This window comes from Coptis chinensis, chromosome 5, assembly GCF_015680905.1.
Source record: "Coptis chinensis isolate HL-2020 chromosome 5, ASM1568090v1, whole genome shotgun sequence".
Taxonomy (NCBI): domain Eukaryota; kingdom Viridiplantae; phylum Streptophyta; class Magnoliopsida; order Ranunculales; family Ranunculaceae; genus Coptis; species Coptis chinensis.
In genome coordinates, this window is record NC_141460.1 from 14,598,385 (window position 1) to 14,670,473 (window position 72,089).

At 37.6% G+C, this 72,089-nt stretch overlaps 3 protein-coding genes, 2 long non-coding RNA genes and 1 pseudogene across 8 annotated transcripts in view; 4 read left to right on the plus strand and 2 right to left on the minus strand.

The window, feature by feature from the left end:
* Positions 1-15,841: 15,841 nt before the first annotated feature.
* LOC147496825 (bifunctional aspartate aminotransferase and glutamate/aspartate-prephenate aminotransferase pseudogene) lies at positions 15,842-17,874 on the plus strand (annotated as a pseudogene).
* A 1,246-nt stretch (positions 17,875-19,120) lies between these two features.
* Positions 19,121-21,771, minus strand: LOC147496826 (purine permease 3-like). The gene is made up of 3 exons (XM_086559693.1): positions 21,373-21,771; positions 20,257-20,687; positions 19,121-19,533 (listed from the first exon to the last, which is right to left on the minus strand). The coding sequence occupies exons 1-3, from the start codon at positions 21,713-21,715 to the stop codon at positions 19,231-19,233; spliced, it is 1,077 nt and encodes a 358-aa protein (XP_086415819.1). The 5' UTR covers positions 21,716-21,771; the 3' UTR covers positions 19,121-19,230.
* A 4,498-nt stretch (positions 21,772-26,269) lies between these two features.
* LOC147496827 (uncharacterized) lies at positions 26,270-29,557 on the minus strand. Of its 3 annotated transcripts, XR_015196666.1 has the most exons (6): positions 29,077-29,557; positions 28,932-28,989; positions 27,233-28,833; positions 26,970-27,047; positions 26,680-26,760; positions 26,270-26,557 (listed from the first exon to the last, which is right to left on the minus strand). It is a non-coding gene; the product is annotated as an uncharacterized LOC147496827 (long non-coding RNA). The 3 variants fall into 3 exon arrangements; XR_015196667.1 differs by having other exon boundaries at positions 27,233-27,374; positions 27,958-29,556; XR_015196665.1 differs by having other exon boundaries at positions 27,233-29,549.
* A 14,466-nt stretch (positions 29,558-44,023) lies between these two features.
* Positions 44,024-45,473, plus strand: LOC147496828 (columbamine O-methyltransferase-like). Of its 2 annotated transcripts, XM_086559695.1 has the most exons (3): positions 44,112-44,723; positions 44,799-44,977; positions 45,108-45,473. In XM_086559695.1, the coding sequence occupies exons 1-3, from the start codon at positions 44,213-44,215 to the stop codon at positions 45,396-45,398; spliced, it is 981 nt and encodes a 326-aa protein (XP_086415821.1). In that variant the 5' UTR covers positions 44,112-44,212; the 3' UTR covers positions 45,399-45,473. The 2 variants fall into 2 exon arrangements, with proteins under 2 accessions (XP_086415820.1, XP_086415821.1); XM_086559694.1 differs by having other exon boundaries at positions 44,024-44,977.
* An 11,075-nt stretch (positions 45,474-56,548) lies between these two features.
* Positions 56,549-59,750, plus strand: LOC147496829 (uncharacterized). The gene is made up of 2 exons (XR_015194912.1): positions 56,549-57,705; positions 57,952-59,750. It is a non-coding gene; the product is annotated as an uncharacterized LOC147496829 (long non-coding RNA).
* Positions 59,751-70,195: 10,445 nt separating this feature from the next.
* LOC147496830 ((S)-tetrahydroprotoberberine N-methyltransferase-like) overlaps positions 70,196-72,089 on the plus strand; it is a 3,994-nt gene continuing 2,100 nt past the window's right edge. Inside the window, exons 1-2 of the mRNA XM_086559696.1 lie at positions 70,196-70,442; positions 70,547-70,655. Coding sequence (XP_086415822.1) covers positions 70,259-70,442; positions 70,547-70,655 — 293 coding nt within the window. The 5' untranslated portion in view covers positions 70,196-70,258. The remainder of the gene's footprint in view (positions 70,443-70,546; positions 70,656-72,089) is intronic.

Here is a 72,089-nt window from a genome sequence, read left to right on the forward strand (position 1 = left end):
GTGGTTTAATAACCAAAATGTTAGGCAAACAAACAACTATAATCAAGTTCCACCTAGGCAAGGACGGGGACAAGGTCGGGAAATTATAATAATTATAACAACCAAAAGCTAACCACGACAAGGTGTAACACAAGGTCGAATAATTATAATAATTATAATACCAATAGAGGTATCGTTCGATTAACAATAGTAACTATCAAAACCCACCCATAAATAATCAACGTGAGATAGTTCCAATTCGCACACACACGACTACTACACCTACACAACCGACCGTATCGGCGCTTTTATACAAAGTTACCTAACAACTTTTCCAATCAATGACTCAATCAAACCAATGATATTACAATCCATAAATCGGGGGCATACAAAGTTAGCCCAAGAGAAAGCCCAACCAAAAGGCGTGTTTCCGGACAAGTGATACCAAACCCTAAAACAACAAACACAAAATTTGAGGTAAACGGTAATACTAGTACGAAAAACGACAATAGTAGGTGACCTAAATGCCATCACCACTCTCCGCCTGGAAAAGTGGTTGATAACAAAGTAACTATGCCTATAGTTACCCCATCATACTCCCTACACCGGATATCGAACTAGATAATCAAATAGAAACTCAAGAACCTACCACCGTAGAGGTACCGGTTAAACCACAGCCTAAGAAACGAGAAAGCCAAGGTTACACATCAAATCGAGCCATACGCTAAATATAGAGCGAAACCACCATTCCTCAAAAATTAGCCATGCTAACTGGGGATACCAACTTCGAGGAGATTAGGAACGTTTTCAAAAATCTAATGATAAACCTTCCTTTTCTTGAAGCTATTAAAAGCTACCTAATCACGCTAAGTTTCTTAAAGAGTTGTGGCACTACTAGGCGTAAGACCAACATACCTAAAGACGCTTTTAACCGAACAATTCCCAACTTTATCCGAAAAATAATGGAATTGTTAAGTACAAGGACCCCTGTCATCCTATCAGAAAATGCACCTTAGGAGATTCCCACCGACGACCGCTTTATTAGACACGGGGCGAAAGTGTTAACTTACTCCCGTATTACTTGTATAAACAAATAGGTCTCACAGAAATGCAACCTACAAAAATAACGCGTTGCAATTAGCGGACAGTCTATTAAGTATCCTAAGGGTGCAAAGTGGAAAACGTGCTTGTTAAGGTTTAGGATTTCTACTATCCTGCTGATTTTGTTATCCTCGATACGAAATTAAGCTAATGACTCTGCACCGATCATCTTAGGGCGCCCCTTTTTAGCAACTGCCAACGCACTTATTAATTGTCGCGATGGTAAGATGTCCTTATCTTTTGGCCATCTTACAGTTGAGGCAAATGTTTTTAAAATGATGAAATAATTACCAGATTTGTCTATAGATGGGGAGGTTAGCATGATCGAGAGCTTAGCTCAAGATTATTTTAACAACACGTTTCCTGAAAACAATATGTACAAATTGCTTTCTTTTGGAACTTCAGATTTTGTAAACGACTCCTACTTAGAGGAAGTCAACACCATCCTTGAGTCCACACCAATTGTAGACACTTCGGTTGCTCCACATATTGAGTATGAAGACTTGCTACCTAAGCAAGTATTCATTATGCAAAATGAGGACCCCGACGAAACATCTATTGATTTTCCTTCCACCCGGTCTTAAACCCTTCCCCGAGTTAAAATATATTCAACTCGATCCGGATAGTAGTCATCCAAGAATTATATCTTCTCATTTATCTATGGATGAAGAGACACGTTTAATCCGGGTGATTAGGGAACATCGGTCTGCGATTGGTTGGTCCCTAGTCGACATTAAGGGAATTGACCCTAATGTTTGCACTCATCGTATCCATTTGGAGGATAACGCCAAGACTTCTCGCCTCCTCGGGTCACTTGAACCTTGCCATGAAAGAGGTGGTTATTGGGAAGAAGTCTTACGATTACTTCGATCGCGGGTATCATATACCCAATCTCGATAGCGAATGGGTCACCCCCATTCATGTAGTTCCTAAGAAATCGAGTTACCATGGTTCAGAAGCGGAAAGGGTGACTATGTTGTCACACAAGGTCCTATGAAATGGAGGATCTGTATTGATTACGAGACGTTTAAATGCTATGACATGAAAGGATCACTTTCCTTTACCTTTTATAGATCAAATGCTCGAACGCCCTAGCTGGTCATGCTTTTATTGTTTTCTCGATGGCTACTCTCGGGCTATTTTCATATTATTATTGATATTGATGACCAAGAAAAGACTACCTTCACATGTCCCTTTGGAACGTATGCCTATAAACGAATGCCTTTTGGCCTTTGTAATGCTCCCCGAACCTTCCAAATGTATGCTTCATATATTTAGTGACATGGTAGAGCTTTTATGGAAGTTTTCATGGATGATTTTTCTATCTATGGAGACTCCTTCACGCATCGCTTTGTCTAACCTCGCCTAAGGTTTTGACAAGGTGTGAAGAAAAGAGCCTCGCTTTTAAACTGAAAAAGTGTCATTTCATGGTGAAAAAGGGCATAGTACTAGGTCACATTATATCTAGTGATGGCATCAAGTAGATAAGGCCAAACTAGATAAGATAGCGACTTCTACCTAAACCACGGACCGTCCGGATATTAGAGCCTTTCTAGGCCATGCAGGTTTTTATAGGCGATTTATTAAAGACTTCTCGAAAATAGCTAGGCCTTTAACTAATCTGCTTTTGAAAGATGCAATCTTTGATTTTAATTTTAACTGTAAGCAGGCTTTTGAAACTTTAAAAGCCGCCATAACCTCTGCACCAATTATACAGCCTCTCGATTGGTCTAAACCTTTCGAACTCATGTGTGATGCTATTGACTATGCAGTTGGTGCAGTCTTGGGACAAAAACTAGATAATAAGTCCACTGTCATTTATTATGCTAGTAAAACATTAAACGATGCTCAACGAAATTATTCAACTACAGAAAAAGAATTTTTAGCCGTCATTTATGCTTTAGATAAGTTTCGTCCTTATTTGGTTGGTTCTAAAACTTTAGTTTACACGGACCATGCAGCCCTTAAGTACCTTCTTGCAAAGAAGGATGCTAAGCAGAGATTAATCCGATGGATCCTTCTCCCCGCAAAAGTTCACATTAGAAATAAAGGACAAAAGAGGGTCGAAAACGTGGTTGCCGACCACTTATCTATCTAGACTCACAAACGACGATCGATCGATTCGAGTCCATACCGACTCTTTTCCGATGAGCATCTCAGATGCCATTTTTCAAAGACCATGGTATCTTTGACATTGTAAATTATCTAGTGGCTGATGTTATGCCTTATAATTGGTCAAGAAATGAACGTAAGAAGTTTTTGGCCAGAGTTAAGTTATACTACTGGGATGAGCCCTACCTTTTTAAGTATTGTGCGGATTAGATTATTCGTCGTTGTATTCCCCAGTGGGAATATAATGAAGTTCTATCGTTCTGCCATGACAAAGAGTGTGGTGGCCATTTTAGTGGAATGAAAACAGCCGCTAAAGTTCTTCAATGTGGATTTTATTGGCCTACCCTTTTTAAGGATGCCCAAGTGCATTGCAAGACGTGTATTCGTTGCCAACAACTTGGGCGAATCACGAAGCGTAATATGATGCCATTAAATCCAATCTTGATAGTAGAAATTTTTGACGTCTGGGGCATTGATTTCATGGGACCTTTCCCAGTTTCCCACGGTTTCATTTATATTCTAGTTGTCGTGGACTACGTGTCTAAATGGATAGAGGCCCTAGCTTGCCGTAGCAATGACCATAAGACCGTTGTATTTTTTATCAAAGAATATATTTTCTATCGGTTTGGCATTCCGAAAGCCATCATTAGTGATGGTGGAACACATTTTTGCAACAGAGTTGTTGCATCCCTAGTGAAAAAGTATGGAGTTACACACAAAGTAGCAACTCCTTATCATCCACAAACTAGCGGACAAGTAGAAGTTTCTAATAGGGAAATCAAAAAGATTTTAGAAATAACTGTAAACCCTGATAGGAAAGACTGGCCCTTTTCTAGTTACTAAAGTCACCCCTTACGGGGCAATCACCTTGGTAAATCCAAATGACAACAGTACCTTTCAAGTTAATGGTCAACGGTTAAAACATTTTCACGAACTTCTGTCCCCTGATGTAAAGGAAGTCCTTTTACAGGACCCTGTCTATGAGGACTGACCCTTGTCATTTGGTGTACTTACTTTCATTTCCATATAATCGATAAGTACACCATTCAGGTAACTGGCCCCCTCCCTATGGAGTGTGTGGTCTGTAAGTACCGGATCCTAAGTCCACAGTTTACATAATTCACGCTTTTTCCACTTTTGCATGTTTTCTCGGTTTTGAGTCATGATCCTCTATGGAGTGAATTATGTATTTATTGTTTTTCGTGTTTCTTATAATAAACATATAAAAATAAAATTAAAATTCTTAAAATCATAGAAATAGCAATCCAACAAGTCTTGGGAATCGACTTTAAAACGACCACGCGTTGTAAACAAATTTTGTGTTTAAAAATTTGTTTGGGGGGGCAAAGCGTCGATCTTTCCATCGGGATTGTTCGAACTTTCCATTGGTTTTGTTTAGGCCCATTAGTTCAATTGGGTTGGCGTAATCTAAACTTAGATTTCTTCGCTCGCGATAACTTACGCCACACACGCACTTCGAGGCGTTCTTCTACCCTCTTATACGTCACCCATGGTTGGAATTGAGTGTTTTATGGATTATTGGATTGGAAATTCTCTACTGATCATTTCCATAACTCATTCGCCAAAATCGGGCTAGTAACGAAGCGGCAAATTGAGTTTGAATTTGCGCGAAAAATCGGAAAATTTCGGAATTCAAACTGGGCTTGGGCCCAACCCGCACGCACGTTGCGCGTCTCCTTCCTTCCCAACCCGCACGCACAGTGTTTCCACTTCAATCCCAAACCGCCGGTTACAAGTTAAATTAAATTTTGGAAACCAAAATAAAAAATAAATATAGAGAGGGAAGAAAACCTAACTACACCTACACCAAGGAAATCAAATCCACCTAAATCTTCTCTAAACAATCATCACCACCAACCCAACTTCGAAAAACAGCCAACAATTATAGTTTCCACCACCACCACCACCGCCACCAACGCCGTTTTTAGTAGTTTTCTTCAAAACTCGCCCCCCACGTCTTACAAACCATTAGTAGTCTAAGAAATTTTAATGGCGCTTACGACGAGAATTTTGCGAACACGCGTTGCTTCCGATTTATTTTTTTACGGCGGAGATCATCAAGAGACATTGAACGGATCGTGGTACTCAACCGAGGAGTTCTATCACTATGATTTGGTAGAACAGTTTTATAAAAAGCGAGAATTGGAAGGGGATAGGATTTTCATAAAGTTAGGAGGAACGCGAGAGAAGTAACGCCAGCGGTTGTTAGAATTTGTTAGGAATTACGCTTTGAAAGCAACCTAGTAATCGACAATTCAGGAATCCCAAGATACTTTGGAGTTCCCGCTTTGATGAAGGATACCGTCGTGGAGGGTGAATACAATCCGACATCCCATTGCATCCGCCCGGATCACCACCACGAGAACCAATCAACGGGTCAGAGCTCGGTGGATTGGTAGGAACGCCCCGGGAAAGACAAAGTCGCTGATATCGGCCTCGCAATGTCCGCACGTTCTCTGGATTTTGCAAACAAAGAAGTATAATTTCTGCATCCTTGATTTAATGTTTAATGTGATTCGAGGAGGGGGAAGAGTTTAAGCGCTTCCCCGTATTGATCACTAAGATCATGCTCTCCTTTAGAGCTGCCGCAAGATCTGCTCCTATTAAGATCAAATTGCATTCTAATGCAAGTATCTATACGGATTGCATCCAAGAGACTTGGCCATTGTCTGAAGAAAAAATGGATGAGTCGGAGGATGAAAGGGAAGATATGACATGGATGGATGAAGATGCATTAGAGAAGTGTAATTCTAATGTAGAACGATGCAAGTGTTGCAAAACGCTTCTTGGTGCGTTTATGGTATTTGTGGAGTTATCCATAATAGACAGATAGTAGTTCAAAAGAAGCAAGGGAACCTTCAGAGGAGATTTGAAATGCTCGAAGGGGTTATGGACGATATCTTGTATAACATGGAGACTATCCACCAACAACAACAAACCCAGTATGCAGTACTCGGTACTGAGATGGAAGCCCAACGCTTGTTCCGAATAGAGATGCTACGATGCATGCCACCCGTGGAGGACTCTGTTTCAGCCGAGTCCGACAGGCATGAGCGTCGTCGCCAAAGGACAGAGGGTTCAAGCCAATCTCCATCTCAGGGTCCATCATCATCACAAAACTAGGTGTTCACCCCACTGGAGTTCATTTATTATTTCATAATTTCGCTTTTATTAGAAGGATTTTAATTCAAGAGTTAAATTTAAATAGTAATGTGTTTATTTAATGTTGTTTGGATTTATATTTTATTTTTAATATAATTGGTTATTTTCGAAAGTATTGCTTGTTTTATCATTTATCCCACCTTCCCCGAATTTGTTTGGGGGTGGAAATATTTAGACCGAGCATAAGTCGCTATATGATCATATATATGTTAAGTTGCCTTGGAGGAAAGGTTGATAATTTGGCGATATATCGGCATATCTATGACTTGTGTGGTGGTAGCATGAAATCTAGGAGAGTTTAGAAGTTAATATTCTAAATCCAAGATGAAAGATACCAGGATTTTTAGGAAATCATGAAAATGGCTTGTTTCGCTTTCGGTTTTAGGAATTTTCCTATTTATGAAATTGCCTTCAAACAAATAGGGAACTTCCCGATTCGTTTTGGAAGCTCATAACCTATTTAAACTCCCTTCTTTCTACACTAACAAACCACAATACATCCCACCATCATCCCGCACTATCCACTCCAAGTTTTACTATCTTTTTGCTCTAAACTCCGGTTTCGGTAACTTTTACGAAGCCGCTGGCTTTGTCGAGAAACCGCGCTTCGCTTTTTTTTTTTGAAGAATTTTGTCGAGCGCGACCGCCCCTCATACCGAAAGCGCCGACCAGCCCTCAACTATCGGACTTAGAGCCGACCATCCATATACCAAGCGACCAGCGCCATAACATCAGTCGCATTTACAAGAGCGCCGACCACTATCTCTACGCGCGCCAAGACGCACTCTTCAGGGAACGCTGAAATTTCCAATTTTCACAAGGTCATTCCAAGATTTGTTGTGGAACTGTTCAAAGAGTAGTTAAGATAACATCTCCGTAGTCATACCGAACAGCCTTTTCAAGATGTGTTGGGCACCGACCTATGGACACCGGTTCCGGCCACGGGATCGTCGGATTAGGATGGCGCCATCTATCGGTAAGTGATGACGAGTCATATTCACCACAACTTACTGCTTATTTCTATGACCACGCTTAAATTCTATTGTAATCGGGATGGAGATCAAGAATTCTCCGTCGTAGTCGATGACACGACACATGAATTCAATAAAAATTTGGTCGCCTTTAGTTTTAGGAATACCAATACCGATCATGTTCACACATGGGCATATATGACCGATAGTGCATATCTTTATGATTATACATATTTCCATGATTATTATGGGGAGGGGTATTTCGAGTAATGGACCGAGGGCTTATAAGCGTTGCCCTTGGTAGCCTTTCCTTAAACGTAGGGCACCCACCATGTTATTCATCCCGATGAATATTTTGGGGAATGGCAATTCATTTCGCAAAACAATCATCGCTGGTGACATTTTCCTCGCTTTTAGCTGAGGGGACGCCGCCGCTATGACATTCCCCGAAGTTTTGGTCACTAGTCTTAAGAGAGCCCAAACCATGAGGCGTAAGTATCTTCTTATGCCTGTGTTGGTAAGCCGCATCATCGTAGTTGTTTACCTCATTCTCGTTGCACAATTCACGAGATTGGAAAAGGGTTGAAGTCATGAGACCCACCAATAGGTGGTTCGCTCATTGCGAATAATGACTTGGCGAGGGATGGCAAAAGCAGCCTCATTTGGTCGCCCCGTACATCCCATCGGATTATAATAACACTTAACAAAAGTTAGCATTAGTAGATGATAAATGGCGGCAAGCTTGGCAAGTTATAATGGACCGGCAGGGATCTTGAAGGAACCTCATATCTTTAATGAGGAGGAGGATGCTTAAAGCGGGAGATAAGGTAAGTTTTTAGTTTTTAGTGTCCGCTTATGTCCCAAGCAATTTCATTTTTGTTAACCCCATAATGGGTGGAACTTCAGATAGAGTTCAAGCGTCGGTTTATTTCCTATAGTAGTATGCGTTCTAACTTTGTTTTGCGAGATGTTCCCGAATTTCACACGTTTCAATGGTATTTTTCCTACCCTCTTTATTTACAATACTTTGAGGACAAAACATGATTCTTGTTTTTGGGGGGCATAGAAACACGTGTAATTGAGGCATCCTGTTAGGATATAGATATGTATAATATGCATTTGTTTTCTAGTTAAAATTTTTTTTTTTTAAAAAATTCAAAAATATAAATAAATAAGTTATGCTATACACTTAGGAATATTGGTATTGTTTTCTTTCTCCATGCTCTTAACAATCTAGAAGTCTCAATGAGCTTTTTGCATCGAATAATTGTTAGAAACTTAGGTTAATATATAGGTAATAATCTTTACATCTATCTATAAATATATTACATGAGTATCTATGATTGTTAGCAAGAAGTTTACAAATCTAGGCTAGAGTACTTATTCTACAAATCCTGTGAGAATATAGCCTAAAGCCTTATATGAGCGAAACATTTGAGAAATGACACAAGGGAGAAGTAAAATCCGGATAAAGATATCACACGTCCACTTGCTTGATCACTATGCCATATCCTAAGCGAGAATTTAGGCCCTTTTTGGATCGATATAGCCAGAAATTCAAACCTATGAATTATTTTCCACTAGTCGCCCCTCTGAGCCTTTCTTTAGCCTTCCATAAACCACAATTCCTTTACCCTGTTACAAAAACAAAAACAAAATAAAAAACAAATAAAAAATAAATCAACCTACCCAATTTAGAATAAGTCTGAGAATAGAATGAGTGAAGAAAGAAGAAGAGAAAAACCTGTGTAAACAAAAATTAGTTAGTTGCTTCCGGAAAAAAAAAGAAGTTTCCATCCAAGGAAAAAATATATATAAATAAATAAAAACTCCAAAAATAGAATAAAAGGGAGTCAAAAAGCCAAAGAAAAGAAAAAGAAAAATATGGCTAAGGATGGAAACAAAGTATAGAAGCAAAAAGAAAATAACAAGGTTTTCTAAGTTACATAATATGAAGACTCTATTATCTCGGACTTGTCCTTTTGAATATCCATTTCCTTCCTTCTTAAACTATCTCCTAATCCCCTGAACACCTAATAAAGACCTCTAGCTCAATTAGGAATAAGTTAGTGTGATAGTAAGTGGCAGATGTGTTTGATCGACTCTGGCTTCCTTGTTGTCATTGAGATTGTAAGGTAAAGTGTGCCCACTGCACACTGGAGTAGCGAAACTTGAGTGGAAAAATCAGAGTGGTTTTTTTCTTGAAATTTATTTAAGGCCCACTTAAGGACGCTTATTCCGAGTTTTCATAAACGAACCTGCTAGGCATTTCATAGTATTACTCATAGTATATATATTTGTATCATAGATGATTGATTATTATGCATATATTAGTTTAGGTTTTTGACTTGGTTATTCTTATTCAATTGCTAGTGAGATGTATAGATAGTTGGGACATGAATGAGGAAAACAATAGTTTTATTTCTTAGTCGTTGTAGTATAGTTGAAGTTTGTGAGTACTATAACTCGTCCACTAGGGAATTCCTAGTGGTTTAAGGCCTTGTTGCATATGCTCAATGCAATCGCACTCAGCGAAACGAGAGTAGATAGAACTCCATTTTTTGGTCACTTATTCTAATTTCTCATCTTTGCTTGAGGACAAGCAAAATGCTGTTTGGGGGTGGTTTGATAAGAGCCCAAAACTGTAGTTTTAACCCTTTAACAGTCATACTTTTGGACCAATTATGTGAGTAATAATTAAGAGTTAACACTGAGTACGTGTTTTTATGCATTTCAGGCTTCAAAGTCCATTATGTGTAGAAATGTGCCACTTTAGTGAGATAAAGGAGAAAAGGTCGGTTACTAAGGAGTTCCATGATTAAAGGCCAAGATTCAAGAAGATAAAGCCTTCCTAAAGCCCGGTCAAAAGCTAAAAAGTCGACACGGGCTGAAACAGCACACAAGTCAGCAGAACTTCCAAAAGCCGTATCTTTGGACTCAGACCTCGGAATTGGGCCTACCTTATGTCAAAACGACCGGCTCAGAAAGACCTTTCCAATGGTCTAAGCCTTGACCCAATCAGAGGAGTAGAAGTGGACGAAAAGTCTGTAGAAGCCAACTGCAGCTGAAGAGGCCTTTTTGGACTGAAAGAATTGGGTTTTGGGCCTGATTCTCTTGCCCAAAACATGGCTCCAAGCCCATGCACGATTTTTGGATCTGAAAGTATAAAAACCAAAGTTTAGCTCTTTGTTAATGGTAGCTAGTTAGACCTAAAATAATATAGATAATTCTAGATCTGTTTTCATTAATTAAATTAAGCTTTAGTTCCATTTTCAATTCTTGTTTTAGATTAAGTCTTTGAATCATTGTTCTTGATTGATTAGATAAATAAAATAGTTGTTTTCTCAATTTCGAATTGTGTTATTTCAATTTATAGATCTGATTTTAATTCTTGTTGATTATCATTCCGTAGTTTAAATAGATTGAACCATTGTTAGTTAATTTAGTTAAGTTAGAATTTTAATATGATGTGTAGTTATAATGAAATGGGAAATAATGGTTTGATAACTCAAGGCTAAAACCTCCATTAGAGGGGTTGATGAAGCCTTGATGAAAACTTGGTGGTATAGTGTAGAAACATTGTAAAATCTATTCCAATCTAGAAGGTCGTAATTCGCCATGAGAATGGGTGGACGACCTCACATGCTAGTTAGTACTCGATAGAAATGCCATGAACACTAGGGATTAGAACTCGAATTTCTTGCCGTAAGAACGTAAGAATCGAGATATAAGAATCTATGTTAGGCTATTAAGTTGGATTCGAGGTGGATTCAATTCCCCTCTAATCCTTTATCTAGATTCAAAACAATCATATTTCCATAGCATTAGTAGTTTAAAAGTCAAGTAATCAAATTCAGTAAGTATCGTAGTATATCACCTTCGTAAAGCTCTCATTGACTTAAGACCAATTAATTAGATTAGAAAACAATTCCATGCTAGAGCACTAGGGGTGGAACGAACTTCCTACTCCACTATATCTCATAGACTTGAGAGTAGGAAACTTTGATAACATATAAACATAAGATAGTTTTAGTTTACTTGCGTTTTGAGTTCATCGTTCATTTCGTAGGTAGACTATTCAATTTTATCTTTTATCAATACCGTCAGCTCACTCACCCCCAAGTCCTCAACCATTCTCAAACCCGCTATCACTGCCTCATACTCTGATTCGTTATTAGATGCAGTAAATGCCAACTTCATGGTTAGTTCTATCTTGTTGTTATCTGGTGTAACCATCACTACCCCTATTCCGCTGCATGTGTCCATTGCAGATCCATCTGCGAACACCCTCCACCCGTTTCTCTTGTCCTAGGGGTCTAAGAAGTCTTGCTCAGTGCACCTTTCTGGCTCCATGACCATCTCTTCCCCCCAAGTGGGATCCTCTATCAGAAACTCTACCAGGAACTCTGCATCGCTGCACTTTCTCCTCGCGGTTCGACGACATCAGATCTCATAAGAACTCAGCATTACCGCCCATTTTAACATTCTTCCTGATTTTTTCGCCTTCAACGCTTGTTTCAGAGGCAGATTTGTTACTACCACCACCCAGTGTGCCTCGAAATAAGGCTTCAATTTCAGGGCTAAGAATATCAATGCCAGTGCATATTTCTCAACTATACTATAGCGGGTCTCGGCATCCAGTAAGGTTTTACTCTAGAAATATACTAGCTTCTCTATCTTGTCAATGACCCGGACTAGGACTGAGCTAATAGCATACTCTGTGACCCCCAGATACATGTATAATTTTTCCCCATGTTTCGGTTGTGACAGTAAAGGTGTCATACCCAAATAACTCTTCAACTCCTGAAACGCTTTTTCGCATTCCTCAGTCCATATGAAATCTGGCGTACTTCTTAGCAACCAGTACAATGGCCTACATTTGTTTGACGATTTTGAAATAAATTTGTTTAAAGCCGTGACTCTTCCCGCTAGGCGCTGTACTTCTTTGACGTTCTGTGGCGAGGGCATCTCCACCACGGCTATAATTTGCTTAGGGTTAGCCTCTATTCCCTGGTGAGTAACAATGTAACCCAAAAACTTCTCAATGGTCTCTCCGAATGTGCATTTCTCTGGATTGATCTTCAAGTTATGCATCCATAGTATTCTGAATGTCTCCCTCAGCCCCTCTAAGTGCTCCTCTTCTGACATACTCTTTTCCACCATATCCTCTATGTATATCTCCATTCCTTTTTGAATCTTGCTCTCAAACATTTTCTCTCCCACTCACTGGAAGGTGGTCCCTGCATTCTTTAATCAAAATGGCATCCTAATATAGCAATATATACCCCCTTCTACCACGAACGCCGTTTTCTCCTGATCCGGTCCCATACATCGCGACTTGATTGTATCCCATTGATGCATCCATGAACAAAAATATTTTGAATCCCGCTATTCTATCCACCAATTCATCTACTCGCGGCATTGGGTAGCTGTCTTTAGGACACTGTGAATTAACATCTGTAAAATCGACAAACATATGAACCTTGCCATTCTTCTTTGGTACCGCGACAACATTAGACAACCAATCCGTGAACTCCACCTCTCATATTATTCTCGCTCCTTTTAACCTTGCGACCTCCTCTCGAATTCCCTCAGCGTACTTCGTCCTAACGCTTCGCATTTTCTGTCTCACTGGTTTAGCATTTTCCCTCATGTGCAACCGATGACATGCGAAAGTTGGGACTAATCCAGTGACATCCTCAATTACCCAAGCAAACATATCCTTGTTTTCGGATAAGAACCGTACCAGCTCCTTCTTCCACTCTTTCGACAAACTGGCCCCTATTGACGTGAACTTCTCTTCCTCCCCCGTCCCCAAATTCACTATTTCAATCTCATCTAGAGTCTTCAATCCCACCGATGACTCAGCCTCCCCTTCGGTAGAGGCACACTGTAATTGCTATGCATGTCTCTTCTTGGGGTTCGAGGTCTCTCCCTCTGCTCCTCGAACCCATCTCTTCACTATTCCCTGATGACTATTCTTTGCCGTTACCTGATCGCCGCGGACCTCATACATCCCAGTTGGGGTGGGAAATCGGATCACCTAGTAATAAGTGGAATGTACTACCTTCATCTCATGGATCCACCGCCTCCCTAAAATGGCATTGTACTGTGAATCTGTGTCCACCACCTTGAATCGAGAGAACTTTCACTGGCCCCGTTGTCACAAGGAGCAGAAGCTCTCCCAAAGGCTCTGTCACGCTTCCATTGAACCCGTACAGATTTGTCTGCGAGGGTCTTAACTGCTTCTTGTCTATCTTCATCTCTTCTATTGCCCCTCTAAACAACAAATCCACAACGCTGCCGCAGTCCACCAACACCCTTTTCACCATGTAATTATCTATCGCCACTGTGATTACTAACCCGTCCTCGTGCGGGGAGTCGACAGCCTTAAGGTCCGCGTCAGTAAATACTATGCTCCCCTTTCCATTCGTGGACCATGGAGATGGTCGCGACTGTCCTGGTGCCTCATTGACTTGCTGGATACTCGTTGTTCGTCTAATCTTGTCTCGGTGGGCGTTGTGGCTAAACACTTCTCCACTGTAAATGACGTTGATCGTTCCCAGTATCCTCCCCTGATTTGGTACCTACTCTTCTTTCCCATTCTCTGTTATAAACTCCTTCAGCAATCCCTTCCCTATCATCCTCTATACCAACCACTTCAACGCATAGCAGTCATTCGTATCATGGTTTTGTATTTGATGATAGGCACAATAAGACCTGCCCGGTATTTCCGTTGGCTTGTTTCGCGGCCCTTCGTAACCCTGCAAATTCTGAATTAACGGCAATATCTCGCCGAACGGCCTATTCACTGCCATCTATTAATTCCATCTCCAGGTAGGGTTTCCTCTCCTTATTCTCCCTCCTAATCTCTTCTCTGCCCCGTTCTGGCTGCGATACCTACCGCTTCCTTTGTCCGACGCCTCATACCCTCGACGGTCCTTGCTTCTCTCCAATGACAATACTGCCTTTTCCGGTCTCTTCATTTCTTTCTGCATAGTGTCCTCGTACCTTATATATTTCTCCACTCTCGGGTACAAGTCATGCAATGTCGCGATCTCGTCCTTGGCCACGGACTCATGCACCCTGGTTCCCGGACATAACCCTCGTTCAAACGCTATCACTGCAGTTCTTTCATTCAAGTTTTCCACCTTCAACGTCTCTGCCTTGAATCTGCACAAGAAATCCCTCACCGACTCCGCGGACCTCTGCCTTACATTGAACAATGTCGCGATATCTACTGCCCGCTTCTTCTGATGTATGAAGTTGTCTATGAAAGCTTGCTCTAACTCCTGAAAGTTGTTTATACTCTTAGTTGGTAGCCGATAATACCAGTCAGAAGCTACCCCTTTCAGGCTTGCGGGAAACAACATGCATCGCAGCCCATCATACCGTGGTTCTTGCCACAGCGGCATCTGCTGACGAAAGTGATGGATGTGATCCGCCGGGTTTCCCTTCCCTTCATACCTCTCAAACCTGGGTTGGTTGAACCTCTTTGGAACCTCAGACTTCCACACCGCATCAGCCAACGGGTTGCGGTTTAGTCCCGCCACCACCTGGCTCGCCGCTCCACCTAAACCCTTGGCTTGCTCTAGGTTCGCCTTCCGATCGTTGGCAATCATTTCTCTGACTTGCTCCTTTGTGAGTCCCATCCCTGCATTATCCACCAGATTCGGGGTCTCCTCCTCCTCTTTCTCCGACTCCGACGCCTCTCTCTTAGATTCCTTTATAGTCTCCTTCTCCCTTCGAAGCCTTTCATTTTCTTCCCTCAACCTCGCTATCTCCTCATGCAATAGACTCATTTCCTCTGAATCTGACACTATTGTCTCTTGACCGCCTTGCTCCCTCCCGTCACTCCTCGTTGACTCCACCTCCTCCTTAGTGACCACCGCCTTTCTCGGTCTTCCTACTCCTCGCTTCACCCTTGTCGCCATTTCTCTATTTGCTTTGATCTCTCCCCACAAACGGCGCCAAATGTTGTACCCTCTTTTCCCTCTCTAGTTTTTCTCCTTTGTTCTTATCTTTGCCCCTCCCTCCTATTCTCTTTTCTCTTCCCCTTTCTTTCTCTTTCATTGTTCTCTTTATACCCCCTTCGCTTCCTTCCTATTCGTCCATCTGTCCCCCAATCTCTCGGTCTCTCTATCGCCACATGTAGGGTTTCCGTAAGTACCGGCGGGTCTAATAATCTATCCTGTGCCGCGCGGGTATTGTGCTTATCTGACTCCAGGCTCATCCAACCTTTGACTCACGGCTTTCATCTATCGACCCCATGTCTCACGTGCTTCCCTCTCTCCCCTATACTCCCATAGCCGCGACCTTGTTACGATGCTCCCTGTTTCACTTACTATCCTGCTACCACGCCCATCTGTCGTTGATCTTCCAGCTGTCATAATTTGGGTCGCTACAAAACTCACGATTGTTACTATACTTCTAAATTTTAGATCTGACTAATTTTTCGTACATATACAAGCATCGTCTTTTTGGTTAGTATTAAAATGATTGAGAGAAAGAGCACTGTATGTCTGCAGCTGTACGGTGAGCTACTTGGATTCTCAAACAAATTATGTTGTAGGCACAAGATTTTGCAAGATAATGAGTTTAGATTTATTAGTCCTAACTTGAACCGGTTGAGGCCTACCCCGAGGTCCAAGCCCTATTAGAACTTTTAGTAACTTCAAACCAAACCCGAGCTTGAAACTCAGTCAGAATATCAGATCCTAGATAACCAACCCAAACCCAAGCCCATTAGAAAGTACATGAATTGAAGGCCCTACTCTAGTTAGTCGGTTGTGAAAAATTAAAACAATGCAAATTTTGAGCTAATAATGTAATATTTTGGTAATAGACAAAATGTTTTGGTAGCTAATGACAAGGCCCACTGTCCACCCCTCACTAGTGATACAAAAATACCTCTATGGGATGACGAATCACACCTTATATTTATGAAGCACAAAACTCAAACTACTACATATACTAGCTTCTTTCTACGTGTTTTCGCCACGTAATCAATCCTAGCAATTCTTTTTTTTTTTCTCACGTGGTAGACTCCACCCGAATTTAGTTTATTTTTCTTTAATAATTTATTATGGACGTGAAATTACAATTTTATCCTTTTAAAAAAGATAAAATAAAAATAAAATAAAACAAAATAGCATGAATTGTAATATTGGCGTTTGGCAAGAGACAAAATAGAAAAGAAAAATTAATGACGTGGCCCCCCGTTTTCTTTAAAGAAGTAAGATATAAAGCCAGACAGTCCCTGGGATATCTCAATAATCTCATAGGGATAACTTGGGGACACCATTGGATGCATACATATCTCGAGTGAAAAAGCCCAAGAAGTAGAATAAATAAAATGGAGTGAAAAGTCAAAACAGTTAAAAAAAAAACCAACAGACTAAACTCTAAAACCCTCTCACCATTTCTCTACTCGTCAACTTCTCCCCCAATTTGTTAGCCCACCCCAAAAAAAAAAAAAAAAAAAAAAATAGTATGAACACCATTTACAGTCGATACTACATTGAGTCCTAGAGTGAATTATGTGAAACCTTTGAGAACCGTAGCAATAACTGATCAAGCTACTGCACTAGTTCAAGCTGGTGTACCTGTTATCCGTTTAGCAGCTGGAGAATCCTATTTTGATACCCCATAAGTGATTGCTGAAGCGGGGATTAATGCGATACGTGAAGGGCATACAAGGTATACTCCTAATGCTGGTACTTTTGAGTTACGTAAAGCGATATGTCATAAACTTGAAGAAGAGAATGGTATTAGTTATACACCTTATCATATTTTAGTTAGTAATGGTGCTAAACAAAGTGTACTTTAAGGATTGCTTGATGTTTGTTCGCCGGGTGATGAGATTATAATTCCTAGTCCGTTTTATGTTAGTTATCCTGAAATGGCTAGAATGGCTTATGCAAATCCGGTGATTGTAGAAACATCTTTGAATAATAAACTTTTTGTTGGATCCTAAAGTTTTAGAATCAAAACTTAATGAGAAGTCGAGGGTACTTATTCTATGTTCACTTTCAAATCCAACTGGATCTGTTTATCCTAGAAAGCTTATGGAGGAGATTACTAAAATAGTCGCGAAACATCCTAGGCTATTAGTGTTATCGGATGAGATTTATGAACATATCGTTTATGCACCAGCTACTCATATTAGCATTTTGCTTCTTTGCTTGGAATGTGGGAGAGAACATTGGTTGTTAATGGGTTTTCGAAGGCGTTTGCAATGACTGGTTGGAGACTTGGGTACCTTACTGGTCCAACACATTTTGTTCAAGCTTGTGGGAAGATTCAAAGTCAAGCTACTTCAAGTGCTAGTAGTATTTCACAAAAAGCCAAAGTTGCTGCTTTAGGACTTGGATATGCTGGAGGTGAAACTGTTGGTTTTGGCAGGGTATGCAATATATTAAACCACACATTTCTTAATAATTGTATCTGGCAGGTAGGCATAGGCAGGGGGAGGGGGGCACCCAACTTTTCCGTCGAAAAAAAAAATACTAGTTATAATAGTGTATAATTCATCCCAAAAACAAAATTTGTAGTGTATATTAGTTGTAGCAGCCACCCTTGAATGACAATCCTGGATCCGCCCCTGGCTCCACCAATATCTACCAATACCAGTCCCATTCTCAATAGCACAATTTGATCTTCCTTGACATTTAAATCATTCAAACCAGTACCATCATTAAAAAAAAATTCTCTTAGATAAAAAACTATTAGAATCCGAACAAAGAAAACTAAAACCACCCCTTGATATTAGTACTAATATTACCTTGTCTATAACATTCAGTTCTTTGATTTAAGCTACACAAACGGTATTAGACCCATGTCCAATGCCCAAATGCCCAGGAGAGTGACATCTTAAAGACTTCGCAAGTTGCTACAAGATTAAGAATAATGGCTCCAAGAATCAAAGACTGCAAATGGTATGTAACCCCCCTGAGATAGCATTCTCATGCTGAATACAGACAGTTCTTCTCTTGGAAATCCAAGACCAGCAGCCATTGGAGGTGTTTTTAGAAACTCAACAAATGAAGTAGTTTTGGTATATAAACGAAATATTGGAGTAGAAACAAACTACATAGCTGAACGCAGGTGGGCGGATGGAGTGGAAATTGCAGTGGAGAGGGATTGGCATCAACTATGGATTGAGTCGGATTCAATCGTTGCAATTGCTGCTTTCCAATCAAATTTCTTACCGTGGCAACTTCAGTAAAGATGGAACTTCTGTAAGGAAATACACTACACCATTTTTCCCTATTTGGAGCGGACTGGAGCCGTTCCTCTTAGGTCCGTCGCTAAAATATGAACAAATTTATTTTTAACTGATTTTTGGCACACACCAAACAGGAACGGTCCCTATCCGTTCCAATTTGCCAAAATTCTGGTAGTAAAAGATTGGTAATATCGTCATGTCCACCACTTGGACAGAAACTAATTTCTAAACTGTACTACAAGTATGGCACTCCTTTACCGAACACTGAGGTATGGTTGTATGAAGGAAAATCCCCATTCATATATTTATAAATAGGAGGATCCTATGGTGAGCTATTTCAGATTTGAAGCATAGCCACGTTTTGTAAAGCAAGCTAATAGGTAGCTTTCCTTGTGGCTTAATTGTACCTGTACATTCTTCCCTAAATTCTAATACTTTTAGCTTACCTAGCAAAAAAAAAATGTGGTCTAGAATGAGGTTAATTAAAACCGGCTGGGTTTACCTGGTCTGAAAGAAAATCCACTGATTTACCCAATGACAGAACATGGAAAAAAAAATAATAATATTGATTTCTGACCAAAGCTTATACATGGAAATCTTCATCGTAAAGAATACAATATCACAACAGTAAAGTTTGTGATCTGTGCATATACCACACTAAGTAGTACTTGTCCGAGACTTTTTATGCTCTCCAATGAAATAAGAGGTGAAACCCCACAGACACATGGCTAAGGTCATGCCTTTCTCACCAGTGAACTTCTCATTATATGCTAGAACAGCAGCAAGTTCGGTAAATGGGAGCAAAACGGAAGTGAAAATTCCAGCAAAAAGAGAAGATGCACAATGTATTACACCAATTATTCCCAAGCTTGCTATTTGCCAAAATATCGCGCTTACTACAAGGATCTCATAGTACTTCACCTTGCCGATTTTAAAGTTCCTTGACTCCTTTGGGATGGTCTGCACAATCTTGTACAATTTAGAGCCCAACAATATTATCATTACAGCCTTGAGTCTACTTCAATATGCAAGTTCTTTTTTCTCATTTATGAGGTTTGATTACTTAGTACGAATTAAGAACGGTCTACATGAGCTCCAAGCTCAATGGTTGTACACCACTCCTTACCTGAAGGAGGTTGCTACTTCGAAACTCTCTAGCCCTATTTAAGGATTTAGGAAGTTATAACTTGTGTTACGCACTTGGCTCGGATGGGTTTTATGGAGTCTTTAGAAAATCGGACCAGACCAATAGTTAAACCAGCCTCAACCAGGTTTAGTGATATTGGCGGTTTGAGTTGATAAAAATTGCCGTCGGTCTAGGCCAAACCAACGGTTGCACCACTGAACCAGTCTAAGGCTGTCTAGCTCTAAAACACGTAAAGCTGGACCACAATTGCCATATCATATAATTACTTTTAGTAAATTTGTTAATGTGGGGAGTTGAACCTAGCACCTAAACTAGAAGATGCAAACACCAAACTAACCATATCAAAACTTCGTTAGATAAATAAGAATTGGTCAGACCGAATTGAACCATGGTTGAACCATTTGAATAAAAAATCGGTTTGATTACCAGTTCAGTTTTCAAAACACATTGGTTTAATTTTACGTATTCTTTGGTTCAAAAAAAGTTCCTAATCCATTGTTACCAAAAGTTGGAATTGTTGAAACGAGAATACGTACCTCGAAATCTTTGTTAATGAGCATTCCAACGGTGCAAACAATTGTGGCGAAGAAATTCACAACGAACTGGAATTGCAAAAGCGTGACATAAGTCATGGGATTTTCGCTCTTGCTATAAGTGAGTTCAAGTAGTGGTAATATCAAACCGAGTAATGCCGCACCCCCTAATGTCAAGAAGAACCCAACCAGGTACTTTCCCTGGCTAACACCAGGAGGTCTATCACCACTGGTGTGTAGAGCCAACACAATTGCTCCCAAAGTCATTGCAACAACTGCGTTTATGGAATAAAATGTGAACTTCTGCTTCACTATAACAAAGGCGAATAATGCAGTGAACGACAGTTGGGTAGAGAACAGTAAAGCTGATGTTGAGACCGGTAAGGACGACAAACCAGCCGAGTACATGTAGTTATCAAGACCAATCATGATACCTGCAAATATGTGTATATAAACATATTATAAATTAGTGGAATGTACGCCCATTCGACAAACTTATGTGTTCGTTGAGATTAGTAATCTTACATTAGGAGTCTAAAGCCTAGCTAATCAACAAATAATTCCTAGACCACACCACTTATTACTAATTGGTATTGAGTTGGATGCCCACAGTTAATACTATGTAGATTGAGAAAATGCAACCAACTGTGAGAATTGGCGAACTTGATACACTTCGTGATCAATAATATTGATGCATTAACTAACGGTTACAAATTTTAGAATTAAAATCCTTGTCCCCGTTTCATACCAGTTTAATACTCACTGTGGGGCTGAATTTCTGAGTGTTGTTCATATCCTATCAGATTCATCCTCAAAATCTCCATCCGAAAAACACAATTCAGTTCACTTTTTCCAATTCCTTTACTTTTTTTTAGCAAAACTAAGCCTACGCACGAAGCACGACAAAGAAAGTAAAAAGTAACACCCAGGTCTATTAACTTTATAATATTCACAGAAGAGTTCGAAAGTACGACCTGACTGCAAACCCAGGGCCCTTAGAGGCTCAGATCTCTCACTATAGCTCGATAGAGTACTCGACCTTAGTCATGACTGGGCGAAACACCTATTACAACACATATTAATGAAGTAGAGTAGAATTCGTAATGTATTGTAGCATACCTAACGCAGCTGCACATACTAAGAGTTTGGACTCTATCATATCAAAGAAAACCATCGATGTCTTTTGGTAGAAAAGAGATCTGAAATAGAATAAAGAGAGTGGAGGAAGTAAGAACAAGAAACCCGCAGATTGAAGCCAACTTGAGAGCCATTTACTGTTTCCTCCGTGCAAGTAATAGAGCCTTTGAAACATTGGGCCTCCTATGTTGCCTAACGCAGTTAAGGTGCAATATACCGACAAGAGCAACCATTTCATGCGAATTCTTGCTGGTCTTACTGTCGTTTGGCTATCCAATTGCGTTTTGCCTTCATTTCCATCTTCAATCTCAAGGAAAGAAGACATTATTGCTCCTAGGCCCTAGCTAGCCTTTCTGATTTGGATTTTTGAGAGAAAGGAACCCAGACCGGGCGTGCTTTTATATACCTAGAAATTGGGCTCTAAACACTTTCTTTAGTGTGCTTTTTGTCTAGAGAAAAAGCAATATTATCTTTTGATTCTACTCCAATTTTAACAACACATCACTTTTTGGGTGTATTAACTGTTTTTAAAACTTCTTATTTCTCCTTTTTACTCTTTTATTTGTAACTGTTAATTTCTTCCACAAATAAATAATACAAAAATCTAATGTGCGCAGGCTGTACGTGTGTGTGTCAATCGAGGCCACTCATCAGGCAAGGGTGCATGTGTATTGCTCCAAGATGTACTGCAATCAAATAATACAATTGTCTTATAAAAAAAAATCATTTGTCCTTTCACAATTTGAATTACATCAAGCTTAAACATGTTATTCAAAATTATCAGAGATATATTTTAAATTGTTAAAGCTGTATTGAAATTAGTTGTAATCAACATACATTTTTTCCGTTTTTGAAGTTGATGTTTTTCACATTGTTTTGGTCTCTCCAAAAATTCATCTCACTTTTAATTGGAATTTTGTAGATTTCGGATAAATGTTAGTTATTTTGATTAACCCACTATTACCCTAATTTAGTACGTAGTTTTTTTTTTGTTGGCAGTTGGCTTTTTTAGTTGGGACTAATAAAAGAGGTCAAAATTGTAAAAGTCAGTCTGAAATTTGAGACAGATGTCAAATTTCAGTTTTTATAGAGGAAAAACACAAAAAAAAAATTTGTTATTTCCTCTAAACTTAAAAAATTTGTGTATGTGTAGTTGTGTACCTATACGGCTATACCCAATTTCCTGTTTTATATACATGAATTCCAAAAAGTGACTCACGTGAGAACTGATCAGGCGCTCTGGACAGAAAGTTTCTAATCTGATCTCGCATTACCTTGTCTACAAATGGGACGTCATATCTTAACCACTCCCACTCCCTATGCAGATCATTAACTTAAAGATAGCCAAAAAATTTCTTCCTCAATCGTCAATCCTAGTGGGGTTGTGGGTCTGAGTCGTTATTTTGAGCAAGTTGTACACATGTAGGTAGGTATTCTGATGTACGTACTTTGGAGTTTGGATTAAATCTAAAATATAATGAAACCGTAATTAGGATATCCTTGCAGACACCCAGATTCGCCAAATATCATGATTAAATATGTATAAACGTGTGAAATTTGACTAGTAATTGAAAATTCCTACGAAATCACATTTGCTCTATATACCTCGAGAGAGTCAAATGAGGTACAGGATTTGGTTTTGTATGACTGCTTTCTTTGTTACGAACATCATCAATCATGTGTATAGGTGGATTCCCAGATTATTTTGGGTTGGTTCAATGGAGGGTAGCCCCCCCCCCCCCACGGTAGTTTCTAAGGCGAACATGGTTATAGGTTATTCAAATGACAGATTATTTAAATGCTTCATTTATTTATGTGTTCAGAGGGGGTAATTGTGTCGTACATGCTTTAGCTAGGCTTGCAACTAGTTTGGATTGTCATAAGATTTTTTTTCTAATGCTCATCGTCTACCCAGAGATGTTAGCTAGAGGCTGTTATATATATACTCGACAAGTCAGGTATCGGTAAACTAAGAGTATGAGTTGATTGTGTAATGTTTGTTTTTTTAATTTTTATAGCGTTTACGAACGTGTTGCTATTTGTAATGGGGTAAGGCTTGTTACATCTCCCTCAATATTTTTATAATTAATAATAAATTTGTAGGGGTCTACTGACCCCCCCCCCCCCTGGAGGCTTTTGAAAAAACAAAAAAAAATGCTGATGGACATTTTGCATCGATGCCTACATAAAGTTGTTGATAGACATTTTGCTATAGCGGAAAAAGTGTTGTCATCATCAGGGGTTGCCTCCAATACCACAGAGACTGTACTTACTTTTGACGACAAACACCCGGTTCGACAACTACCTGTGAGACCAACTATTCCTTTTGCTGAGCCCCATTTATTGGTAGAGAGAGACATCTTATTGTCATGCATTACGTCGTTTCCAAAAAGCACTTCCTGTGGTCGTGATGGTCTTCATGCTCAGCATTTGTTAGATGCTATGAGTAGTGCCATAGCAGCTATATCTTCTGAATTGTTAGATGTTTTGATTCCCGTGGTGAATCTTTGGTTACAAGGACAATGTCTACAGCCGTTAGCGAAATTCGTAGCAAGTGCTCTGCTTATTCCACTTCTTAAGCCAGATAATGGCATTCATCCTATAGCTGTAGGCATGGTTTGGCGCAGTCTTGTTTCCAAGGTTGCAATGAAAGGGGTATCCAAAGATATGGTAGGGTACTTGCAGGATTTCCAGTATGTGGTCAGTGTCCCTAGTGGAGCAGATGCAATTTTGCATGTTGTCAATCACATGGTACATGCTAACAGTGACATCACATCTCTTTCTATGTTGCTAGTGGATTTCCAAAATGCTTTTAACGTGGTTGATCAGACTACCATGTTGAGAGAGGTTCGCATTTGATGCCCAACTATTGCCCCTTGGGTCGAGTATTTGTATTGTCAACCTACAAAGTTATACTTGGCGGATGAGTACATATGGTTTGCGGCTGGAGTCCACCAAGGTGATCCTTTGCACTGGTGTTGCACCTTCTGATTCTACAGATCCAATCCAGTTGTGAGTTACTGTTTCAGGCTTGATATTTAGATGATGAGACTCTAATTGGGGATACAAAACAGGTGGTGACAGCTTTGTATATGATTCAGGAAGAAAGACCTTCTTACGGGCTGGTCCTCACTGTGGCTAAAACTAAGATATTTTGGCCATCACTTGATCCACGTCATTCCACTCCCGGTCTCTTTCTTTCAGATTTATCCCGTCCTCAGCAGGGGGTTAGGTTGCTTGGAGGGGTAGTCAGCACTGATTCATTTTTTGTAAAGGGGTTACTCGCAAGAGTGTTGAAAAAACTATGACTTTGATGGACCGTTTAGCTATACTGGAGGATCCACAATGTGATCAAGCTAGCACTGTTACGAGCTTGTGTCGGGCTCTTTAAGCTGGTATTTAATTTGCGATTCACACTTGTCCACCATCCTTCTTTAGGGAGGCAACTAAGACTTTTGATCAGCATCTCCGCCTTGTTTTTCAGAGTATTATAGTTTCTGAGGGTCTTGACTTTGGTGATTTACAGTGGCATTTAGCGACGCTTCCTTTGCATCTTGGTGGGTTATGTATCTATTGTGCCATTGATGTCTCTGCATTTGATTTTCTTACTTCCCTCTTTCAGACTTCTGAGCTTCAAAACCACATTCTTAGGAGTTGTATCCCAGTGCCTATGAGTGAGATTCTTGATGATGCTAGCAGTGCATTGCGTCTCTGTCTACCTGATTTCAACCTTAATTCTCTAGCTATGAATGCTAACTTCCCTTCAAAACCACAAAAAGTTTTGGTGGAAGCTTTCTATGGTACAATTGTTGCAGGTTTTGAGAAAGAGTTTGAGTTATCTGCTCATCAGAAAGTAGTCATTGGATGCTTACAGTCAGAACATGCAAAATATTTTCTACTCGCTATTCCGATGGAGGGACTTGGATAGTGTATGTCACAGGTGAAGTATCATGCTATTCTCTGGTACTCTCTCATGATCCTTTTATACCAGGATGGTGGTCTTTGTCTTGTATGCAAAAAGAATAGACTAGATGCCTTTGGAGATCATGCAACACATTGTAGACACTTTCCCGATTTCAAATACCAACATGATCATGTTGGACACATTTGATGTGACGCATTTTGGATGGCTGGGGTACAAGTGAAGAAAGAAGCCCCTGTCAATTTTCTCATAGATCCGAATGAGGGCAGATTGACACTTCGTCCTACAGATGTCTTAGTTTACAATTTGTCTGAGGGAAAATATGCATATGCTGATGTGACTGGAGTCTCGCCGCTGGTAGGGCTAGGGAATGGTGACTTTGAGGTGGGAGAAGTGAAGTCATTGATATCTTATGGTGAGTATTCTTGATGTTGTGAGTTGAAGTTTCATCATAAATCTTAAGATGGGAAAAATAGTTGATGGATAAACACTACAACATAGATGACATTTCCCATCACTTAAAAAGTGATGTCAAAAGTATAAGACATCACTTTTTAGAGTGATGTGAATGGTGGCGACGTGAAAAGTCAGGGTTTTCCACATCACTTTTTAAACGATGTCCACAAGTGATGTTACTTCACATCACTTTTTAATTGATGTCCACAGTGATGTTACTTCACATCACTTTTTAATTGATGTCCACAAGTGATGTTATAACTTTGCATCACTTTTTAATCGATGTTCACAAGTGATGTTATAACGTTTAACATCACTTTTAAGTGAAATCAATAAGGCCGATTAACATCACTTAGGAAGTGACGTTTCATTCAAATTCCAAATTACTTATAAAGTGATGTGAAATAACTCTATAAATCACTTTAAAAGTGATGTCCCATTTATCAAAATAATAAAAAAATAAAATAAAATAAAGTAATAAAAAAAACAAAATTGCCAATATCATCCCAATATAATACTATTTTCCTAGTCATTTATTATCAAATAAAGATTAAATGTATCTTAAAATCACATTCTTCACACAAATATCATCTCCAATTACAAATATTACACTATATACAAAAAATTGTAACGAGCCAACATATACCAACAAAATCTAATCTGTAGTACCGAAATGAGCCAAAGAGAACCACAATCACCCAACCAAGAACCTATCACAGCCTGGCTTGATGCAATCAATTTAAACCAAGAACATATCACAGCCTAACAAATCACTCTGTTTTCTTTTTTCTGCAGTATGAAACATTGTACTAGAAAATCAATGCAAATTTTATACAAGGAAAATAAACAGACGGAACATCCACATAATATAGTACTTGAATGACAAAGGAAGTTCCACATAAGACAATTACTTGTGTTCAAAATCAGGTCCAGTCCTGTGCCAAAAGCTGGTTGGAGGTTGAGTTAAAATAAAAATGTTGTCGTCCATTTTCCTGCATCACTAGCAGAGTAATCTAAAATTTGTGTCTTCCCAGAAAAAAACATTTAAATAGTTGTTAATGATTTGGGCAGTAACACCAATAGCATGTAAGCTGCACCAGTGCTTCAGGCTCCTATCTAGTATGCTAATCTTTTTCCAAATTACAGTACTCAAATTAATGATGCAATTGATTAACCATCATGAGACTACCAGAAAGCTTACCACAATACGGATTGTGATGGAGACTGCATATACCGATCTGAACTCAAATTGTCTTTAAGCTCAACCCTATAGTTCCTTCTGCAAAGATTGGAACCATTTGTCAGAAAATTTTATTGCTTAAACTAAAATCCAAGATAACTTATTAAAGAAAAGGAAAGACAGATAATCTTTAGTTGGTGAAAGCTATTCTCAAAACGAAAAATCACAACTGGTGGAAATGCCACTGGAAAATGCTCAGAATGCCCATTTGTATACTTACATACCTTCCAATTATTGGTCTGCAATCATCCTAGCAACTAGGACGGGGAATGGTCACAACGATCCCATATACTTGCAGATCATGTAAACTTGGGTTGGGTATGGTTGCCAAAATTCCTAAAATGGTATTGACACTGGTTACACCACCTGCATTGCCAAAATCAGGAATACTAATTGGAAATAACACATTATTTAGATACTACATACTCCTCTTGTAACGCCCCAAAATAAAATAAAGATTTCAAGGCGTTAATAAGACTATGTTCAATATTAATAATTTAAAATAAACGATAAACCATCATATTTTTTTTTTCTACAAAAAAATCAAGCAGAGTTCCCTTTGTATCTTTAACATTTCATATACTCAAAACCTGTCATAACCTGAAAATCAAAATAATCTAATATTCATATATCAACCCTTCCAAGTTATATATAACTTTACATAGTTTGAAAACCAAAACATATCTACCGCTAACCGATTTCTTACCTAAATCGGCATTTCACACTTGCACGTCACTCCTTGACGTCCTAACTAAATTTTGGAAATAGTTGTACAACACATTTGAAATAAAAGTTAAGTCATGCAATTTAAAATGCAATAATTTACATAAAAATAAAATGAATTAATATTAATTTACTGAAATAGAAAGCCACTACTTGTAACTAGTATTAATGTTACTTAACAATCCGCTATGTTTTCAAGATGTTTCTTTGTTTCTTGAAGTTTCACCTTGATTCTTCAGTATGTATTCACCTTATAGATCTCGATAGTGAGGGACCTGTTCGTCCCTATCCGTTTATCCTCCGATGCTCAACATTAGATACGAAGTCAAGGAGCAATAAATAGTTGAACAAATATCCAAAATGTAATGGTAGATAAAAGAGTTTATTTACCTCTTTCTGTGATTGAGCCTTACCATACTGTACGTGGCGACATTCTCAAAGATGTATTAATATAGAAGTAGACCTCATTCAATATGTGATAATAATAACAATACAAATATTCTTAATGTTAATAAAAGTAGATCTAGATCACAACCAATTAAATATCACTTGCATTATTTCAAAAAGAGCTATAGCAATTGATCCGGCTATAAAAAATAATAATAATAACATTCTAATCAATATGACGTACTAAGAATAATATGTCACAAACAATAAAATTTATATTTAGTGGACATAGCTAATAGTATTGTACCCAAAGCAGACAAATTAAATGGAAACACAAAACATTTACTTGGTGCATAAACACCTTGAGAAATGTTTGGTACTTTCATTTGAGCCGCCCATCACCATTACTGGAAAAGCAAGTGGCGCCCCCTTCTCCTGTTTCTCCCTTCTCTAGAATATATAAATACCCACTCCAACAAGTAATTCAACTCTAGCTATTAAATTAATATAAGAAAAAGAATTAAAAACTGCTACCAAACCATCCCCACTGAAATGGAAACTTATGAATGAAAATCTTCTTTCTGTAATTGACCACCCCTCCTTATTAATCATAGCATAAAATTTTATACTCACGTAGAAGTGTGAACACTATGGCCGCCACATGTATCTCTCTTTTCTTTTTCTCCTAAGCCTTCCTCTCTTGTACACATGCTAGCTATCAAGAATTCAAGATTTACTTACGTCAGTCTCATTTGATAGATCTTGAGAATAACTTTGCTTCTGTGGCTTATACTTAACAAAGAAGATTCTTACAGAGAATAGAATTGAAGCCAATGATGTCACCTGATGCAAATTACTCATAGCCATCGCTCTAGAACAAAAGATAATATGACCTATATTACACTTACATAGATATAGCAACAACATTCCCAAGGAAGAAGCACAGCCCAATACTTACACCAACATCAAGACATCTATTCACTCCATGCATGTCAGCCTTCTTAAGGGCAGGGGCATCATTCACTCCATCATCAGCTTTCTCTTCAATTTTCCCTTTTCCCCTCCTCCTTTACTCGGGCTTGGGACCGACAATGTAAAGCTATAGCTTTACACAGGTGGAGTTAAAAAAAATGGTTGCCTGTAAGTTGAAATCAACAGCAGTTAGTATACATGTAGCATTCAATTACACAAACTTTAAAATGAGCAATTAATAAATAACCAAAAGAAGCAACCATTCAGACTTCCAAAACAAAAGTAAATAACATACTTCGAAGTTTAGATAGCCTTCAATACATTAATAGAAAAAAATGAAAGGAAATAAAAAGTTTTAAAAGTTTAGGCAGTGTTCCCAAACACCAAAACTCAAGCACCCCAAAGGTGTAAACATCACATCAAGACTTTAATATAGAATTTGTTGGCCAAGCCACAAAGCTACCCACAACATCTTCTATTGTCTTCAAATATCTATTTCCCCTAACGAGTAGTGCATCCTTTGGAATTGCAATGTCGATGGAAACCTTTGAATAACCAGGGCCGAGAGGTGAATGGTGCACTAGTAAGATTGAGATCTTTATTAAGGAAATATATGAGAATCACTCTGAAAACAACCAATACCATCCAATTTTCAATCTGCAGAAAAGCAAAACCAACCTTTTTTAATCAAGAATCAAAAGTGAGACTGAGAGGAAACCAAAATCAAAGTAAACAGATCGAGAGTGACCTTACCTGGTTCATCAGCGATGTCACACTGCACTAACACAAAAGAGAAAATTGGAGAAGATGACAAGAGGAACATACATAACAATGGCAGATGATAGAAGCAAATCTACAGAAGAGCTTCCTCATCTGGCCATTGAGTGATATTATAATCCACCCAAAACTTGTTCAACATCCTAGTGAAACAAAGCTATACCATGAACTAAATCCATCCATAGCTCAAATTAAACAAACACCACTCAATCTATACCAAGCTATTCCAAAAACACAAAAACAACAAAAAAGAACAGTTTTACTAAGCAGATATGAAGATAGAAATCAAGTACGAAACTTGTTCCTACTTGCCCACACAAAATGAAAAAAATAATCCACCCAACCCTTCTATTAATCAAGAGTAAAGTTTCAAAATTTGCAACAAACATAGAAAATTTCAAACTAGATTACACTAGAATTACGAACCAAGAGAAGGAAATTAAGAAAAAAGAGAAATTTGACAAATATATACGGCTCAAACAGTCACAGTCTCCGACGAATCCCAGGATTTCATGGCTTTGACACACAAATGGTATAGTGGTGGGAATTTGAGAAGAGATAAGAACTGATTTGAGAAAAGTGTTGAGTGCTACAGTACAAAATCATGCCATATATTGTGATATAGCACCAATTATTCCAGTTTTTGGATGGCATCGAAATTTTTGGTTGGGTTATTTTTGGTGCAAGAAAAGAGTCCAGAGGTTTTTTATTTTCTATTTTTTGTTTAAGGGCGGCTAGTCTAGCAAACCAAGCGTGCACCCTGTTTCATTTCTATGTAACCTTAACCTAATTTTTTTCCATGGTTTTTTTCTAACTAATTAACTTAATTAAGATGAGCTATATTAATAATAACACTTCTGGAAGTCACATTATAAGTGATTTCGAAAACTTGGCAAAGTCACTTTTAAAGTGATGTTGAATACATAGATATTACATGACTTTATAAGTGACACGGTGAGTAACAACACCTTTAAAGTGATGTTGAATACATGGATATTACATCACTTTATAAGTGACACGGTGAGTGACATAAAGAAGTGTTACTACATCACTATCACAACATCACTTATTAAAATGATGTTGTACAACTCTACTATATCAGCTTATGAAATAAGTGATGTTAAAAAAAAATTGTGATAATTATTACATCACATGCTGAGAAAAGTGATGTCATAGTTTTCATATGACATCACTTCACTGAAAGTGATGTAAAATTAGTGATGTCATATGTCAAATTTGTTGTAGTGAAAAACAAAAACTTCTTCAACTTTTCTTATTCATTGTTCTAGATCTAAAGGGTATTGAAAAACAAGTTGCTTATAAAGGGGAAAACAATGAAAATATTGAAGTTGGTTGTGGGATTAAATCATGAAATGAAAGAGAGGAAAGAAGATGACTTTGTTACTAAGTCACACTCATTTGATGTCTTCAAATGAGTGTGACTTGTTTTCTTTGGATTTAAATGACAAGGAAAGTTTAAAAACAAGTTGATTGAAATGACAATATTGAAAACAAGTATTGAATGCAATGAAGAACTTGAAACAAAGGAAAGCAATAAGATTGAAATAAAATGAATTAACAAGACAAGAAAATAAATTGCAATAATATAAATCTATCTAAGAAAGCATGATAAAATTGATCTCAATTCTTGGGTTGTCAAACCAAGAATTGGATAATGCTTTCTCTTTCTACTTTTTGCTCTTATACTCCTACTTTTACAATGACTGATTTGCCCTCTCCCTCTACAATTAAGACACCTCACACATTTGTTTTTTACTTTTCCTCTTTCCTTTATGCCTTTTCTTTTCTTCTTTCTTCTTGAGCAAGCTAGGGTTTCAGCAAGGCTACTTTTAAAACAATGCCATCATCTCCAGTCTTCTGAGTTAAGGACATAATCTTAAGTCTTCTGGGTTTGAGTTATTGACTATTGACTATTGACCGTTGACTTTGACTTTTCAGCATTTTTTCATATAAGCTCGAGTCTTCTTAAGAAGCGTTAATAGAGCTCCTTTTGGCACTAAAATGTATTTTTTATGATAAGTAGCCTGAAATAGCCTGTAACCCACAAAAGGTAGTAAAAGCTACGAGTTGTCTGTTTATTATACGTAAGAAAGACTGTAATGCAGTAATGTAAAGGGATAAATATGCACATTTGGGGTCTAATCAACAACCCCCAAACAATATTTTGTTTGTCTTCACGCAAAGATGAGAAAGAAAAACTAAGATCACAAATGTGTGATTTATTATCCAAATCTCATTTCGCGGAGTACGATTGCGTTGACCATTTGCAACAAGGGCTTTGATAGAATTAAAATTGCGCTTTTACTCCTATTAGCGAATTAAACTAGGCAGAAGTAAAAACTACTTAATCTATTGTTATCAAATTTCTACTCTCGATTATCATATAATAAAACTGAAGTCAAAATTCGTTCCACTCCTAATTGCTTAGAACATAACTAATTCTACTAGTGATTAACAATTCCACAACTTGAGAGTAATTATTCTAAATATAACTAATATGGCAATGACTATGATTTAATATATTCTAAATTGAACTATGACAATTAAATAATAAGATGTGAACATAAGAAAGAATTAGGGAGATTTGAAATCCACCTTGATTAATCCCTAACATGCTAGTATGGAGTTTGTTACAACTCTAATCTTTATGTTTTCACACAAGGTTTAACATAAAGGTTAGGTCTTTTTATCCCTAATTATTCATGACATCTCTAACCAACTAATAATTAGCATGAGAAGAAGTTAAAACCCATTCTCATGGTGAATGAACTACCCTCTAGAATTGAAACTCTTAAACACAACTATTCTAAACTAACACATCAAGTCTTCATCACAGCTTCAAATGGAGGTTTAGCTATGGTTCATTAGACTATCATGGAATAAATAATAATAAGAAAAAGAAAACATAATTAAGAGAATACTTGTATTGAAAATAACTTGAATTGTATTAATGGTGTCTAGGCTAATAAAACATAAACTAGGTTAAACTAAAGAGAAGAGGTAGGAGTTCAAATATTAAACCCTAATTAAACTAAAACTAAGTGGGAGAGATAGAGCTAAATTATTCTAACTAATAGAATGGAGAGCTTTAGAGTTTTGCCTTAATCCTCTTTATATAGGAGAGGACTAGGTTTATAATTTCGTGCATGGGCTTTGGAGCTATGTTTTGGGTTACTAAATCAAGCCCAAAACCTAATTACTTAAGTCCAAAAAGGGTTTCTCTGCTGGAAATTATTGTAATAGCCTTTTCATCTACGTTTACTCCTCTGATTGGATCACGGCCTAGACCATTAGAAAGCTCTTTCCGAGCCAGTCATTTTGACATATAATAGGCCCAATTCTGAGGTCTGAGTCCAAAGATTTGTCCTGCAGAAGTTATATTGACTTTTATGCTCTATTTCTGTCCGCGTTGACTTTGATTGTGCTTTAAAAAGGCTTTTTTCTCCTTGAAACTTGGGCTTTAACCATAGAACTTCTTAGCAACCAACATTTGCTCATTTCTCTTGCAAAAGTGACATATTTCTTCACATAGTTGACTCTAATACCTGAAATACACAAAAGTACGTAAACAGTATTAACTCTTATTTATTATAAACATAATTGGTCTAAATGTAATATTATTAAGGGGTTAAAACTATAGTTTTAGGCTCTTATCAAACCACCCCCAAACAACATTTTGTTTGTCCTCAAGCAAAGATGAGAAATTAAAATAAGTCCAGTATCGCGAATCTAATCTACATCGTACATGGGACGGTTACCTCACCTATGGTAATCCGCCCCAGTTGGACCCTCAGACCATGCTTGAGTCAGATGATTTGTTGAATATGAAATCTATTGTAGACTAGGTTCTAGTGGACGTTGAGAACATGCCACTTTCTGACTCCCAGACACAATATGAGATTTGGGAAAGGTTTCTAGATACCTTAGATTCTGATGAGGATATGTTCCTTGATGGACACATGATGATTGGGGAACCTAAGTATGCATGATCAATCTGATCCCCAGCCAGCATAGTCCTCTCCTTGAGCCACCGGATGAATCTGACATGGCTCAAAGACCATGAGACTTTTTGTTCTAACTCCTATACATAGTTATATTTAAAAAAACTAAAAAAAAATCAAATATTTCAAAAATCCAAAAAAAAATATATTTTTCAAAAATTCAAAAAAAATCATATATTTCTGATAAGTGCTCAAAAAGTACATTTTAACCCTCGATTATACATCTTGTTTAGCCATCTTAGTGGACTAATAGTGTATGTAAGTTATGTTTTATGATTCTACAGGTGAAAAAGAGAGTTTTGTGGAATATTAGAGAAAAAAATGATAAAACGGAGCAATTCGGAGCATTAAGGATCACATGGGAAGCCCATGAACAATCATGAAGAAGGCCTAGGAATTGAAGCTATTAAATATACGACTTGGACCTATTTTAAAGCCTATTTGGAAGCCCTAGGCAAAAGGATTTGTTGCTTGGACCAAAGCTCGCAAAAGCATAGAAGGGTAGAGCAAAAGAGGGAAAATAGACTTCCGCGTCTGGGACGCAAGGATCATGCGTCCAGACGTAATGCTCACATCTGTGATGCAAGGATCGTGAGTCCAGACGCATGAACCGACACTGTAGCCACTTCCTTCTCAATTTTGGAGACGAAGTTGGACTCTGAAAGAAGTTGATTTGTATTAGGAAACAAATGGCGGTTTGGAATGCTTCTAGAACTCATTGTAACCCCTATAAATAGAGGACCTAAGTGCCTCATGTAACTGGCCAATTCACTTATATTCTTGTCTCCAGAACTTGAGGCAGAGAAAGATTAATAATAAAAGATTCGGTTTTAACTAGTCGAGTCTTAATAAATTAGTCTTTCTAGTCTTATGTTCTTCGACTCTTCTTCTTCTCGTTCTTCGTGTTCTTCCTTCTTTATGGAAGGCTAATATTCTCCTTCAAGAGAGAAGATGAAGTCGATGCTTAGGGTTCGTTGATTCTTTTGGTTTATGGTATTCTCCAATCAGGTTAGTTCTTTATGTTTTTAGTTATTAGTTCCATATTGCCCAGACCAGGGGATGGAAGTATAGATTAAGGTTTTTATTTATTGCAATCGAATATCATGCTAGTCTAGGGTTTTATTTATTGCAATTGAATGTTTGCTAGTGACATGTTTTTATTTATTACAATTGAATATAATGCTAGAATATGGTTTTATTTATTGTAATTGAATATTATACTATTATTCTCTACTTTTCTTCTAGTTGTGTAGTGTTTTAGAGTAAATAAAGTATTTCTTGTGTTTGCCTGAGATGGTGATTCATTGAATAGCTGCCCAAGCTCACATAAAAGGAAAGAAGATACTAGTAACATGAACATAGGAACAACCTTAAGTAGAGTTAATTGTTAACAATGTTTCGTCCAAGAGGGCATCAGCACTCGCTCGATTGCCTAATTGTAGTCTACTTGTGAGAACAACCATGAAGCAAAATGTCACAGATCAAAGGTATCGGTGAATTCTAATCTCTTGAATTCCCTCTCCTATAAATTCTCAATAGTTTAGTTAGTTTAGTTTAGTTTAGTATTAGAATCTAAAATCTCTACAATCATAGTTTTTAATCCTTCAAACCCCCTTTCCAATCCTGTCATTCACTTAACATACACTTAAAAGTGAAACGATACCCTACTCATTCTTTATTTATTGAGGGATAATTAGGTTTTGATATGTTTCTATTTTGTTCAACGACCATCATATATCTACATCATCTATATACCATCTCATATACACAAGAAAAGGAGCGAAGGTCAATTTCAAAAACAAAAAAAAAATGAAAATCTTTCAAAAATCCAAAAAAAATTAAAATCCCGCAGATATGATTTACCCATTTGCCTTAGGGCAAGATGATTGGATGACTTGTGCAGGTCATGATCCCCTCTCCCCCGACAATGAAAAAGAAATGGATAATGAAGCTGCTGAGTCCTTTCTCCCTCACAAATATTATGAGGACAGACCGACTGACGCCATTCATCAAGGAGACATAGACAATTAATCTTAGTATCACAGAAGAACCACGCAATGTGAAGATTAGTACAAACTTGACTCTTTCTAAGAGTGAAAGCCTGAGCAAATTACTGAAAGAAAGAACCCCAGTTATTATATTGGCACAAGATTACTATTGGTGGAAAAAAAATTGGTGAGGAAGCAAGTTCAGCAGTTGTGCTTGAGAAGATTTTTCAAATATCAGAGATCACTTATCATAAGCATCGAGCATTTCACAGTTACCCTTGTGGAGAGGGCAAAGCCCCACGACATCATTTGATCACTTTTCCTACTGTACTGTAGGAGGGGCAAATTCTACAATCCATTAGTCAATGGCTATTTAGCCAATCATCCAATCAGCTACCCTACCATGGAGAGAGCAAACTCCATATTGCATCATTATCATCCATTTGCATCGATAGAAGACATGGGAGCTGTCTATCAGAAATGTTAGCTTACTTGAATCCAACCACATCAAGAGAAATGCCAAGAAGGGCCATTGAAATTGACTAGCGCCATTGAATTTGGTAGCCATTAGTGAGGAAGAGGATAATGCATCTGTGAAGAAGGGGATTTAACTGTTAAATACTAATTTGTACCGTATTCATGATTGGTGATGTCGGTCTTACTCGGTGATCAAGTAGTTTCCTATATTTTAAGGCTTGCTAATTCTAAAGTCTTCATTTATCACTCTGTAAATACTTTGAGTAGATTAGGACGTGTATGATCATAATCCTTTTCGGTATATTAAACAAAGTTTCTTTCATCAGTTTGTTCCTTTTGTGTAAGTTTCTGTTTTATTCTTCATTACTTGATTTCATATCTTTTGCTGTTCACCAACGCGGCAGCGCCTCACTCCAATTATATTGTTTCACAATTTCCCCGCTCCGACATTAACTTTGTGTGTATGTGAGTGGCAATATATGAGAAAGATAATGTATTAATGTTGCTGCTACAATTTGTTTAAAGCAAGTGATCTGATTCCGTCTTTTTTTTTTGTCTGTGAATGTTTTGGCATGTGCATTTTAACAAAGACTGTCCTACCCAATAAACCACAATAACAAGATAGGACCCAAATCACACTACACAAGGATGGACGCATTCTACAACGCTCATTTTGTAATATATAATATAATTGAGTTTACCTGCAACACCAATAGTTGTTCCTGAAGTAGGAATTCCAGATTATTTTCTGTCACGACTTATGTTTTAAAATAATTGCATTATCACGCACTTAAGAAGTTAAGATAAAAATGATCTGTAAGATCCCATTTGCCGTCACACTCACGAGAATCATTTTGGAGTTACTGGACTCACGAGAATCATGTGAGATTACTAGTATGTTTGCGTTGCCCTGTTTTTTTTTGTGAGTTATAAGTTATAACGCACGGACACTGACGCGGACACAAACGCAGCGATTCGGTTATATCTAAAAATATATATAATATAATTGAGTCTACCTGCAACACCAATAGTTATTCCTGAAGTAGAAATTCTAAATTATTTTCTGCCACGACTTATGTTTTTTCAAATAATTGTATATATCACACACTTAAGAAGTTAAGATAAGAATGATCTATAAGATCCCATTTGCAGTCACACTCACGAGAATCATTTTGGAGTTATTGCATTGGACTCACGAGAATCATGTGGGATTACTAGTATGTTTGCATTGCCCTGTTTATTTTGTGAATTATAAGTTATAACCTATGTTGCATGGACACTGACGCAGACACAGATGCAGCGACTCGGTTATATCTAAAAATATATATAATATAATCAAGTTTACCTGCAACACCAATATATCTAAATATATATATAATATAATCGAGTTTATCTGCAACACCAATAGTTGTCCCTGAAGTAGAAATTCCAGATTATTTTCTGTCACGACTTATGTTTTAACATAATTGTATATATCACGCACTTAAGCAGTTAAGATAAGAATGATCTATAAGTTGGGGTTAATACCGATATCAATCGATCCCCCACTACACAGATAATTTGTATTTAAACCAACAACAATCTCCAGACAATTCTAAATATCCACTACAACCTAACTAACATGCCCAACTCTCTAAACAACTATTAACAACATATAATAATGTAAAAAGAATAACAAACATATCACAACACAAAGATATACCATGGTTCGGCTAATGGTGCCTACTTCCACAAAAGCTAATCCTTTTATAAAGTGGGAAAGAAGATTACAATTTCTCCTTTCAATCTCTCACCTTACTAGATCACTCATCTCTCTTTATAGGATTGTCTCTCTGTAAAGATTATCTCTCAATCTTGATTGCTTTCAAGATTGGATTTCTCTGACTTTTATGTTGTCTCTCGTGTGTTAGGTTTTGCCAAAAACCCAAACCTTATATTGCAAACTCGCGGTTTCACAAAAATAGAAATCCTGACGAAAATAGGCATGGGCGCGGGCGCGCCCTTGGCCAGGCAAAGTCGAGAGCGGGGAGTGCTCAATCGCCTGGAGGTTCGTCAAGGCAAGAGCGCGAGTCGCACTTTGAGCAGGCCTCATCTGAGCGTGTGCGCACTTAGGCTTCTCCATGCAGACTGAACTCCTTTTTCTCCTCATGTGAAGGATAGCTCCAACAATCTCCCCCTCCCGAACAGTGAGGGGGGCTTCCTCCATGCAATTTCTAAATCAACAGGAGGAGTGTGTTACCATTCCGGCGGTAGCACAACAAACATCAAACTTACCTTTCGATAAAACTTTGGTCATCATATCCGACCCGTTCTTGTCGGTATGGATCTTCTCAATACACAAATACTTGTCTTCAAGTACTTCTCTTATCCAATGATAATGCACATGTATGTGCTTGGATCTAGAATGAAAACTCGGATTCTTGCTCAAATGGATGGCGCCGACCGGTATCGCATTAGAATTACAAACCTGTTTTTACGTTTTTAGCCATAGTTCGTTGAAGAACCTCTTCATCCATAGCATCTCTTTGCAACACTTAGTGGCTGCAATATACTCGGCTTCTGTAGTGGAGAGGGCAACACACTTTTTCAACTTAGATTGCCAAGAAACTGCTCCCCCTACAAAAGTAACCAGATAACCGGAGGTGGACTTCATTGAGTCTACATCACCTGCCATGTCTGCATCAGTGTAGCCTTCAAGTAAGGGCTTACTTCCACCAAAACACAAACACGATTTGAGAGTGCTTTTAAGATATCTCAATATCCACTTAACACCTTCCCAATACTCTTTACCTGAATTTGATAGAAATCAGCTTACAACACCAACGGCGAAAGCAATATTTTGTCTTGTACACACCATTGCATACATTAAGTTGCCCACTGCGGATGCATAAGGAATTTTTTCCATCTGACTCTACTCATGCTCACCCTTTGGAAACATCTCTTTGGTCATGCGGAATTCGCCACCAAGCGGACAACTGACTAGCTTCGCTTGATCCATGTTGAATCTCTTCAACACCTTCTCAATGTAGCTTTCTTGAGAAAGCCACAACTTCCCACTCTTTCTGTCACGAGTGATCCGCATCCCAAGTATCTGCTTTGCTTGACCCAAAATCCTTCATCTCAAAGAGCTTACTTAAGTCTTTCTTCAGCTTGGATATCTTGTTAATGTTTGGGCAACTATCAACATATCATCCACATACAACAAGAGTACTATGAAATCCCCATCTAGAAATTTCTGAACAAACACACAATGATCGAAAGCAGACTTCTTGTATCCTTGCTTCGCCATAAATAAATCAAACTTTATGTACCACTATCTCGGTGCTTGCTTCAAACCATATAAGCTCTTTATCAGTTTGCATACCAGGTGCTCCTTGCCTTTGACCTCAAACCCCTCTGGCTGGTCCATGTAGACATCTTCTTCAAGGTCTCCATGAAGAAAAGTTATCTTGACATCTAGTTACTCAACCTCTAGGTTCATAATTGTGGTCATACCCAATACCACCCTGATAGAAGTCATCTTTACTACAGGAGAGAAAATTTCATCAAAGTCAATCCCTTTCCTTTGACCAAATCACTTCACAACAAGGCGAGCTTTGTGCCTTGGGTGTGGATTATTCTCCTCATGCTTGACTTTGTAGATCCACTTATTCTTGAAAATTTTTTTTCCTTTCAGTTTCTCAACTGACTCATAAGTGTGATTCTTATGCAAAGAATCCATCTCATCATGCATGGCCTTCAACCACTTCTTTTTGTCTGTACCTTCAAGAGCCTCTTGATAGTATATAGGTTCTCCACCATCAGATAGTAAAACATACGTATGTAGTGGATACCTGGTTGAATCTTGTCTCTCTCTGTCAGACCTCCTTGCCCCATCTTCTGGTGCCTCAAGAGGATGCACTTCTGTTTGCTCAGGTGGTGATTCATACACTTCATCTACATCTTCTATATCAATAGGTTCCATCTCATCATGTATAATAGGATCATCATCATGAGTTTCAAACTCATGGTTCTTTGCATTCTCAATACCTTCTGCACGTTCCACAGTAAGAACTTCTGGTTCTGAATCAACAAGATCATTAGTGAAAGCCTGTAGCTTCTCACCCTCCTCAAAGTCTGCTATGGTTTGGTCTTCCAAGAACACAATATCTCGACTTCGGATTACCTTCCTGTTACTCAGTTCATAGAGTTTGTAGCCAAACTTCTCATCCCTATAACCCAGAAAAATGCACAGCTTGGCTTTGTCATCAAGTTTGGATATCTCATCCTTGGGAATATTAACAAATGCCCTACACCCAAATACCCTAAAGTATCCATAATCAACATCTCTGCCTGACCATACTCTCTCTAGATAATCACTATTCAGAGGCTTTGACGGCGATAGGTTGATCACATGTACGGCTGTACGCATTGCTAATACCCAGTAAGTTTTCGGTAACTTAAAGTGAGACAACATGTATCTCATCCTCTCTACAATGGTACGATTCATCCTCTCAGCTATACCATTGTGTTGCGGAGTCTTGGGAACGGTCTACTCATGATGAATCCTATGACTCTGGCAATACTCTTCAAACGGCCCTATGTACTCACCCGCATTATCTAAGCGAATACACTTCAAAAGCTTCCTTGTCTCTCTTTCCACCATGCTATGTAATGTCTTGAACACGCCAAGTACTTCATCTTTGGTCTTCAGATTGTATGCCCATATTTTTCTTGACACATCATCAATGAAAGTCAAGAAGTATAAAGCTCTCCCATAGGACTTTACTCTCATAGGACCACATATGTCAGTGTAAACAAGCTCAAGGACATTGTCCTTTCTATGAGACGGAAATCTTTGGAAAGACACCCTGTGTTGCTTTCCTACCAAACAATGAGTGCATCTATTTAAATGTGTACCTTTAATGTTTGGCAAGGCCTTTTGCTTGGCAATAACTTCCATGCCCTTTTCGCCCATATGACATAGTCTCTTATGCCACAGTTCGGAGGAAGCTTCTTCTTCTGCTGCATTTACTTCTGCTTTACACAAACTAGCATGTGTCTTGTAAAAAGAGCAAGTTTTCTTCCTTTTGGCTGCTACAATGGAATCTCTGCTCAGTTTCCATACCCCATTACCAAACGAGTTTACAAATCCATCATCATCTAACTTCCCAGCGGAAAGGCTTAGCCGAATGTCAGAGACATGTCTTACATCCTTGAGTGTCAAGGTGTAGCCGACATTGGTTTCTACATGAACATCACCAATGTCTACAATCTTTGAGACGCCACTGTTACCCATCTTTACCTTACCAAACTCACCATAGTTGTAGGTAGTGAAGAATTCCCTGTGCGGTGTGACCTGATAGGATGCTCCTGTATCTATCACCCACTCTGTATCCTAGCATGACGTACTAAGACAGCACACACGACAATCTGACACAATTCCCACTAGATCGTCGACTAGTGCGGTAGTATCTCTGCCTGTGTTTCTATTCCTCTGTACCATGTCTTCATGTACACAGTTATTCTTCTCATCCCTTTTCAGTGTTCAACACTCAACTTGAAATGACCCTTGGTGGCACAATAATAACACTGTCTCTCTGCCTTAGGAGTTCTAGCTTCACCCCTAGATTTGTTTCTGTCATCACCTCTAAAATGAGATGGTTTTCTGCTCTTTCCTCTTCCCCGCTTCTCTGTGACAAGTATCTCTGAGTAAAAGGAGCTGCTTCGTGAACCCCTTCTTGTCTCCTCATTCAACAATGCCCCGATAGCCATCTCCATGGAAATAACTCCATCCTTAGCGGCTCCGTTTAGAGAAATTGATAACATCTCCCAATTGTCGGGTAAAGAGGTTAATAGGAACATAGTCTCAATTTCGTCTTCCATATTAATCTTCACCAAATACAGCTGATTGATGAGATTATGTACTTCATTAAGATGCTCTGACATTGAAGAACCTTCTTTGTACTTCGTGTTAACAAACTTATTAATGAGCAACACTTTGTTTTCGGCAGACTTCCTTTCATAGAGGTCCTCGAGTTTCTTCCACAAGCCAAAAGTGGTAGTCTCTTGGGATACGTGGTAGAAGACACTGTCGTCAATCCACTATCGAATGTACCCAATCGCTTTTCTGTCAACATTGTTCCACTCAGCCACCTCGGTTTTTTCCGGTTTAAACCCTTTGTTCTCAATGGGTTGTGTCAAGTCCTTGCAGTATAGCAAGTCTTCCATCTTGGCTTTCCAAATGGTGTAGTTTGCTCTATTTAGACTAATCATGCGAGAGTTTATGGAATGGTCAATCTCTACAAGTTATTTAAATTTAAATATTCTCTCAGAAATTTTGTCAAACACCTTCCGACCAAAATTTGGATAATACCCTAGGTTAATCTAACCAAGGCTCTGATACCACTTGTTGAGGTTGATATCGATACCAATCGATTCCCCACTACACAAATAACTTGTATTTGAACCAACAACAATCTCAGGACAATTCTAAATATCCACTAAAACCTAGCTAACATGCCCAACTCTCTAAACAACTATTAACAACAGATAATAATGTAAAGAGAAGAACAAACATACCACAACACAAAGATATACCGTGGTTCGGCCAATGGTGCCTACTTCCACAAGAGCTAATCTTTTTATAAAGTGGAAAGGAAGATTACAATCTCTCCTTTCAGTCTCTCGCCTTACTAGATCACTCCTATCTCTTTATAGGCTTGTCTCTCTATAAAGGTTATCTCTCAATCTTGATTGCTTTCACGATTGGGTTTCTCTGACTTCTGTGTTGTCTCTCGTGTGTTAGGTTTTGTCAAAAACCCAAATCTTATATTGCAAACTCGCAGTTTTGCAAAAATAGAAATCCTGACGAAAATAGGCGGGCGCGCCCATGGCCAGGCAATGTTGAAGGAGGGGCACGCTCAATCGCCTGGAGGTTCGTCAAGGCAAGAGCGCGGGTTGCGCTTCGAGCAAGCCTAATTTGAGCGCGTGCGCGCTCAGGCTTCTCCATTGCAGGCTGAACTCCTTTTTCTCCTCATATGAAGGATAACTCCAACACTATAAGATCCCATTTGCAGTCACACTCACGAGAATCATTTTAGAGTTACTGCATTGGACTCACGAGGATCATGTGGGATTACTAGTATGTTTGTGTTGCCCTGTTTTTTTGTGAATTATAAGTTATAACCTATGTTGCACGGACACTGGACGCTTGAACAAACGCAGATGACTTCGGTTATATCTAAAAAAGTAGGGCGTGGGGCCTTGGCAGGGACGCGAAATTAATTAATATTTATAATTTTATTTTATATAAATAGAACATTAAAAACTAAATTAAATGTATCAACATTCATAAATTCAAAACTAAACAAGATAAATAGCCACAAGATTAAGTTTAATATTTCCTAATCAAACTTTAAAAACATGTCACAAGTTTTACCAAAATAAAAACCAGAAAAATTGAGTTTTTTAGCATTATTTTGATTTATTTTATATTTTTTTGAGTCAAAATCTGCGTCCTGACCATGTTGACCGTGTCCTAACTGCGTCTTGACCCACATCCGGTTTAGTTGACCACGTCTTGACCATGTTGACCACATCCAAAGCGCGTCCATGGGCCGAGTCCGTGTCCGGCCATTGGTAGGTGCGTCCGTGCTTTAGAGGTTATAACCAATCCCAGCATTCATTCAACACACGTAATAATTAAATTATTGTTGGTCCTACATGACGTCGTCGAAAAAGAGGAAGTAAACATGGTAGACTGCTTCGTTTAGATCCAGTAGATTATAAAGATCATGTTGCTGGGAAATTGAGTCTCCAGAACCTGATCCTTCACTTATATTTTATCTCACATTAGGAATCAATATTGTGCTAAGGCATGGATACTCCGAAGCCATATCAGAATGATGAAATTAAAGCTCAAGCCGAAGTATGGAAACACATGTATGGTTTTGCTAAAACAATTATGCTAAGGAGCACAATCAGTCTTGGGATACCTGACATAATTGACAACAACGGTCCTGTTACATTATCTCAATTAGCAACTCATCTTCCATTGAAATCCATTAGCATTGACAGATTCCATCACTTTATGAGGTATTTAGTACACATGAAACTCTTCACAATCTCTACAGATCATATCACTAAGGAAGACAAATATGAGTTAACCCCTGCATCAAAACTTCTAGTTCAAGGTCACCAAAAGAGCTTAGCCCCTTATGTCATGTTGCAAACACATCCAGAAGGGTTCTCAATTTGGAGTCATGTCATTGATGTCTTAGATGGGAAAAAGCCTTACTGGGAATCAACCTACGGTATTTCGATGTACCAAAAAACCGAAGGGGATCCAGAAATTAATGAGATTCTCAATGACGCTATGACAAGCCATAGTAAGTTCATGTTGCCTGCACTTGTATCTGGTTTGATGAAGGAAAATGTTCTTGATGGTGTTGCCTCAATTGTAGATGTAGGGGGGAACTCAGGTGTTGTTGCTAAGGCAATTGTTGATGCTTTCCCAGATGTGAAGTGCAGTGTTATGGACTTAAATCATGTTATAGAAAGTGTTATCAAGGATCCAAAGCTGGATTATGTGGCTGGGGACATGTTCACTTCTGTTCCTAATGCTGATGCAATCTTATTGAAGGTATCTAGTACTCCATTAACGTACTTTATATTGAACTGATGATGCAAACTCTTTTTACAATTAAGAACTCCTTATATTTTTTGAATTTTGTATGAAATCGTAGTTAATATTTTAATTACTTAATTTGTAGTCTACGCTCCACAATTACGAGGATGATGACTGCATCAAGATTTTAAGAAAAGCCAAGGAGGCAATACCTTCAAGTGGAGGGAAGGTGATATTAGTCGAAATTGTAGTGGACATCGAGAATTTACCACAGTTCACTGCTGCAAGACTGAGTATGGAGGTGGACATGATGTTAATGGGAGGAAAAGAAAGAACAAAGAAAGAGTGGGAAGATCTCTTACGCAAAGCTAGTTTTACTTATCACCAAGTAATACCAATCATGGCTATTGAATCAATTATTGTGGCATATTCTTGAAATAGCCCAAGAAAGAAAAACTCAACAACATTGTTAATTTCCTTGATTACTTATTTATCTGCGTGAATTGTTATCTTTAAAGTTTTTCAAAATTACCACATCAAACTAGAAGAAAAAGAAAAAGAAAAATCTTAGTAATATCTGCATGTTGGAAAACATATACAGACTATGTATAAGTATAAGGACGCGCCCCCTAATATGCCTTGGCGAAGGGGCGCACGTCCCCTAGCCTTCATCAGCAGAGTTGCTCTAGGAAGGGCGAACATCAGTACTAGAAGTTGATCCTTCACAAGGGGCGCACTCCCGATAATATGCCTTGGTGAAGAGGCGCACACCCCCTAGTCTCTACACAACCAAAGTTCTAGTTTCTCACAGACATTTAGGCATGACTCGGAATTTCAGTGACACCGAAATTCCAATAACTATATAAAATAAGTTAGGCTTTTTTTACCTAACAACTTCATGAAAAAGAAAAGAGAGATTAGTGAGAGCACTTGTCAAGTGAGTGATTGAGTGATTCATTCTTTGTGAGTGATTAAGAGCTCCTCTTGTAATCTTTTTGTTCATCTAGTGAAATTATAGATCTCGTTGTGTGGATGTAGGCATACTGCCGAACCACCCTACAACAATAGGAAGAAGAGCATGAGCATCCGCAACTTGATTTGGCAAGCACTAGGCCAAAGAGACAAATTAAAAAAGTCTACAAGTATGATCACGATAAGCCAGTGAAACATTATGGTCAGGTGGATACTGAATATTGAAGGTGATGAGCTAGATAGCTTTAAGGAAGCTATTAGAGATGCTCATTACATAGATTGGTTAGTAGCTATGTAAGAAGAGATGGAATCTCTTGACAGGAATCACACATGAGACCTTGTTTTGTTGTTGAAGGGCAAGACGACTATTGGTAGCAAATGGGTGTTCAGAAAGAAAGAGATCCTTCCTGAATCGAGTGGTAGCAAAGAGTTTCTCACAAAAGGAATGAGTTTATTACAATGAGATTTTCTCACCGGTGGTCAAGCATACTTTTGTTTGTGTGTTATTGAGTTTGGTAGCTCACTTCAACTTGGAGTTAGAGCAACTTGATGTGAAAACCACTTTCTTGCATGGAGACTTGGAGGAAGAGATCTATATGAGATAACTAGAAGGTTTTGTTGTTGCTAAGAAAGAAGATCATGTGTGCAAGCTAAATAGGTCATTGTACGGTTTAAAGTAATCGCCACGGCAATGGTACAAACACTTTGACACTTTCACGATAAAGAATAAGTATACCCGAAGTAAGTATGATTGTTGCGTTTACTTTCGTAGACTTCGTGGTGATGACTTTATTTATCTCGTACTTTATATGGATGACATGCTTATTGCTTCCAAAAGCATGGTGGAGATAGAAAAGTTGAAATCTCAACTTAGCTATGAGTTTGAGATGAAAGACTTGGGTGGAGCCAGGAAGATATTGGGTATGGAGATTGAGAGAGATAGGAAGAAGTGAAGGCTAGTTGTATCTCAGAAGAAATACCTTCAGAAAGTGATTTCAAGATTTGATATGGAGAATGTGCAGTCGGTTTCTACTCCTTTGGCTGGGCATTATTTTAGGCTTTCAGCTAGGTTTTCTCCTAACTCAGTGGAGGAGCAAGAGCATATGGCTCGAGTTCCTTATACTAGTGCAGTGGGCAGTTTACTGTATGCTATGGTGTCTACACGCCCAGACATTTCACAAGTAGTCAGTGTTGTGAGTGGGTATATAGCAAATCCTGGGAAACAACATTGGGAGGCAATGAAATGGGTCTTGAGGTACTTGAAAGGTACATTGAATGTGGGATTAGTTTATGGTGGAGATACTTGTCATGTCAGTGGTTATATGGACTCAGATTATGCAGGTGATCTAGACAGACGAAAATCTACTACTGGTTATGTATTTATGATACATGGTGCACCGATTAGTTGGAAGTCTATGTTGCAAGCTACATTAGCTTTATCTACTATAGAGGTAGAGTATATGGCAGAGGCAGAAGCAGTGAAGGAGACCGTATGGCTTCAAGGTCTTCTAGATGATATAGGTATTGAGGAAGATAGTGTTGCTTTGTATTGTGATAGTTAAAGTGTTATTCATTTTGGTAAATAATCAGGTCCATCATGCTAGGACCAAGCATATTGATGTCCATTATCATTTTGTGCGAGATGTGGTTGAGGATGGTGATGTTGCACTTGAGAAAGTGGGCACCAAAGACAACCCCGTTGATATATTAACCAAGGTTGTCACCGGAGTTAAGTTCAAACATTGTTTGGACTTACTCCGAATCGTACATGTTTGATGATAGCCCTTTGTAGGCATGGCCCTTCAGGGAGGTTGACAGTGAGTTTGAGATGTGGTTTCTTGGTGGATAGCATGGATAGTGTTCGGCTCGGTTTTATGTGTTAAACCTGACTGAGGTGGAGAATGTTGGAAAACAGGTACTGACTATGTATATGTATAGGGGCACGCGCCCCCTAATATGCTGTTAGGAATCATGAACACTGGTGTAGACTAACTAAGGCTATGTTTGATAGGAGTTTTGGTGAATGTAAATTTTGTCATCATTTGCCAATGGAAAATTTGCCAAGTGATAATTGCATATAATTTGTGGCAAATTTAAATTTGCAACTGTTTGATGATACTATGGCAAATATCATTTACCATGATTTGCAACAATTTGGTATTGTTTGATTGTTTTTTGTGCTTTTAAAATATTTAAGATTTAAAAATTATAGTCATTCTCCTTACTTCACCAAATTCAAATCTCCTGCGTTGTAGATGAGTTGAACTTTCGAGTTGAGGGTGGTATGGTTGCAGCCTCTCCAGAAAATTGAAGTTAACATTTATGCAAATTATGGAGATCCGATTGATGCATTCTACCAATGAAAAAAGTCAGAAATGAGAGTGTTATGTTTGCGAAAAATATATGTTTTTGATTGCTTAAACCTCTTATATATTTATTGTGCTTGTATGTTGTAGTTAGGGTGTTATCGAAATGAGGGTCGCCAATGATTGTAGTTCTCGTTGTTATTCATTGTGCTTGTATGTTGTACGGTTGTACCTAATAATCATTCAACTAATATGAAGTGTGCATACACAAATTAAATGGAACACAGTAGGTGAGAAAAAGAAAAATATTTACATTTCATACTTACAAACAAGTCTTTAAAATAGCTCAAAAAAGAAATTTAAACTACATGATCAGTAAGGGATTTAAGCCACAAAGTTGTATAAGCCACATCAAGGTATCAAAGGTCTCTCCTCTAACACCGAACAACTCAACAAATTGAAGTATCCGTCCCTCGCGATCACCAAGCAATTCTCCAAAGGTAAAATTGTACCACCAATCCTTTGCAACTCACAATTTTGTAGATATGGACACAATGAAACTATTGGTTGCCTAGACAATAAATGAACAGTAGTTGCTTGCAATAAAGAAGAGATGAAGTTTAACAACAACAACAACAACAAATGTATAGAAGACCATGCCAATTAGAATGACGCATGAAGTAATTAACTAATGCATGTAGCAGTTTGCAAGTATATGCAGATTGGCTCCAGTACCAGTAATGCACACAATATTAATGTCTCAGTTGTAGTACTTTAAAGACAAAGCTTGTGGGACTCCAACCCATATGACCAAAGCCTACAATTCTTTACTCTTTACCACGACAATCATCAACCAAAGCGTACCAAATTTTAGTTATGACTTCTATGTGTTGATATGGATCTCTTACTAAATGTGGACTTCACGAATTATTCAAACCCGAAAAATAGGTGTATATTGTCACACCCCAATTTTTCGGACAATTGAATATTCAGATAAAATAGCTCGGTCCGAATATTCAACAATTTAATAAACCAGGATGTGTGTGGGTTTGACTCACACGAGTCCAAACTAGAACTAAGAATATAAAACAACCACTGAACATCACATTCAAAAAACAATCGACAGAGTTTCCTCTATATTTTCAACATTTCATAAATTTAAATCCTTATAAATTTTCAACATATATATATATATATATATATATATATATATATATATATATATATATATATATATATATCTCATTGCTTCCCCACTACTTAACCGTCTTGATAAATGCCATAACAGTTAAGTAACCCTCACGCTTCGAGGCAAGTCAGTTTCTTCCCTTGAAAGGCATTAGTCAGTACCATTTCAACACAAATAACACTGCATGGTCCCAGTTTAATTTCAACAAAAGAAGACATTAATACTATTGAACCACTCACGTGCATCAAGACGTGTAGTCGTTCCTCTTACCTTTCGAGACTCTCTAGATATCTTCTCGCTTAAGTAGAAACATGTAGTTTCTTGCCACGTAAGTAAAACACAAAAATCATCTACGGATACGACAACCATCACACACATATACCAGTTGCAAAAACTAAAAACATAATATATACTATAGCGGCTACACCTTCAACTGAGGCTACCTACGTATCTAATCCTTCAATATTAGAATCAAGCCTTACATAGCTCTTATGCTTATATGCCTTGCATAAATATCATATATCCAAAATCCCAATATACTAACATCACATTTCATTATCTTCACAAAAGATAAAATAAAACCATAAGAAAGATTTCAAGAAACTCTCACTACATTACTATAGAAATTTCCCACAATAGACCTGTGCACCTTAAAAAGAGAAAAAATGTAGGTTATCTAGTCACCTTGTCGATGCTATAACTTTTCCTACGATCGCTCAAATGACACACGACTTGATTATTTGGAAACTATGATATACACACTTGACTTTTCATGTACAACCCGAAGTCCCAATGTCATTCTATCTAGAAGTAAATATAGCTCAAAATTGGTAGAAATCCTAATCTCCAACAAACTAGAAATTTGACGCGTTATTTTTCGACTGGCACAACTCTTTCCACAGATATCCAAAAACAACGAGGCTTTTTGTGTTGAAAAACTAACACATAGAACTTATTTTCTTACGTTATACAAAAATTCTAAACCTCATTCTAAATATGTAAAAACTGTGTTCGAACACAGTGCGCAGAAGCTGTTTTCTGACACACTATTTTATGTTATCCAAACTTCTAGATGTCATATCTTTCTCTACCGGCCTCGGAATGCTACGAGGCCAATTGGTATGGAAAGAAGACTCGTAAACCTAACTTTTGCATGTTTTAATGAAAACCTAAATCAACACTTAGCCATATGAAAAGATGACCCCAATCCAGTGCACTGAAACTGTTTTCTGCACTCAGAAAACTCTGACGACCTAAGTTGTCGAAACCATAACGTTTTCCCCACACATCCAAATAAGTTGGGGATTTCGGCGTTGAACAAAGGACTCCTTGAACTTCCATACAGAGTTGGATTCAATTAAAAATATCAAACATTCAATTTTATATGTAATATCAAATTAGGAGGGAGAAGCATAAAATTTCCAGTTCATCCTTAACACTTTTCACTCAATTTAAACTCAACAACCACACCACAATCAATCTGATCTTAGACATGTTCAAATAATATAAAAATTGAGTTAAAAGACGATTACTCACCTTAGGAATCAAACCCAACAGTAGTAGATATATGTTGGAAGGGCAGTACATATAACTTGAAAACTTAAGTTGTTAATAGCTAAGAGATTATCAAAATTCAATGTTAAGAACTCAATATCTATTCACACATTTATTTTGAAACACACCACTGGACGAAGAATATATCATAAAGCAATCCCATGGAAGACACATCCACAGATTGTAAAACAAAAATAAAGTAACTAAAGAATTAAAGAAATTCATACCTGAGAACATTCAAAAAGCAACAAGCAGCCCCCTTCTTGAGTTTGAGAAACTTCTCCAATCCGCTAGTCCTATCATTGCTGCTCCTTCATCTGTTTTGCGGCAAGCATAGTTTTCTGTTGAAAATGAAACATACAAATCTGTCGTAAGAAAGCTAATCAGTGACAAAGTCACATAGAAATAATATTTTGTAGTCCCCTCAGCTCACACAACCTTTAAGAATATAAACCAAAAAAAAAAAAAAAAAAAAAAAAAAAAATGACGAAGTAACACGTTAAAATGGACTGATAAGCTTGGGTACCTGATTAGCCATAGTGACAAAAATCCAAAAGAAATGCCTTAAACCAGACAAATGCATTACATGTACCATAATAGCAAAAATCTAAAAGAAATGCCTTAAGCCACTGGAAGGTTGTCCAAAAGTCACTCCCTCCTAAGATCTTCATCATCAAAACTCAAAAAGATTTCACCCATGTTTGGGTTATTTCCAAGGAAGGTCATTCCAAGCTTAAAATTTTCTTTAAACAACTCGATACCTTTCAAGGTATCATGAACTTTCTGCATCATGCTAGGAGGTCTCTTCAAATTGTCCACCATTGCATTAGCAACTTCTGCAAGATGTTCGAATGTCTTAGTTATCTTCTTGTCATATAGAATAACAAAAGTCATAAGCCAGAATAATGCAACCATCCCAGAGGCAAAACACATTATTCGACATAACCAAAAAAATGACAACAAAAAACATAAAGTTAAACCACTATTGCCAACAACACACTAGTTATTGTTCTCCATTTCGTTCATCTCGACGCTCCCATATGTCCGTCATCAACCCATCTCTCCACGATGTCCAACCATCACTCGGAGTCATGGTTATCCCCACGTACATCATCGCCTAGTTCTCCATTTCCTTCATCTTCAATAGTCGCTCTTTCTTCTTCCCATATATCATCATTATTATCAAGCAAAAAGTTATGCAACCCACAACATGCACAAATTATCTTTGCTTGTGTCTCAACGTCATGTTGTAGAGTGTGCCTAAGATACGCAAATCTTTTCATTAACACACCAATTGTCCTTTCAACAACATTCTGCAAAGATGAATGATGGAGGTTATACATTTCTTTTGCATTTCGGGCACCGTTGTATCTAGAGTTACGTTGTTGGTCACTAAGATGATATGTTGCAGCATGATATGGTGTAATGAAGTGTGGAACTAGTAGGAACCCAGCATCAGCAAGATAATACTTACCTAGCTATGTGAAAAAATTAATTAGAATGATTGTTAAATTTTAATAATACTAAAAAACAGTTGGGATTTGAAATGTTTTAAGGATACGTACATACCATGTGGTACAGTTAGTTTGTGCCCTAGCCGACTCACTACACATCTCAGGAAATGGCCATCATGGGCGGAACCCTCCCAACCAGTAAGTACATAGGTGAATTCCATACCAAATGTACATGCCACTAAGACATTCTGAGTAACATGGCCCTTTCGATTACGATACCTAACTTAATTTTGAGGTGGTACGTAAGCTTCAAAGTGGGTGCCACCAATTGCACCCACAACATCTTAATTAATCTAGCATCATCAGTAAAATAATTACTAATTAATATTATGTGCATTAGATATATAGCTAACAAACCTAGAAAAAATGGTGCCAAGGTTTAGGTGTTCCACCACAGTCGGCTAGAGAGTTTTCCATGGTGGCAGGTCGTACCTCGTCTTTATGTAGCCTAATAAGTAGTGCATTTAAGACTCGGTGGAAGTACCAGTTAATTGTTTCAGTTGATCTAAAAAACTAAACCTCAAAAGTCCGATTCTTTTAATCGTGCCTAACTATGTGTAAGAAAATGGCTACTTGTTCTTCAACCTTAATGGACCGACTATCAACTAACCCATAACCCCGCAATCGAGTGCATAGATGTTCAAATGTAAATATCCTCATTCTCAACTGTTCGCATATACGGTCACTACACCTGAACATTCACGTGAAACAATGTTTCTCTGAGCATCCCAATTTCTAATGAGGGCCCTAGGAACTATAACCCTTCGCTTATTTCTCCTATACCATTGGTACCACATCATAGCCTGTATGATTGTTAGCATCATAATAACCACAGCTAATTTACGCTCTTCGTCAGTCGGCATTCTACCTAATTAAATAGACAATCATGCATGAGACGAAATAAGACAAAGCAAAAACATGGAATGAGCAAATAATGACAAAAAGTTAATTTACTAGTAAAGAAACCAAATTCATAACCCAATCAAAAGCATGCCAACTAGATTACTAAGACAAGCGACAAAAAAATAACTTTTTACCAAAAACAACTACAATAAATCCAAATATGATGACTTGCCAATTACGTGTTAAATTGAACAAAAAGGCAGAAAGCATTATTTGGGCATTCAATATTTGATTTTATATATTTCTAATTTTGTGAGAGTTTTGTATTGAGATCTCACCTTGAGAGCATGAAAACTTGCTGAATTTTCAAACTTACTTGAATGAGCATGAAATCGATCAGTTTTGAGAATAACACAAAGAGAATTTAGTCAAACAACTTCCAATTTAGTAATCAATTATAAAATAATTAAAAGAAAACCTAAAAGATGTTAAACTATTGATCTAAAAAACAAAAAAATAAAGAAAAAGAATAAACAAAGAATGAGAGATGGAGTGAGAGAGATGAACGTACCTGAGTCGTGCAAATCAATGAAAAGTAACTCGCCTCTCCAAATCAATCAAAGAGAGATGTAGAGATTATGGAGAGAAGAAGAGAAGGGGAGAGATACCACCGAACCTATTAGAGAGATGATATCGGGGTTTTTTTTTGTTGGTGGCAATTTTTTTTTTTTTGTGGAAAATTTGAGTACAAATTTGTCGCGGCAAAATTTACATAGCTCCCCTTAAAGTAAATTTTGCCAACAAAATCATGGCAAATCACACAACTTATGGCAAATCCAAATAATATTTGTCGTGGGCCAAAAATACTTATCAAACAGTTGCAAACAAATGAATAGTCTTTATTTGCATTTTCCAGGGCAAATAGGGCTATCAAACACAGCCCCTAAGAGTATTCCCAATGCAAGTAACTTTTTTTCACCTCCACGTAGGACTATTTCCCCTCTTTGCTACTTTGTGGTGAAAAACAAGAAAAGGTTGCCCAAATGCAGAGGTGACTTTAAACCTTGGACGGAATGTTTGATTCCGTCTTAATGTAAAAATTGAAAAAACACGTCGGATGGAATGAAACATCCCGTCTGAAGTTTAAAAAAAAAAAACCGAAAAAAACTCGAAAAAACACACGGGACGTTTCATTCCGTCTGGAAAAAAAAAACTGAAAAAAAATTTAAAAAAAAAACACACGAGACGGAATAAAACATTCCGTCTGAAGCTCACAACTCAGCTACTATCTCGGTAGCAACTGCTACTCTCGTTTTCACTTAGTCAGAAGTCCCCGCCATTGTCACCCTTGCATTGGGCAAGGGGTTTTTGCTCCAAAGTAGTAAAAACTCTCAATTTCCCTTGTTTCTCACTTGCATTGGGAATGCTCTAATAAATCTAGTAATCTTCTCCATAGATGAGTGTTCGTGATTCCGAACGAATCGTCGGAATTCCGCCCAATATTTCAATTTTTCAAAAAACCGAAAAAACCAATATAGAGTCCAAATCTTGATGATTCCGAAATTAGTCGAAATTCAGAATATGATAGAGGTCGAAATTTGATGAATTTCAGTTTTTAGATTTTTCGCGCAATTCTGAAATCCCGAACTATGCATAGATCTAGCCAGTTTGTCTTAAAAAAGCTTCCTTTTTAAGTGGGTTGACTCTCCCTTGAGCGCTGACTCGTGTGTTGGCTTTGGTTATTGCTTTGACACGTCCTAAACTAGATCTCGATATGGATTCTATTACTCAACAAGACGGAAACTTTCCTTCCCTTTCTTCGAAAAAAACTTTTGGAGCTCGCTCTTCTCACAGAGTCGGTTTCCAATTCAACCAACACACTCCAACGGTTTTCTCTACAGGAGGTCGATGGAGTCATTAAAGTTCCAATGGATCTTCATTATGAGAGGTGAAACCGTGTGGAGAGAATGCTTAGTTGGATGTTTTATCGAGCATAGGCTATCTTTCCCTTATGTTAAGTCGGTGCTTCAACAAAAATGGAAAACAAAGGGCTCCTTTGAGATGACTGCAGACTGTGATTTGTTCTATTTTTTGTTTTCCATCGACAAAGATCGACAAGCGGTTTTGGATGAAGGTTCAGTGTTTATTGGAGGCAGATGTTTCATCATATGCCCTTGGACCCAACGAGTAGAGATGTACAAGAAGTCTTTGAACACCATTCCCATTTGGGATAAAATTCCAAAAATGTGTGATGCTTGCAATATATTTGGTCATACAACGGATAAATGCCCACGCAATACTCAGTAACCCAATAGTCCGAGGGTAACCAACTCCAATAGAGCTGACGGTAATGGGAGAAACAGAGTAGTGAGAACAGTCTTTAGAGTAGTTTATGTGGGAATGGTCCGAGAGAAGATGTGACAAGAAGGTATTGGACTCCTAGGTCCAACATTCTTAACAGTAGTACTTCATAGTTTACTGATGGTGCTGGAACTAGTTGTGAAAGGGATGTACTTGGGGTGCCAATCAGGATCAGTGACAATAACAGTGTAGCAGTGCTCATGGATAAGCAGTGTGAAGGTTCAAGTGTACGTAATTGAAACTCAGCAGGCTACAGTGACAAAGAGGGGTGTAGAAACTCAACTGATTGCACACATGGGAGGTAGTGATGAAGAAACAAGTGGGTCCCGATTTGCTATCCTAAATGAAATAGATAGACTTGACTTGGAAGTGAGCTTGCACTATTTCAGGAACAACCAACCTTAGTGGATCCTATTCAGATGACCTTTCTTTTGCCTGAGTTAAAAGACTTCAATGAACAAGAGCATGGTATTGAAAGTGTTATTTCTGAGGATGAGGTATCAATTCATGAAACTGAACACTTCCATCATGAAGCTCTTACCACAGTCACTGTGGATACGCAAGTACCTAATTTGTCCTTGCTGGAAATTGAAGCACCAGCTAAAACAGTAGTGCATCATTCAAAAACTCCACAAGGCAACAAAACTAAGCAAATAGGGGAGAATCAAAGCCCAATGAATGATGGGCTGGCGAGTAGGAAGAAGAGAGGGAGACCTAAATGGTCTAAAAATAAATACCAACATTAAATATGATAGTGCCAATCAGTATTTGGAATGTTCGGGGTACTAACGACATCCTTAGAGCTAAGAAAATAAATAAGTTGAGAATAGAAAAGAAGATTTGCATTATGGGTCTCTTAGAAACAAAAGTGAGGGAGCACAAATTTCATGATTTGGTTTGTGCTGCCCTAACTGGGAATGGTTTGAAAACTACAATAAGGATCCTTCTTGTAGGATATCGATGCAACTTCTCAAAGCTTCGGATCAATTAATTCATTTGAAGGTCTCTTTTTTGTCTAGCAAGGATCACTTTCTTCTAACTACTGTCTATGTTAGGAATGCCCGAAGGGACAAAATAAATTTATGTAGAGATCTTATCTTTATTGCTTCTTCCAGTCAGTTACCATGGTGTGTAGCAGGTGACTTTAATAACATTAGATTTGTTCATGAAAGGGTGGGAGGTGTTCATATGCATCCTAATGAAGCGGCTGATTTTGTTGATTGTTTTCAACAATCTGGGCTAGATGACCTTAAGTACTTGGGGTTCCAATTCACATGGAATAATAAGGGCGATGGAAGGAATAGAGTGATGACTAATTAAATTGACAGATGCTTTGTCAATAATGTTTGGTTAGCCGCTTATTCTACCTCCCAAGTGGAGTTTTTGCCTCATGGAGTGCCTGACCACTCGCCCATGTTGTTGTATTGGAATTGGTCTCATTATGTCAAGAAAGCTTCTCTTTTCAGATTTAAGAACTTTTGGGCAGTCAAACCAGAGTTCCAGAACCTACTACAGCAAACGTGGAGCACCAATATTTACTCTAATCCTATATATGTATTGATGGAAAAACTGAAGTTGTTTAAGAAAAAGATAAAGCCTTAGGCTAATTAAGGCCAATTTCACTGATTTACATTGCCAAGTTGAAGCTGCCAAACAAGTGCTTGTGGATGTCCAAGTGCAACTGCAAGATTTTCCCTATGATCCTTTCTTGAGTGAAAAGGAGAGTGGCTCTTGCAAAGTATACAAAACTTGTCAAAGATGAGGAAGCAGATATAAAGCAACAATACAATGATGAGTGGGTGATAGGAGGCGACAAATGTACAGCTTATTTCTTTAATGCCATTAAAGAAATTAAAGGAAAGGTAGAGGTGGTATCTGGAGCATTCATAATGAGCATGGAATCGCAATATCTGGACACAAGGAGGTTTTAGAAATCATCTGCTTGCAGTATTATAAGAGTCTTCTAATCACCTTATTTCTTCAAGAGTTGTTGAGAGACAGTAGGTATGGATTTTATTTATGTGATTAAAAATGTTTTCCATATTGCAATATAATATGCCTAGAGGAGTTAATTCCACTTTTCTTCGTCTTATCCCTAAAACTAAGAACCCCTCTAAGGTAGACTTTAGACCCATTGCTCTTTGTAATACTATATACAAGTGTGTATCTAAAGTAATTACTAATTAATAGGCCAAAGTTAGTGATTCATGATTTGGTTTTTTCTAACCAATCTGCTTTCATCCCTGGTAGAATGATTCAAGACAACATTTTGCTCTCACATGAATTACTCCGAGGCTATGACAGGAAATATGACACTCCGAGATGCTCCATAAAACTCGACATCAAAAAAACATAAGATATGGTGAGTTGGGATGCAGTTAAAGCCGAGCTTATCACTTACTATGTTCCGACTTCTATGAGAAAATGGATTGAGATGTGCATTTCTTCACCATCCTATTCAGTGCTTATCAATGGTACCCCCAGAAGGTTTTTTCTCAGGAGCTCAAAGATTGAGACAAGGAGATCCGCTATCACATTACCTCTTTGTTCTGGTCATGGAGATTCTGACATGTGTTATGAAGGAAAGATTGGCTTCCAAGATGATCAAGTACCATTCCAAATGCAGAAAAAGCCAATTGTCTCACCTAGCTTTTACGGATGATGTCTTGATTTTCTGCATGGGTGATATACAATCTGTTTAAGCCTTAAAGGATGGTCGGATTAGTTGAGTTTGGTCTGGCTACTGGTTTAAAAATTAACACTCACAAAACCTCTTTAATTTGCTAATAGGGGCATTGCTCTTGTATGTACTGTAACCCTCTCTTCCACTACGGGTGGACTTTTACACAGAAAGGCCGACAGAAGCTTTCTTAGTGCGCTTTTCGAGCTCTTAGCTTCTGCTAGCGGCGGGCAGCAAGGCCATAAAGTAAGTTTAGTTGCAAGCCAAGAAGGTACGAACGAAGTGACAGGCCTGCGGAGCGACTTTCATCAAGATGGTGGTGTGCTTGCCCATATTCTTGGAGTATAACTTATCAAATGCCTAGTCATATAATCTAGGTTTGTCCCGGGCTCATTTCGGCCAGGCTGGGTATTCATGAATGCCAACCTCTTATTGAAAAAGTCACCTCCAGAATCACTAACTGGAAATCAAGGTTTCTGTCACATACTGGGAGACTACAACTTATATATTTAGTGTTCATGACTTTTCATACATACTGGTCTAGAACTTTTATTCTTCCGCAAGCTTGTCTAGAGAGTGGAAAAAATTTGTACTCGGTTTCTTTGGAGTGGTGCTGATATGAAGGGTCATGCTAGTTTTAGTACCATCAGCAAACTTAAAAGATGAAGGTGGCCTTGGGGTTATGAATCTTCAATTCAATGTTCGAATAGAGGTGTATATTGTGGGTTTAGCTTCAGTGTGTGGGTGCAGTGGACATGGCAACAACATCTTAATGATAGTTATTTTGGACCATGCAAGTTCCAAGAGATTGTTCTGGACATGGAGAAATGTGCTTCAAGCTAGGGTAGATGTTAGAAAGTTGATTAGATATAGCATAACAGATAGTGAGAATACCCTCTTGTGGCACGATTTATGATGTGGTTCATCCCCTCTTCTGGAAAATCCACTGGTAGTACATAGCTGCATGGCAATTTCCTCTAGATACAAAAGTGAGTCATTTCATCAGCAATGGAGCATGGTCGGCTTCAGTGTTAGATATCCAGAATAGTCAATTGAGAAATCATATTCTTGATGTCTGGATCAATAGAAACTTGGAGCATGATAGAGTGATTTGGTTGCCTCACCACTCTGGACAGTTTACATCTAAAAATGCATATATGGCATTGAGATCAGTAAGTCCTAAGGTGAAATGGAGTAGTTTAGTATGGAGCAAATGGGTGATTCCCAAGTACTTGTTCACCTGGTGGCAACTTATGGGTAATAGCTTGTCCACACATGATAGGCTGGTTCAAAAGAAAATTCTCACCCAATTTTCTTGATGTCTTTGTAATCGAAGCAGAAAGTTCTTGAAACATTTATTTTTCGAGTACGTGTGAGTATTTCAAGGATTGTTACAGTGTATTAAGCCTTTGCTTAAGGTCTCGACTGATTTCAAAAATGCGAATCGAGAGTGGTCATCAATCATCAGGCCATGCAGAAAAACTAAACCTATCTCTGAAGTATATAAAGTTTACTTTTGTGTTGGTGTTGATGCTATTTGGAATAAGCGAAATGCCAGACGATTCTGACACAATTCTAGACCAGTGGAAGTGGTATTTCGAAAGCTATGTAGGGAAATGAAGAATTATATGCAACTGATCCTTCCTGAGTTGAACGATGCTCCCGACATCAGAAGATTGCTTACTTCTATTGGAGTTCAAGTTCACTTAAAAACTCCAGTGCATAAACAATGTTTTAGGAATTTTGTTGAAGCGGGTAAAACAAAGCTAAATGTAGATGGTGCGGTGGCTTCTACTGGGACTAGTCATGGTGGCGTCAATCGAGATGAATATGGTAATGTGCTTGCTGGATTTACTGGAAGTGGCGGACCCGAGTCAGTCATTTATCAGGAGATTAAAGGCATTGAAGTTGGGTTATCACTTTGTCACTGACTGATGATCAGACAAATCCAAGTATAGTAGAGTCGGACTCTAAAAATGCAATACAAGTCCTCAACAAGCTTGAGAAACCACCATAGTTTTGTGCAGTGCTGCTACACTGACACAGAAAATTGACACATTTATCCGACACAGTGACGTGGCAGATGATATATGTCTTGGATCATCGTGTTATACGTCATGTATCATCGTGATACATGTCACGTATTGTTAGAATATATTAGTATTAGAATATGTCAGTATTAGCATATGTCCAATATGGAAAGTCCCACGTTTCTATAAGTGTGGACATCTATATCTAGTAGTTTCTATTATCATATTTTAGTTTTAGTATAAGTATGTAACTCTGGGTAGAGAACAGTTACTCTCAACCTACGAACTCTTGAACCTTAATCAATCTCTAGTTTTCTTTGGTCTTTTTCTTGGTGTCTCTAATATAATAATATCACAACTCTCCTAGCATCACCACTAACACAGAATTTAACATGGTATCGGAGAGAAGTTCAGTGGTATGCTAGGAGAGGAATCTCTCACCAAGAAAAGAAAAAAAATCAAGATTTTTAAGTTTTTCAGTATAGTATTCAAGTCAAGTTTCAAGAAGAAGAAGGATTTCTCACAAGAAGAAGTTCTTATATCTCAATTCAAGTTTCAATTTTTTCTCTGGCAGTTACTATTCACCAGTACTGTTCACAATTACTATTCACAGATACTGTTCACGGGTACTATTCACCAGCACTGTTCACAATACTATTCATCGTCATGTTAAAGTAAGTTTTCAAGATTCCGCTAGTGTTTAAAGTTTGTTTGAAGAATGCTAGGAGAGAGATCCGAAGTTTCTCAGTATTGGTTTCTTAGTATTGTTTCGCTTCCGCAATCTACGTCTTCCGCAATCTCTCTGTCTCAGTATTGATAAGAGGGCACAACCTCTCTATCCCTGAGTCTTTGAAATTAGTATTGATTGTGCACGCACGCAGCGCTCGATCCAGCATGCCAAAAGTTGTTTTCAGTATTGTTCCTATTGTATTCAGAGAAGAGGGGGGCTCGAAATTACTGCCCGAGTTAGCGCGAGGGTCGCTCTTGCTTGACTTCGACTTTTCGTAGGTTAGGCGGGGCCTCTAATATGCTGTAATGAGGCGCGCATCGCTTCTAGCTTCCACTCATCAGTTTTCGAGATTTTTGAAGTATCAAGCCTTTGGAAGGTAGTTTGCACTCTCATCTAGGATTGGAGGGGTAGTATTGTTTGTATGCCGTTATGGATGTTTGGATTTCTAGCTTCCGCGCAGTTGGTATTGATGTCGTCTTCTGTCTCAGTTTCTAGAACATGATCAAGTTGTTTGTTTGACATATTATAGGGGGCACATGACCTCTATCTCACGAGAAATTATTCTTTCAATTTTCCACTGTTCCAGAAGTTCGCAATCATAAAAAGGCACGACCCACCCTCCACCCTCTATCGTGAGTATTGTTTGATGCATGTTCTGTTAGAATTTTTTTTGTATTAGAGTATGAAGTATTGTTTTTTGAAGTAGGCATTGGTTGGTTGTATAAGTTGGTATTTGGTTTTCTTTGTTTCAAGTTCAAGTTGGAATAGACAAGTCTTGTATATTCCACCTTGAGAGGGAGAATAGGGAGATATGAAGACATTCAGTTGTATATGAGGGAAGGAGAATATGGAGATGTATGAGAAAGAGTACTCATGTCTCCATATTCCAGTATACCTTGACGAACTCTTCATGACAAGGCATATCCCCTATCTGATCTTGATCTTGGTAGCGATCAAGCCTCAATGCCGCGATATGTTTTGGTAGCAATCAAACCTCTCAATTGCCGCATTATGTTTCGGTGTAGCGATCAAGCCTAACCGCACTCATCGATGTTCGTAGTAATCAAGCCTCAACTACACGTATGTTTTAGGTAGCAGTCAAGCCTCAACTGCAAGTATGTTTTGAATTAGCGATCAAGCCTAAACTGCGGTTTTCGATTCAGTAGCGATCCGCCAAAACCATGCGTTATGTTTCGTGCGATCAAGCTTAAACTGTAGTCTTCAATATTCGGTGATATTGATAGTAGCAGCTAAGAAGCACACATCAAATCAGTGTTATCGTTTACAATTTAGATTATGAAAGCCATAGCAACGAATGAAGTGAGTAGCAGCCAAGTAACGCGCCATCAAACCGGTGTTATGGTTTCAGTTTGTGACTGTGGTACACCTTCAAGATTCGAGTTTAGCCATTGCCTACACCGACAGTTTCACTTTCAGAACGTCTCAACAATTGTTCGAGTTCTTCAACTAAAGACAGTTCTATGCGAAAGGAGGAGCAGTATTCTTATCTTTTGTTTTTTGTAATCCAATCTGTAATTTGCATAGTTTGCGTAATTACAGCTTGAGGGGGAGTGTTAGAATATATCAGTATTAGAATATGTCAATATTAGCATATGTCTAATATGAAAAGTCTCACGTTTCTATAAGTGTAGACATCTATATCTAGTAGTTTCTATTATCATGTTTTAGTTTTAGTATAAATATGCAACTCTGGGTAAAGAACAATTACTCTCAACCTAAAAACTCTTGAACCCTAATCAATCTCTAGTCTTCTTTGGTCTTTTTCTTGGTGTCTCTAATATAACAATGTCACAACTCTCCTAGCATCACCACTAATACAGAATTTAACCGTATTATTGTGTAAGAGAATAATATATGACATATATTATATGTAACGTCATGTGTCGGGTGAATGAATATGTTAATTTTCTATGTCAGCGTAGAATTATTAGGTTTTGTGACATAACGTCATGTGTCGGATGAATGAATATGTTAATTTTGTATGTCAGTGTATGTGTCGGATGAATGAATATGTTAATTTTGTATGTCAGTGTAGAATTATTGGGTTTTGTGAGTAAGGGGTCGTACATGTGTCACTGTTAAAATAATTCAGTCGAAATGAAGTCATGTTTTGTGTATATACGTTAAAATGTCACATCGGACTTCTAGACAAGAATTCCAAATAGCAAAAAGCAAAAACGTATTATTACACATAAGAAACAAAAAACACCTACCCACGCGATGACTTTTTAAAACAGGAGGGATGTGTAGTTGTGTACTGTATTTAGCGAAAACATGAATAAGTAAGCATCCAACTTTAGGCCTATTCACAAAACAGGCTTACAATTTTTACTTCGTTTTTTGAACAAAATAGACATTGTTGATTTCGATTGTAACAATGTAGGCACTTTGTCTCTCTGCCGTTCAAATTGACTAACATAACTTTTTTTTTTAAGAAATAAACTAATTAAACAAAGTCTTTTGTGAATTGGTCTAAACTTAGGCCTATAGATTTATCTTTTTTTCCTTCAGTTTTTATTTATTTATTTATTTTCTTTTTCATGCTAAAAATCTCTTGTCCACAAATAATTTAGTGTCTATGTAAGCTTTTGTTAGTCAATTTGGGCGGCAAACAAACCGAGTGCCTATACAATTGAAATCAATGATGCCCATTTTGTTACAAAAAAAAAATCAGAGAGTAACTCTTAAGAACAAAACTGTCGAAAAAGTAACTCTCAAAGACACCTATTTTTTTTCGTAACTCAGAAAAATGGGGTAGATGAAAGGTCAAATATACCCTTGACGTGAAATAAAAAACGGATCGGATAGATGAAATATCAAGTATACCCCTAACGCGAAATAATTAACGACTCGGCTCAGACGAAACAACCTGGTGTATTTAGTATGAACAATCATTGTTCATACCTTTAAGCAGGTATGAACATTCATTATTCATACCCCCAATTACGAACATTAGCTATGAACAATGAGTGTTCATACCTATTAGAGCTATGAACAATGATCCAATAAGTATGAATATTGATCCAGTTGTGAACATAGATTGCTCATACTTATTTGGGAGTATGAAAAATCACTGTTCATATATCAACAGTGTTCATACATCAAACATGAACAATTATTGTTCATGACTACTTTTAAATTTTTTCAATTGGTAGGTATGAACATTGATTGTTCATAGTTCTTGGATATGAACATTGAATGTTCATAGTCCTTTGGGTATGAACATTCGATGTTCATAGGATTCAATGTTCATAGTCCTTTGGGTATGAACATTGATTGGGTATGAACATTCGATGTTTATAGTCCTTGGGTATGAACATTCAATGGGATTGGGTATTAACATTCAATGTTCATAGGATTCAATGTTCATAGTTCTTTTGGTATGAACATTCAATGTTCATAAGATTAAATGTTCATAGTCTTTTGGGTATGAACATTCAATGGGATTGGATATGAACATTCAATGTTCATAGTCCTTTCGGTATGAATATTGATTGGGTATGGGTATGGGTATGGGTATAAACAGATATGAGCATTCAATGTTCATACATCAATATATTGTATAAGGTATATTCACTTATTTGGATATGAACAATCATTATTCATACACTAGCAGAATGTATGAACACTCATTGTTCATAGTAAAATAACAGAAAGGGTAAAATCGGAAAATATTTATATTAAATCCGGATCATTTGTCCTTGAGGGTTATTTTCACGGAATGGTATAACTGGCATTTAAAAAAAGTAAAAGGGTCGGGCCAACTTATTTTGTCCTTGAGAGTTTCTAATTTTGAAATAGTGGGTTCGTGAGTTACTTTTTTCCAAAATTTGTTCTTGTGAGTTATTCACAAAAAACAGTGTCCTCTAGAATTATTTTTTCTTCAAATTGGTCCTCTAGATTATTTTCTTGAAAAAGAATTGTACGTCTTTTTTGTAAATTGGCCTAAATTTGGATACCTACAAATTCATTTTTTCGCTATATTTAGTGATGGCATGTCATTTGTAATGATGCTTAGATTAGAAACACACTGGTACGTTGTTTTATATTACGTCTGTTAACTTAATTTACAAACTGCTATTTCTCTCCATTTGCTGATCACCAAGGGTATAAATCTAACATTACGTCTGTTAACTTAATTTACAAACTGCTATTTCTCTCCATTTGCTGATCACCAAGGGTATAAATCTAACACCATACCGTAAGGTCAAATTGCGAGTGTACATAAAAGTCTAGTGGCTCTTGTGGAGCCTAGGTGAAAGTGTATATCTACACTCTGCCCCTAAGAACGGATAATAGGTTCAGAAGTTAAAGTTAGATGTATATTTAATACAAAATTACGAACTAAAGATTCTAACATGTACCATCGACCAAACAAACAGTTATTTAAAAAAAACCAAAAACAAATAGTTATTGAAAGTGGAATAAGAAAAGTAACATAAAAAATGTGCACAACGCCGCTAAAATAGAGAAAATGGACATAAGCATGATTATCTTACACAGCAGTCAGCAGATGTGTAAAGGCATTAGTTCATTATCATATTTTTATTTTGTTGGATCAAATGGCAGTAGCCAAATGTCAACATGGATGTGGTGAAAATATTTTAAGTTTAACATGGATTGCATCTGGACATCTGGTAATGTTTTTAAATAATTAATGCGAGTGTGACATATATTTCCCAGATACATGTAGAACAATAAACTATTGAAAATTACTCTAATCCACTCCCATAGATTAGTGGAATACAATGGCTTTAGTGAACTGCTACACAATAAAAACCAAAGGTTAGGTACATTTTTTGGTGACTACAATTGCAAAACAAAAAAAGAAAAACCAAAGGTTAGGCCCCATAATTTGTACGGGTTTCGGTCATCTACAGATTTCTTACAGGGACTCTTTTAATTTTTCTAGATCACGTAGATCACGTTGATTTGCACGACATACACGCGGTGCCATATGATAGGAATAAAAAAATTCGTGTTATTTATTCTATTTTTGAAAAAGCACTTCATAGTAGGGGTGGGAATTTGGCCCTAACGACCCTAACCCGGCCCTGACCGACCCGACCCTAAGCCCTATAAAGCCCTCACAACTAAAGTCCTCCATTAGAGAGTTTAGGCCGGCCCGCCCGCCCTAATGCCTTCTAGGCGGGCTAGGGCTAAGATTCTAAAACATAGGCCCGACCCTAAACAAGCCCTAACCAAGTCCTAACCGCCCTGTTTCATACTTTCACTATAAATACACATACCATAATTGTCCAACTTTTTGTTAAATATTTTCAATTAAAATAACATTGTCGCTGTAATTTATCATTTACACCCAGTACTTCCAATAACTTGTTTTATATAACAAAACTTGTTAACTTAAGCAGCCTACGAAGAAACAATGAAAGACTAAATTTAATAAAAATAAGACTTTATTCCTTTGATCATCAAGTCAAAGTCATAACTTATTATTCTCAATTTTTTTTTCTCACTTATTTCTTATAAATTATATTTTTATTCACATCCAAGCCAAGTCTAAAACTAAAGATTTCCTTCCACACCATTAAAGCAAAAAATGAGCGAGACATTTGTAACATAGAAACCAAAAAATAACCTTTGTCAGAAAAATGACATTTGTAATCTCAAACCTTTCTCCATCACTTGTTCAAAAGCCAATATTTTCATTTCCATATACAAAGCTTGAATCACTTTTAAATTATAAGAAAGGTAATATTATATTTGTTTGAATCTATTATAGAAATAATTTATGATATTACAAATAGTTTAACAACTTCCATGACCCTTAACCAAAACTATTATGTTTCTTCTTTATATATATATTACTTCTTCCTTTAAAATGATAATATAATTATTTGTCTATGTATTTCAATGTTAAATGTAATTTTAGTGAGGTTTGAGTACAAGGAAGAACAAATTCCAAACTCTCGATGTGTCTTGATTCATTAGATTGTGGATGTGCATTTTAAATTTTGGACTTATACGAGATTATTACTAGATTGGTTGGACTTTAAGTTTGTAGATTATTATACATTTTTGTAATATAAATGAGTTTTAAAAGCCCGATGTAGTAAAAAAAAATATATATATATATATATATATATAGGCCCGACCCTAAAAGCCCGACCCTAAAGCCCTTAAAGGGCTAGGGGTCGGTCGAGAGGTTGAGGTTTAGACTTGTGACCGGCCGACCGATACCTATATTGCCGACTTTTTGGGTCGGGCCGACCCAAAATTCTAATATCTTAAGGGCTTTAAATGTTTAGGGCCGGGCTAGCCCGACCCGGCCCATTGCCCACCCCTACTTCATAGTACAAAATACTACGATATCTCACGATAAATCACCATATCTATCTAGTAATTAGAAAACGATATGATATTATTTGTTTTTGCAAAATCATTGATACTATTCTTTTTTTTTTTCTTTTTACAAAAATTCTGTGTTTTCTTTTGTGTTATTACCAACTGAAAATAAATGGTTTTGTTGTATGGTTTGTGCAATTGTTTATTATGTTGCTAGCATGCATTCATGCTATGAAAAGTTTCAATAGAAGGTTAAAACCAGTGTAGTCAAGGCGTTGAGGTGCACTTAAGGCGTAACACTGTTTTTGTGCCTTAGGCGTAAGGCGTGAGGCGTGGCGCACGACTTATTAAAGTGAGGCGCGCAGTAATAAAAAAAAAGATTTAACAAATAAAAAATATTAAATATGACATGAATTATCACTTATTTGTTTAGCCAAACATTAAAATTAATTTTATGTGATTGTAAACATTAGCAAAATAAAACTTGTATTTCTCTCAATACAATCTAACTCAACTTCAATAAACTAAAAGAGTAAACCAATCAAATGAGTTCTTCACAAAATAGAACACATGATTCAAATTTTGAAATCCCGTAAAACTTCATTTAATCTACATTTGTGTCTTCTCTCAATCCATACAACTTAACAAAAACTAGTCAAAATTAAAATTTAGAGTGTACTCTAAGATGAAACTCATTAAATTTGTATAATTTTTTGTACCATACAATGATTGGATCGAGTGTAAAGGTGTCATATATAGCAAAATTTGTACAAAAAAACTGTAAATATAATGTTGATAAGGCGCGGGCCTTGTGCGCCTCGCACCTCAAGAAAAACACAAAAGGACGCAAAAGGCATGCGCTTTATGTTCGCTCCCATGCTTTGGTCAAGGCTAGGCACAAACGTGTGCCTTACCGCGCCTTAGTCACGCACCTCTTTGGGCCTTGACTACACTGGTTAAAACCTTCATTTTGTTGCCTAGATTTGACTCCAGCAGTCAAAACAAAGGAATGACAATTCACTTAAGGATTGAGCGAGAACCTCAATTTCCCAGTGCAATTTATCGACATATAGTGGTATTTTAGACAAATTCTAGAAATATCAACTTACAAAATCTCATCTTGCCAACAAAAGGTCTGAGATATTAAACCAAAATATTGGATTTTGGAGAAACTGAAAAATTGAAGTGGCACGATACTTTGTATTTGGTTAGTGGTTACGCTGGTATGGGTCGGATGGGGATGAATGAAGCGAAAGAGCTTTTTTAAGATTGAGTGAATTGGATATAAATGTTGTTGTGTGTATATATAGCCATGATTATGGGGTTTGATGGACATGGACATGGAGTGGAGGCGCTTGAGCTTTTTAATTAAATGGGCTGGGTTGGAGTGGGACCAGATGGAACTTGTTGAACTTAATTTGTGTGCATAAAATTTCCTAACAATACACCTCTTATGATAAAAATTCTATTAAATTCTTTTCTTAGCCAAATAAAAATCTGGATGATTATTATAGAGCTAAGATTCTGAAAAATACTTAGAAGTTTTGTAACTGTTAAAAAGAACCAATAAACAAGAGGAAAATCAGTTCAAACAACAGTGAAAAGCAGGCATGAATTTTCAATTTTACCTAGGTTGATTAATTCTTTAATTATATTCTCGATTCCTTTTTCAACCAAATCAAAAATAAAATAACTATGGTTCTGCGTGTAAGAAGAGCTGCATTGACGTCTTTAGAGACCACGCAGCACAGTACAAACACTTTTTTGAGCTCAAGTACAGGAATGACCATGTACGAGATGTTCTACCGGTATACATGTAATGAAAGTATACAAGTAAAGAAAGAGGCTCCTATAAACTTCTTCACAGACCTTAGAGAAGGTAGATCGACACTTCGATCAGCAGATTTCTTGATTTATGACTGGTCTGAAGGAAAACATATATGCACGCATCAACGTTACAAAATTATCTCAAATGGTAGTAGGATTTGGTAATGGATTCTTTAGGGTATGAAAAACAACCAATATCACAGTTGCAGCGAAGGTGGAGAAACACGAAAAAGCATATGTAGCTAACCAACATTGCTTCGTCTCATTTGCGTTTGATATATTTGGTTTCTTGGCATCGAAAACGGTTGAGCTGTTTAGCAGGTTGCAGAATGTATTAGACAACAATGTGATGATTACTAGTTCCAAATCTTTTGTAGTAGTATATCAAATAAAGTATATTTTTTTGAAAAATAAATAAATAAAAAATAGTAGTAGTACACAAAAAAAGAGTATGTATATATAACTTCTCAAGAGCTAGATTGATTGCAGAAGGTGATGGACAACAACGTGATGTGTGCTGGTTTGAAAGACTGTATTTTGAAAGATTCGTTATTCAGAAAGGACTTGCAGTGCAGTTTGTAGGCTTGGTAACGCACTTGTCTTCTCCGATTATGTAATTTTTTTTTTTATATCAATGAAATAAATATTTCTCAAAAGAACAAAAAAAAAGAAAACAGAAAAAATAAACTGTCTTTTCTCCGTAATTAAAATGGAACCGTGGCTCAGTCCCAAGGAGGCTCTGTTTAAAGGTTGCGAACCCAAGTTCCCAAGTTCGGGATTGGATGGTCTCTCTTCGTATCTAATCATGCCACGTGATTATTTTATTCTCGACTCCCAGGTGGCAAGACAGTTGTATTTTCTTCTCTATAATTCTATATAAAGAACGTCACTTCCCTCTGCTATTCTGTACTATCAAAACATTCAATTAATTCTCACACCTATCTCCCTGTGACCATTTTAGCCATGGATTCTAAGCATGCAAGTAACAAGGTATCAGCAATGCAGATCCTTGACAGGTTAGATAAAGGACTCATTCCGGACGAGGAGCTGAGGAAACTTGTTTTAATCCAATTTAAGAGGCGTCTACAATGGGGTTACAAGCCTACCTACGCACAACAACTGGAGTTCAATCTTAACTTTATAAAATGTCTCTTCTCCTAGTTTATACAACTCTGAATAATGAATATACCTTGACTTTGTTGCCTTTTCTTTCAATTCATTTATTTGAAACTTCGTTTTATATATATGCAGCTCTCAAGCAAATGAAAATGTCTGGAACGATGGATGTCATCAACTCTGAATCGTACGACTTACCTGCAGCTTTCCTAGAAGCTATGTTTGGACAGACACTCAAACAGAGGTTAAATAGTAGAAAATAAATATTTTTATAAGCTACCATGGGAATAAGCCTTATTCAGTACTTCTCTAAGCTATATAGCAAACGAGTATTAAATTTTCAGTAGCTACCATATCTAAACTATCTTAAAAATCGAGACTTTAATCTACAGTCTTGCAACAGTGGAATAATAGTTTTTTATGTAACTCTAGGTCTCTTCGTCATTTTTTTCTTGAGACTGTTTTGTCCATATTAAAAAAACTATCTTAAAAATCGCGACTTTTATCTTTTTTTTTTTTTTTTTTTTTTTTTAAAGGTAACTTGTATTAAGCAAAAAGTGGGGTTACATGAACAATTACAAGTGATCAGAGATCTTATATCATATAGAGTGGAAGCACTACTGTGCAAGTCCCCTCAATACATGTTACGAACCAAATCTGAAGTATGTAGTGTTAGGGTCTTCAATCCTCAAGATAAAGTCTGCTCGAGAGTTCCACCATTGTTTTACCCCTTTGGGTAATGAAGCTCCTTTCCTAGCACAAGAGTCGGCTGAGAAATTCGTTTCTCGCCATGTAGATGAAATGAGAAGCCACTCCATTTTGTGTCTTGCTTGTTCCCAAGCAGCCTTGCACTGCCAATGGACTTTATTTGTGTTGAAAGGCTGCCAATTGAAGAGGAGTCTGTTTGAATCCAAAGCCTGGTCCAGCCGAGCTTTATTGCCTTTGTTATGCATTCAACAATTGCCTTGCATTCTGCGACATAGCATGTACACACCCCTAGTCCTCCTATCAGAGTACCATGTACCACCCCATTGTTGTCCCTGAATATAACTCCCCACCCTGCCAGCCCAGGATTTCCTCTACTCGAGCCATCTGTGTTTGCTTTCATAATGTTTGGAGGAGGGGGAAGCCAGTAACATTCATGTATCTTTGGAGCCTTTCTTGGTCGAGATTGAATAATAGTTTTTTATGTACCTCTAGGTCTCTTCGTCACTTTTTTCTTGAGACTGTTTTGTCCCCATTAAAAAAATTAAACTCTAACCAACACATTAGTTTAGAAATGAGTAAATATCTAAATTTTTGAGGATACAAATGTAATTATAAAATATTCTATATTAAACATTAGTCAACATTCAACAATAACGGCTTTAGTGTTCCCACCATTTCGTTTCTTTGTCAAGTCCTTAGAACACACGTGCATGAGCACGTGCCACATACTAGTCAATTTGAAATCTAAGCAGCATTTGGTAAGGTACTAGGTACTTATGCCTCTCGGCAGAAATGCTCTCAATGTGCCTTTGGGACTGCCAATGAGTGGAGAGCCCTAAGGCTGAGTTCAATGGCTCTCTATTTCTTCAAAAGTGGAGAGCAAAGTGGTGGTTTTTACTCTCTATCTTCATTTTACTCTACATATAGAGAGTAATATTGAGGAATGGAGAGTGCGTTCTGCGCTAATTGA

Excerpts from the sequence above, each read along its gene's own strand:
- LOC147496826 (XM_086559693.1), bottom strand. The coding sequence starts at position 21,715 with ATGTCTTCTTTCCTTGAGATTGAAGATGGAAATGAAGGCAAAACGCAA. Across the intron at positions 20,688-21,372 it reads AGTATGTGCAGCTGCGTTAG|GTATCATGATTGGTCTTGAT; the intron begins GTATGCTACAAT and ends ACATATTTGCAG. Across the intron at positions 19,534-20,256 it reads TCATTAACAAAGATTTCGAG|ACCATCCCAAAGGAGTCAAG; the intron begins GTACGTATTCTC and ends AAGATTGTGCAG.
- LOC147496828 (XM_086559694.1), top strand. The coding sequence starts at position 44,213 with ATGGATACTCCGAAGCCATATCAGAATGATGAAATTAAAGCTCAAGCC. Across the intron at positions 44,978-45,107 it reads CTGATGCAATCTTATTGAAG|TCTACGCTCCACAATTACGA; the intron begins GTATCTAGTACT and ends CTTAATTTGTAG.